This window comes from Lithobates pipiens, unplaced genomic scaffold, assembly GCF_037356315.1.
Source record: "Lithobates pipiens isolate NorthernLeopardFrog02 unplaced genomic scaffold, aLitPip1_a1.2 Scaffold_18, whole genome shotgun sequence".
Classification (NCBI taxonomy): domain Eukaryota; kingdom Metazoa; phylum Chordata; class Amphibia; order Anura; family Ranidae; genus Lithobates; species Lithobates pipiens.
The window spans coordinates 460,869,424-460,941,512 of record NW_027507758.1 but is presented as its reverse complement, the minus strand read 5'-3'; the positions used below and the strand labels follow the sequence as shown (position 1 = coordinate 460,941,512).

Genomic DNA, 72,089 nt, shown 5'->3' with positions numbered 1-72,089 from the left:
AGTGCTGAGAGTGGCTTCCCTTGCAGCTGGGTGCACAGTACCCCTGAGGATGGAACAGCGGGTACAGGGCACGGAGGGGCACAGGTTGCCAGTAGGGTATGCAGTAGGTCTTCTGATGGAAGAGGTACCCATGCAGGATGGCCTGGACTTGATAGGATATAACACCCAGCTGGGGTTCTAACACCTGGAGTACAGCAACGGGAGGCTGAGGGTCAAACATCAGGAAGAGAGATCAGAGTCCGTGAGTAAGCTAGGTCATACACAGGAAGTCAGTCCGTGGAACCAAGCATCAAATACAGGGAAGAGGCAGAGACAAGTCCAGGAGGCAGGCCGAGGGTCAAACACAGGAACAGTGACAATGCAACTCTTAAACGCGGTGCGAGTATGCATCCCTGCAATGTGGAGGCAACCTCAGCCCCCGTCCAGGGCCCTGTGGTATTCCAAAGTTAATTATATCCTCCGTATGGAGGAATTGACTGCCACTCTCCACAATATGGAAGAAACGTTTTGTGAGAAATGGAGGCCTTGGAGGTATTTCACTGGTACCACAGACTACCTACAGGAGATGGTGTCTGCTGCCGACTTGGTGACCGACTAGCTGCCCCTGCAAATGCATGTTGAGACGGGTGTGGGGTCCTATCCCTGTAAGAGCTGACAATCTCCCGTGGGTCCCCCTGATGCTCACTCCCCCTCCCCTGCCTCCCCCACCCTCCCCCCCTTTTTTTTCCCCTTCTTTCTCTCTCTTCACCTCTTCTCTTCTTTCTCTGTCCATCTCTCGGCCTGCCAAGCATCGTTCTAGTGGGACCGTGGTGTACTCTGCGGGCCCACAGTGACAACATGGACATCGCAAGGCCGATGTTTGCTGATGTTCACGGGAGGGGTGTCGTGTGGTCCACACGCACCTCCCCTGGCTTCTTACTCTAAGAACAAAGGATGGTATTATCCGTCCCTGCAGACTAACACATACAAATGTCACTTCTATACAGGGGTGGACTGACAACTCATGGAGCCCCCGGGAAATAGGAGATTATGGGGCCCCCAGGCAATCCGAGATTATGGGGCCACATAGTATACACACACACACACAGTATACAATCACACAGTATACACATAGATGTACACACAGTATACACAGACATGTTTCTATTGGCTGAGAAGGTAATGGAGAGGTGGGGCAGCTATAATCTTGGGATTTTTAGACCAAAAGGATGTCGGTAAGGGACATTTCAGAGACAGATGTAAAAAAAACACAGATTTTTACATACTGTCCCTGGTTTTACTGAGGCTGGCAACCCTGATGGGGCCCCCTAGTGGCTCGGCCCTCGGGCAGTGCCCTAGTGGCCCAATGGTCAGTCCACCCCTGCTTCTATATGCTACTGTTCCAGAACACGATTACTTGTTTCTACTGTCTGTTCACGGTAATGAAGTGTATGGCCAGATATTACATGTGATTGTTTTGTTTACTGTGTTTGCCTTGCACTGAAAATTGAATGAAAGAATAAAAAAAAAAACACAGGAACAGCAGAGAAGGAGATCCGAGAAGCAAGCCAAAGGTCAATCACAGGAGAGGTCCAAGAGTAGTCAGGTACAATCCAGGTCACAACGGATGGGCTCAGGAAACAAGGCACAGGAACACAGGAACACAGGAGCTGATAAGACAAACCAGCAAAGACACAGAGCACATTGATGCCTTTTATAGGCCTGTCAGGCCAATCAGCTGGTGCGCATAGCCGTGCGCATGCACGCACGATGTTGTATTGTATCGTGCATATGCGTGCGCCAGGCCGTGGAACTGTGTGTGTGCAGACCTGCTAATTTGTGCACCCGTATGCGTAAACCTGCCGTGTGTGCCGTTGCGCCATTCTTCCCCGCAGGCACACGGGGAAGCACCGACGTTGAAGTCTGGTAATTCTCTGACACACACCCAGCAATCGTTTGCTGCAGGGCGGGTGTAATTGCTCCTCCAGTGTGAGTGACTATAATGAGAGTGGCTGCGACCGGAGTGATGATGACAAGATGAAGATCTTGAGCGACTTCTCCTAGATCTCCCATAGCTCAAAGTATGGCTGGAGCATACATGGAGCATACATGCTGGGCACCTATTACCTCATGAGGGTGGTCTGTTTGGGCAGTGGCCTCCATTAAGACAGTGCAACAGGAAGACAGTATATAATGACGAGCAAAACAGTATAAAATTGCAAAGCAGTCAAGGAGAAAACAATGGTTACAAAGTAGCCATAAAAACAGATGTGGAACTTACCTGAGACTGAGGGCAGACTGAGGGCTGAGGGCAGCAAGGAACACCAAGAATAACCTCCTGGAATATGCCTGTAACCATCAGAAACAAACTGGCAGGTTACAGGCCTTTTTAAACTCACCACCGCCGTTGCAGCGGAAATGACGTCACCGTGTGGAAGTTATAAGCTAACAGTACAGATGTACTCCTGTCAGAGTTTTTAGAGAGTTGTATCTTAGAAAGACATTACATTTTCACATTACACCAGCTATTCATGACTAGGGTTCCTCCAGCGGTTGCTAGAGGTTTCTTAAACTTGGGCTGATTGATCTAACTTGATGATTCTAGGGTCAACACCACTTAGTAGAGCGAACTGCATGACACGAATAATCCTTTTGGTTGTCTATAGGGTGGCATTCTGACTACTGGATAAGGGGTATTTTTCCCAATGATCACCAATAGTTTCGTTTTAACAGGGGTTCCTCCAAAGAAAAAAGGTTAAGAAGGGCTGCATAACACTTATCCCCTATATGCCTTTCTGAAGATAATTTCTAGACCTCCCCATGAATACGTATTGAGCCTGCTCCATGTTATTGTACTGTTTGGAATTCCTAGGTGACCACGCCATACCTTTTTGTGCCTGTAAAGTCAGCATTGATGTAAGTGTTCTACTTTTTAATAAAACTTGTGGAATAATGGTTTTACACTAAGTGGAGGCCTTTTTTCTTTTATGAACTGTGGAGCCCAAGATTCAACTCAGTGGTGAGAAGTTGTGGTATACTGTGGTTACAAACCTCCTGTGACTGTTCCTCAGAGCATCAATACACAGTTTCATCTTCATGCTTTTTTGACTATTGCCGTTGGCAATAGAGTCCACGCATTCCGGTAGAATTATGTACTCTCCCCTCTGGGTGGTGGATGCACAGACCCGAGTGACTCCTTCAGTTGACAGTGGTTAACCTTTATCCATACTAAGTGGATTTCTACTTTCAAACTTCCTTACTTCGAACTGTTTGAATGCATAGTGGCTGCCTTGCACTCTCAGTTCTAGTTTTCATATGTGGACTTTTCAATATATATTTTTTAATGGTTGCTTGTAGCGCTATGCACTTTATTATTATTGGTATATTGTAACATTACTCATCGATTTGCATATTCGCACATTGCATTTTCATGCACATGTAATATGGTTTATGTTCATATTTGCATATTTGAACATTGCTATTGTTTTTGCTTGTTTTGCACATGCAATATGGTTTATGTTCAGCGCTGCACTTTTAGAATTTATCCCTTGTATACATGTGGCTGTTGGCTGGGGAAAGCCTCGGCTATCTATAATTGGCAGTATATAGTGACGGCTTCGTGGTGGGATAACTCAGGTGAGCCTGAGCTCATCCCTTTTCAGAACTCAACATATAGTATATCCATCATACAATTCAAGCTAATTGGAAAAGAACATCTCAGATTCAGTCCCTATGTGGTTACGCTACCACCCCATACAACTATTGTATACAAAGATAAAGAAAACTTTATAACTCCAGCCATGATTTCTGTGTCTGTGGAGCTGATTAGAAGCCACGGGAAATGCTGTTCTTACCATACAACTGTAAAACATTATATTTCTTTTTGTCCATTTGAAACGTGAAGGTTCTGAAAAAGTCATTCAGTTGTTAGCAAGTTGTTATTATAAAAGTATGGTAACTACTTCCTATATCTTTGTTAATTTCTGCAATTTTTTTGTTCAATTTAGTTTTTTTGTTTTTTCTTTTCTTTTCTTTATGTTAAATGTAGCTGTTGGCGTGCTGCTCTGTTTTGCAGAAAACTATTCAAGTGACAATCATCAAGCCCCAGCACATCTGGCTAATAATGACAAAGCTTGCTTTATTGTATATATTGTCAACCAAGTTTTTGAAGACAAAATTAATGTATTCATTGAATCAGACAAAAGACAGCTTCATTTCAGGAAAGTGAGCAATTTGAAGCAAGTTGTCAGCTTGTCTCTTTATTTGGCCGTCCATAGACAATTAGACTAGACAGCTGAAGGTAATAATAACAACTTTGTTAGTCAATACAAGGGAGAATTGTGTGCCCTTCTGACAAATTTTGCCTTCGCTGCAGAATGGTCAGCTCCAGCAAAAAGATCCCTCCTGAATGCAGCCATGTGAAACAAGTTGTGTAAGTTCAAGGAGTTCATGTTGTTTGACATGACCATTTGCTGTTTTGGCCTTTCTGTGTATTTCCCAGTTCAGGGCTTTTACGTATCTGATGTTAGTAAATATTAGAGCAATGTCAAGACATAGGCAGACTGAGAAACTAGACTCGAAGAAACAAGTTATACTTCTGAAAGCTTAAAGTGGTTGTAAACCCTTACAAACCACTTTGACCTACAGGTAAGCCTAGATTAAGGCTTACCTGTAGGTCCAAGAAATATCTCCCAAACCTATACGGTTTAGGAGATATTTGCCCGAAGACGGGCACCGCTATCTACGGTGCATGCGCCGTAGACAGCGGCGCGCAGGCGCACTGAGCGGGGCACCGTCGATGATGGCAATGCCACGAGTCTCGGCTCCCGTGCGCACGCATGGGAGTGACGTCATCGCTGCTCCGGCGAATCACAGGGCCAGAGCAGCGAGACCCATGGAGACCCACCAAGAAGATGGACGCTCGGAACTACAGGGGACTTCGCTGGCTCCTGTGTCAGGTAAGTGACACATAATGGACTACTATGCGATGCATAGTAGTCCATTATGCTTCGCCTTTACAGGGAATGAAAGAGGAAGTAAACTCATCAGGGTTTACTTCCTCTTTAACTTCAGCCAAAACTTTTGTGGAGTGTGTGCAAGAGTTAGGAAGAGATTGTTGGACAGCCGAGCGTCTGATTTTTGTCAAAAGGGAGTGTGCCAGGATCTTGTCTTGCATACTAAAGTTACACAAATTGTCGTGCCACATTAATGTATTGACGTACTACGGGGAATTTCAGCTCTTGAGCGCCACCCTTTGGGCTCCTTCTGCTAATTTCGTGTTTGGTGAGCATTGATTCCGGGCATGCGTGTTTGTACTTTTGACTTTTGTGTGACGGATTCGTGTACTGACCATATGAAAATCTGACGTGGAGTTGTCGTATGACAAAAATTTACTAGCCTGTCATCCAACATTTGTTGGCCGAAAACTGGAAAACAATTGTTGAAAGGAGCTTACTAATGGGTAAGAACTTCGAACAACAGCCTGTCAAATGACAATCCCTGTCTCATTTTTAAACTGTGTGTACAAGGCTTAAGACCCCATACACACTATTAGATTTTTCTGAAGATTTTTGTCTTCAGATTTACCAAAACCATGTAGTTTAAGGGCCTGTCTGATTGCATACAAATTGAAACTCTTAAGGTTTGACCTCATATTATATGGTTTTGGTAAATCTGAAGAAAATCTAATAGTGTGTATGGGGTCCTAGAAACTCTGTCATATTTTTATTGTGGACAGGGTATAAGAAGTAGAGATGAGCTCAGGCACGTTTGCATACTAGCTGAATCCCACCAGGAAGTAGTCGCTGCAGATAATAATAAGAAGCTGAGGTATCACCCACCCCACAGCCCCAATATAAGGGGCATGCCTTGTCTGCTTATGATTGGCAATCTGCAGTGACAGCTTCCTGGCGGGATACATCAGGCAGGGTCCGACTAGTATCCAAAACAGACAAAAGAAAACCACTGCACTCAACCCAGTCTCCAATGCAGGTAAACAAGATACACCAGTGCTCAGACAACCAACGCTTTAGGCAAGGTTCAAGCAATGACTGTCAAGCAAAAGTTGACACACCACAAGAACTAATAGAAGTGTGAAGGTGTTATTTGAACATATGGTTAAAATCCCCAAAAAATCAGAAAAGCTTATGGGTTTCAGCCTTGCGGGCTTAGCCATAGCATATGATCATATAATTTTAACTAATGCTGCTAGACTGAAACACCTGAGCGGGTCTGAGTTTTTTTTTTTTTTTGGATTATAACCCTCTGTTCCAATATTAGATCCTGCCATGTGACAACTTTTGCTAGTATCCGAACATGCCCAAGCTCATTCCTGATCACAAGTACAGGAATTGATGAGGTCCAGAGACAGTACCAACAACACATTTGTAGCGCTAGCACAGCCAGGCACAAGGATTTCCCACTCATTTCAAAGTCAAGAAACAGTCATTGCAGCTATGTTTGTTTGTTTTGTTTTGTTTTTTGTGTTTTTTTATTAGGGGAATTGAACATGGACAGGGAAGGGATAATATGGGATGTCCATTTGATCAGCAGAACTTGTGAGGGACTAGAACTATGTCTTAAATAGGGTCCTGTCTGCACCCGGGCCCTGACTGGGGAGCTCCCTGAAAGGCCACAACAGCCTAACACTTCATCTTCAGCTTACACCCAAACTCTCCTCCCCAGTCCCCCTGCCAATCCAAGTTGGGGATTGATCAGGCCTCTCAGAATACTCCAGGCAGCTCTACCTTACTTCCTGTCAGGGCTGGCTTAGCCCTTCCTCCTCTGGGCTGGTCGCTCAGCTGTCGGCTAATTGCTAGCTCTCTTCTCTCTCTTCAGTTACCAGCTGTTTCCGATGATGCTCGTCTGGCCTGCCTATATATAAGTCTTCCAGCTCATTTCTCCTTTGCCTTGACGTTTGGTCACATCTCTAGGAACCATCTCCTGCTGTTGTTTCAAGACTGGCTTGCTAACTTCCCTCCTGGCTTCCATCCTGCTTGCAGTTGCTCTCCGTGGATCCCTGACATCTGGACTGGCTGATTACCCGATCTGGCTTATGAACTTTGGACTGGCTGACTACCCGATCTGGCTATTGGACTCTGGCTTGCTTGACTACGCTTTTTCCTATTTATCTTTTTATTAATAAACAAGTGTGATTAGATTGTACTTCTGTCTCTGTCTGTTTCATGGTTCCTGACAGTACGTGAAGGCCATGAATTCAGAAAATACAGTCAATCCACTTGTTGGTAATATTTTTTCCAGATTTGATGAGCAAGATCACCGCATGGATCAGTTTGCCTTGGTGTTACAAACGCTCCTGAGTCACACGGCTCACCTGGAATCCCCCACGGTGGCTGCTCCGGTACAACCTGAGTCACAGGCCGTCCCTGCTGCTGCGCCAGTCTCTGTGCAGGCATCTGCCTCAAGTATTACCTCTATAAGAGGTATGTCTGGTTCTGCTCCGCTTCCCCAGCGATTTGGGGGCGATCCAGTTCAATGCAGAGGGTTTCTCAATCAGGTTGAGATATACTTCGAAATGCTGCCCCAGGCGTTTCCCACAGACAGAAGCAAAGTAGGTTTCGTGATATCTTTGCTTTCTGAGAGAGCCTTGGCCTGGGCTAGCCCTCTATGGGAGACGCAAAAACCTGTTGTGTTGAGTTACCCTCAGTTTGTGGCCTTCTTTTAAAGGGTTTTTGACGTTCCCGCTTCTGCTGCCAAGTGCCTCATGTCCATCAAACAGAGTACGAGAACTGTTGCCGACTACGCCATTGAATTCCGTACTCTGGCCGCAGAGGTTGCTTGGAACAATGAGGCCCTCGTGGCTGCTTTTTCTCATGGTCTTTCGGATTCCATCAAGGATGAGATAGCAGCCCGAGATATACCCACTGAGCTGCAGAGCTTGATCTCGTTTGCCATCCTCATTGACTCCAGACTCAGAGAAAGACTTTCTCTTAAGGAGCGCTTGCGGAAGGCTCCTGTACGTTTGCCTCCGAGCTTTGTAGTACCACCCATGCCTCCCACACCTCCCATGCCTCCTGGTACCGAGTTGGTCAGTGAAGATGAACCCATGCACCTGGGCTTCACGCGTCTCTCTGCGGATGAGAGAGCCTTTAGAAGGAGGGAGAGTTTGTGCCTTTTATTGTGGCCAAGCATGTCACTTTTTGAAGTCTTGTCCTACCCGTCCAGGGAACGCCCGAACCTTGGGGTCCTGTCATGGACAGACCTTAGGTGGTGTTGTTTCGTCCCCAGTTATCCAGAAGAATAAGCCCCTGGTTTTGGTCACTCTTTCTTGGGCTGAGCCGTCCATCGAGATACAGGTGCTAATCGACTCTGGGGCTGCAGGCCTATTCATTGATGCTGCATTTGTTTTACAGCGCTCGATTCCGCTGCAGCTGCGTGACACTCCACTTGCCATTGAGGCTCTTGATGGGAGACCTCTACAGTCTGCCCATGTGACTCATGAGACGGTTCCGTAGTCCATGGCCGTAGGGGCTCTTCTCCATGAGATAATCCAATTCCAAGTTATTTCCTCACCCAGATTTCCGCTGGTTATTGGTTATCCTTGGTTACAGACGCACATCCCCTCTTTTGATTGGCTCCGTTCTGAGGTTCTCTCCTGGTCACCACAATGCAGTGAGACATGCTTCCTGAAGGTATCCAAGGTCCTGTGCACCGCTTCACTCCCCTCCCTGCCAGAGGAGTACTGTGATTATGTCTTTGATAAAGGTCAAGCCGGTAGTTTGCCTCCACACCGCTCTTATGATTGCGCAATTGACCTTCAACCTGGTGCCATACCTCCTCGTGGCCGGGTTTACCCTTTGTCGGTCCTGGAGGATAAGGCCATGGAGGAGTATGTTGCTAACGCACTTTCTCGAGGTTTCATCCACAAATCCTCGTCTCCTGCTGGTCCTGGTTTCTTCTTTGTGAAAAAGAAGAGTGGTGAACTGAGACCTTGTATAGATTATAGGAGTCTCAATCGTGTCACGATTAAGAATGCCTACCCGATTCCATTGATTACTGAGTTATTTGACCACCTCAAGGGAGCAACGGTTTTCACAAAGCTTGACCTGAGAGGGGCATACAATCTCGTGCGCATTAAGGAGGGTGACGAGTGGAAAACTGCGTTTAATACCAGAACAGGCCATTATGAATACCTGGTAATGCTTTTTTGTCCTTTGTAACGCCCCGGCAGTTTTCCAGGAATTTATGAACGATGTCCTCTGAGATTTGTTGCAGTTGTGTGTGGTGGTCTATCTCGATGATATACTCATATTTTCCAAGTCCCTGGAGAGCCACCACACAGATGTCTGTCGTGTACTTCAGAAACTAAGAGAGAACAATCTCTATTGTAAACTGGAGAAGTGCGAGTTCCATCGTGAACAGGTTACATTCCTGGGCTATGTCATTTCCACTGCTGGTTTTTCAATGGACCCAGAGAAACTTTCAGTAGTCCTACAGTGGCCTCGACCCGTGGGTTTACGTCCTCTGCAGCGTTTCCTGGGCTTTGCCAATTACTATCGGAAGTTTATTCGTAACTTCTCGTCTCTGGTCAAGCCTCCGACTGATATGACCAGAAAGAACAGTAACCCACAGAGTTGGTCTTCGGAGTCCATTAAGGCCTTTGAGACTCTCAAGACTGCCTTTGTTTCTGCTCCTGTGTTGGCACATCCTGATCCTACGTTGCCTTTTATCCTAGAAGTTGATGCTTCTGAGACTGGAGTTGGCGCCCTTCTGTCTCAACGTCCTAACTCTGAGAGCGCTATGCATCCGTGTGGCTACTTTTCCAAGAAATTGTCACCTGCTGAGTGCAATTATGAGATTGGTGACAGAGAGCTGTTGGCGATCATTTTGGCCCTGAAAGAATGGAGACATCTCCTTGAAGGTACCACTGGGCCCGTTCTTATTCTTACTGACCATAAGAATCTTACATTCTTGTCTGAGGCCGCGTACACACGCGGGGACTGTTCGGCCAACTTTGTCCGCTGAACAGTGTTTCGGCGGACAGTCCGCCCGTGTGTGGGCTTTCAGCGGACAGTTTCAGCGAACAGTCCGCTGAACAAGGTTTTTCGGAAATTCCGAAAAACTGTCCGCTGAAACTTTGTTTCAGCGAACAGTCCCCTCGTGTGTAGGCTTGTTCGTCAAACTAAGTTCCGCGCATGCTCAGAAAGGATTTACACGCCGAAAGTTATAATGCAGTGTATAGGACGTCGTATTTTTCGTCCCGTCGTACGTGCCGTTCACGTCATCGCGCACGGTTTCAGCAAACTGTTCGTTCGTCGTGTGTGGCCATGTCCGTCCATGCTAATTTTGAGCGGACTGTTTGCTGAAACTGTTTGACGGACAAAGTTGGGCGAACAGTCCCCGCGTGTGTATGCGGCCTGAGGCTAAGCGACTCTCTCCCAGAAGGGCGCGATGGGCTCTTTTCTTGTCAAGATTTAATTACATTGTCTCATTCTTACCCGGTACTAAGAATGTAAGGGCAGATGCCTTGTCATGACAATTTTCCTCCACTTCCAAGTCAGAGTCGGTTCCGGTTATTATGATTCCTCCTGATCGTATCTTAGCTATGGTTCGCACCAGTCTTCTCCTTTTGGGTGACAAGATTCTTGCTGCTCAGGTCCATGCTCCTCCTGATAAACCTTGTGACTGCTGCTTTGTCCCAGAGAGTCTCCGTACTGCAGTACTCCAGACTTATTCTCCCAAGGCAGCTGGCCATCCTGGGAAGAATCAACTCATTTGGACCATCTCCCAACAATTCTGGTGGCCTAGTCTACGAGCTGATGTTACTGCTTTTGTAGCTGCCTGTCCCGTGTGTGCTCAGAGCAAGACTCCATGACACCTGCCAGTGGGCCTCCTACAACCCATACCCAATGAAGAGAGGCCCTGGACTCACCTGTCTATGGATTTCATTGTGGAATTGCCCAACTCCCAAGGCAACACTGTTATCCTTATGGTGGTGGACCGGTTCTCAAAGATGTGTCATTGTATTCCACTTAAGTCAGTTTGTCTCCCGGTTCTGGCGAGCCTTTTGTGCACAGTTGGGAATCCAACTTGCGTTCTCTTCTGCGGATCACCCGCAGTCTAATGGGGCCGCAGAACGAGCCAATCAGTCCTTGGAGCAATTCCTACGTTGCTATATTTCTGACCATAACAACTGGTCTGACCTATTACCTTTGGCAGAGTTTGCTCACAACAGTGCCTTGAATTCTGCCTCCCGATTGTCTCCATTTATGGCGAATTATGGTTTCCAACCTTTCATGCTGCCTGACTCGTTTGTTCCTCAGAGTATTCCTATGTTAGAGGAGCATCTCCGTGGTCTTCTGTCCACTTGGGTGCAAGTTCAGGAGGCTTTGCGTCATGCTAATGATAGGCACAGACTCCATGCTGACCGCAGACGCCTGCCAGCGCCTTCCTACCAGGTTGGGGACAGGGTCTGGCTGTCATCTCGCAACCTCTGGCTTTGTGTTCCCTCACTGAAGTTTGCACCTCGGTTTATTGGGCCTTTCCGTATCCTTCGCAGGATTAACCCAGTAGCTTACGCGTTGGAACTTCCTCCTAGTATGCGCATCTCTAATGTGTTTCATGTCTCCTTATTGAAACCATTGGTTTGTAACCGATTTACCACCTCTGTGCCACGTCCTCACCCTATTCAGGTTGAGAACCATGAGGAGTATGAGGTACAATCCATTGTTGACTCCCGTAGGTTCCGTGGGCGCATACAGTATCTGGTGCATTGGAAGGGGTACGGTCCGGAGAAACGCTCCTGGGTTTCATACTCTGACGTACATGCCCCTGTCCTCCTCCGCGAGTTCCATAGACAGTTTCCCCTCAAGCCCGGTGGCCCTCCGAGGGAGAGGGGTCATTGAGGGGAGGGTACTGTCAGGGCTGGCTTAGCCCTTCCTCCCCTCCTCTGGGCTGACCGCTCAGCGGTCGGCTATTTGCCAGCTCTCTTCTCTCTCTTCAGTTACCAGCTGTTTCCGATGATGTTCATCTGGCCTGCCTATAAATAAGTCTTCCAGCTCATTTCTCCTTTGCCTTGACGTTTGGTCACATCTCTAGGAACCATCTCCTGCTGTTGTTTCAAGACTGGCTTGCTAATTTCCCTCCTGGCTTCCATCCTGCTTGCAGTTGCTCTCCATGGATCCCTGACGTCTGGACTGGCTGATTACCCGATCTGGCTTATGAACTTTGGACTGGCTGACTACCCGATCTGGCTACTGGACTCTGGCTTGCTTGACTACGCTTTTTCCTATTTATCTTTTTATTTTTATGAATAAACAAGTGTGATTAGGTTGTACTTCTGTCTCTGTCTGTTTCATGGTTCCTGACACTTCCCCTCATATTCTTCTAGAAGGTTCCAGTACATTCTAGAATTAGAGGGGAAGTCTCAGTGATGCTGCCTGTGAAACATCCAGCTCTCCCTGGATCTCTGGCCAACCCAGAAAAAAAACACAGAGAGGCTTGACTCCCAGCCAAGCCTGCACAAATTTACCTACACTAAACAAAAATATCTATTTACAGTCCTAGCACACTAGAGGGTGCTACACATTTATGTAGTGGGAAAGGGGTTGGAAGCTCTATCCAGTTTTGTTCTTTCCATTTCATTTCCCTCTCACATGGTTACTGCCAAGACACAATCAGGGGTCTGAGACGTGTTTTGGAACTCACCTCACCCCCCATCAAAACCAGGCAAGGGCTTTCAGACTGCCTCATACGCAAGTGAAAATTGTGTCATAGCGTTCCACAAGCAATACCAGCTGTCACCCCATAAAGGTGAATACAGTTGCACCGAATCCAGATTTACAGTGCAATGATGGGGAATTTGAGTGTCAAATCCCCTCTGATACAGGCATATTCCCTCCAAATTCATTACCTAGTTTCGAAGTGAGGTAAAAACATACCTCAACAGCCTAGTTTTGCCGTCTAGCAGTGCCCTTGTGAAAGGGTCTTATAATGCATATCATTGCACATTATAGAGAACATCAACACACCTTAGTGAGCACTGACTAATGCATTGATGTTTATCCTAATGTTGATGAGCATTGATGCACATTTTAACACTTTTTTTTTTATGCATTTCTAATAATTTCTATGGAAAAAGCATTGTGGAAAAACACAAAGGTGTGAATACAGCCATCATGTTTTACTTTTGTTTTCTGAAAATCGCTAATCAATATAAACTACAAGCTGGTTTATAGAAAAGAGGCTTCAATAATACTAAATCAGGAAACAAGCTGGAACCCGTTCGCCAAACTGTGAACAGCCTTATGTTCAACCCGAACCTGAAGTTCACCCCTGCCTGCCTGCCAATTTAAAGTGCATCTTTAGGCAACTTTTATTTTTTTTATAGTTTTGGACAGCGTGGGAAAGGATCAGACCCTCTGTTAAGTTTTATTGCTGTCTCTGTCTTCATTGGGGAGATTTTCCCCTATATCTGTTCTGGTGACTATTAGGGATGAGCCCGATGTTACGTTCGACTCGAACATTGGGCGTTCGTCTCTTCGCCGAACAATTTGGGGTGTTCGCGGCAAAACCGAACGCCCTTTAAAAGTTTATGGGGGAAATCAAAAGTGCTAATTTTAAAGGCTTATATGCATGGTATTCTCACAAAAAGTGTTTGGGGACCTGGGTCCTCCCCCAGGGGACATGTATCAATGCAAAAAAAGTTTTAAAAACTGAAGTTTTTCGGGAGCAGTGATTTTAATAATGCTCAAAGTGAAACAATAAAAGTGAAATATTCCTTTTAAATTTCTTACCTGGGGGGTGTCTATAGTACGTCTGTAAAGTGGAGCATGTTTCTTGTGTCCAGTCCGAGAGCAAAATTACATTTATAAGGGAAATTGCGGCTATAATGAATTGTCGGTCCCGGCCATAGACATAAAAGTCATTGAAAAAAACGGCAGGGGAACCCTGAACCAAAATAAAATAAAAATAAAAAAATGCGTGGGGTCCCCCCAAATTCCATACCAGGCCCTTCAGGTCTGGTATGGATATTAAAGGGGAACCCTGTACCAAAAGTTTTAAAAAAATGGCATGGGGTCCCCCCAAAAATCCATACCAGACCCTTATCCGAGCATGCAACCTGGTACCCCTACCATTTCAAGTGTGAAAATGTAAAAAAAAAATAAAAAAAACAATACGCGGCTTGGGACAAGTCCTTTATTAAAAAAAGAAATAAGTGTCCCAGACCGAAAAGAGAAAAAAAAGCCGCACTCCCCCACTAGGGATGAGCTTCGAGTTCGAGTCGAACTCATGTTCTACTCGAACATTGCCTGTTCGCCTGTTCAGCGAACAGTGAACAATTTGGGCTGTTCGCAGCAAATTCGAAAAGCCGGAACATCCTATACAAGTCTATGGGAGAAATCTAAAGTGCTAATTTTAAAGGGTAATATGCAGGTTACTGTCCTAAAAAGTGTTTGGGGACCCGGGTCCTGCCCCAGAGGACATGGATCAATGCAAAAAAAAGTTTTAAAAACGGCCGTTTTTTCAGGAGCAGTGATTTTAATAATGATTAAAGTGAAACAATAAAAGTGTATAGTGATGGACGAACTTCCGACGGGACGTTTCGCGAACGCGAAACGCGAACGGACACAAACGTTCGCGAAAACGACCGTTCGCCGCGGGCTCCATTGACTTCAATGGGAGGCGAATTTCGCAAACCTTTAGGTCGAATTTGCGGCCACGGGGTAATTATTAGGGGGTAGCACGTAGTCCCACCACCTGGACAATAGCATAATACATGTATGAGGTGAATTTGGGATCGATAACTACAAGCATTTTTTTTTTATTTGGGAAATTGTTCTGACAATTCAGGACTATGGAGCTAATGAAGGCAATGGAGGAGAGGGAAGGTCAGGGACCAGGGTAGGCAAACAAGAGGGTGCAGGAGATACAGAGCACTGACAGCAGCACCGTAATACAGAGCACTGACATCAGCACCGTGACATACAGCGCTGACAGCAGCTCCGTGACATACAGCGCTGACAGCAGCTCCGTGACATACAGCGCTGACAGCAGCTCCGTGACATACAGCGCTGACAGCAGCTCCGTGACATACAGCGCTGACAGCAGCTCCGTGACATACAGCGCTGACAGCAGCACCGTGACATACAGCGCTGACAGCAGCTCCGTGACATACAGCGCTGACAGCAGCTCCGTGACATACAGCGCTGACAGCAGCTCCGTGACATACAGCACTGACAGCAGCTCCGTGACATACAGCGCTGACAGCAGCTCCGTGACATACAGCGCTGACAGCAGCACCGTGACATACAGCGCTGACAGCAGCTCCGTGACATACAGCGCTGACAGCAGCTCCGTGACATACAGCGCTGACAGCAGCTCCGTGACATACAGCGCTGACAGCAGCTCCGTGACATACAGCGCTGACAGCAGCTCCGTGACATACAGCGCTGACAGCAGCTCCGTGACATACAGCGCTGACAGCAGCTCCGTGACATACAGCGCTGACAGCAGCTCCGTGACATACAGCGCTGACAGCAGCTCCGTGACATACAGCGCTGACAGCAGCTCCGTGACATACAGCGCTGACAGCAGCACCGTAAGCAGCCCCAGGAGGAAGTCAGCACAGCACAGGGATGGTGTGATCCCCTCATAATAAGAACCCCCAGGAGGAAGTCAGCACAGCACAGGGATGGTGGGAGCCCCTCATAATAAGAACACCCAGGAGGAAGTCAGCACAGCACAGGGATGGTGGGAACCCCTCATAATAAGCAGCCCCAGTAGAAATATGACACCGCTCAACCTCTTCAAAGAGGAGGGTAGGGGCATATAGTACGGTGTGCTTTTTTGGGTCAGGGAAGTGAGCCAAATGAATTAAGAAGGTCTGTGTGCTTGATTCCAAAAATTGTTTATAGACATATACATGGTCTACTGATCACATGTGTTGAATTCCTCCGAGATCCATGCCTCATTCATTTTTAGAAATGTGAGGTAGTTAACACTGTGGTGAGCTAGGCGAGTACGCTTATCGGTCACAATCCCCCCTGCTGCGCTGAACGTCCTTTCGGACAGGACACTGGATGAGGGGCAAGCCAACAGTTCGATTGCAAATTGGGCAAGCTCTGGCCAGAGGTCAAGCCTGCCCACCCAGTAGTCTAGGGGTTCATCACTCCTCAGAGCGTCCACATCGGCCGTTAACCCAATGTAGTCGGACACCTGACGGTCTAGGCGTTCCCTGATGCTGGATCCGGATGACACCTGTCGATGGGTCGGCTGAAAGAATGACCTCATATCCGAAGTCACCAACACATCTTCAAACCGGCCTCTTCTTGCAGGCGCTGTTGGATTGGTACCCGCAAATCCTTCTCTGGGAGTGGGAATTGCTCCTCTGCCAGCGCACGCAAAAGCAGAATGCAGCATTTCTCGAAGCAAGGCCTGGAAGTGCTGCATTCTGACAGCCCTCTGCGACGGCGGTAACATTTCCGCCATTTTGTGTTTGTACCGGGGGTCTAAGTACGTTGCCACCCAGTACTGGTCCTTGACCCTCATGCTTTTTATACGGGGGTCCCTATTAAAACACTGGAGCATGAAGGCCCCCATTTGCACTAAAGTGGAAGCGGTGTGGTGGCCTGGCTCCTGCTCATCATCCAGGATAATGTCGTCCTCTTCATTCTCCTCTCCCCATCCTCGCACAACAGGGATCCCAGAAAGGTTTAAAGCATGCTCTTCTTGCTCCTGCTCATCCGCCCCGGCACCATCCTCCTCTGACTCCTCATCAGACTCCTGTTGTTGACTTGTCTCAGATAGAGTAGCCCCCCCTGGGAATTCATCCAGCATTGCGACTTCCTCATCTTCCCGCTCCTGCTCCTCCACAGCCTGATCAATGACACGACGCAATGCACGCTCCAGAAAGAAGGCATAAGGTACCATGTCACTGATGGCGCCATGGCTGCGACTGACCAGTTTGGTGATCTCCTCAAATGGCCGCAGAAGTCTGCATGTGTCGCGCATGAGCAGCCACTGGCGCGGTGAAAAAAAACCCAGCTCCCCAGAACCGTTTCTTTCGCAGAGTTCATACAGGTAGACGTTAACTGCACGTTTCTGCTGGAGCAGCCTATCAAGCATATAGAAGGTTGAGTTCCATCGCGTCGGGCAATCGCAAATAAGACGTCTGACCGGCAGATGGTGTCGCCGCTGAATGTCAGCAAGGCGAGCCATGGCCGTGTAAGATCTTCTGAAATGGGCCGAGATTTTCCTTGCCTGCCGCAAGATGTCCTGGACCCCAGGGTATTTGACAAGGAATCGCTGCACGACCAAGTTTAAGACGTGTGCCATGCACGGCACGTGCGTGATTTTGCCCTGTTTCAATGCGCTAAGCAGATTGGCACCGTTGTCACACACCACTTTACCAACTGTCAAATTGAGCGGTGTTAGCCACTCATCTGCCTGTGAACGCAAAGCTGAAAGGAGTGCCGGGCCAGTGTGGCTCTTTGCTTCCAGGCACAACAGACGCAGCACGGCATGGCAACGTCTCACCTGGCATGTGGAATAGGTTCTGGGGAGCTTGGGCGGTGCAGTGGAAGAGACGCTAGCAGCGGAAAAGGAGGAGGCAGCTGAGGAGGAGAGGGAGGAGGATGGAGTAGGAGGAGGAGAAGAAGAGTCAGGCCTGCATGCAATCCGTGGCGGTAAAACCAAATCTACACGGGTGCCACGGGTTACATGCTTGACGGCCGTCAGAAGGTTCACCCAGTGGGCAGTAAAACTGATATACCTTCCCTGCCCGTGTTTGCTAGACCACGTGTCTGTGGTCAGATGTATCTTGGCACCGACACTGTGTGCCAGAGATACATTCACTTGCCGCTGAACATGGCCATATAGCTCTGGGATGCCCTTCTCTGAGAAATACTTCCTTCCTGGGACCTTCCATTGTGGTGTTCCAATGGCCACAAATTTGCGAAAGGCCTCCGAGTCCACCAGTTTATATGGCAGTAGTTGGCGGGCTATGAGTTCTGACAAGCCAGCCGCCAACCGTTGGGCAAGAGGGTTATCCGGCGTCATCATTTTTTTACGCTCAAACATTAGGCCCACGGAAGCCTGCCTTTTTGCAGAAAAATGTGAGCTTGGCGTGATGGAAGGTGGAGTGGAGGACAATTGTGAGGAGAGAGGAGAAGGAGAAGTAGAAGACGAGGCTGGACGGTGAGAGCCTGCAGTGTGGCTTTGTGTGTTCCGTTGCTCCCACTGGGCTCGGTGATGGCTGCTCATGTGCCTTCTTAAGGCGGTCGTCCCTAGGTGAGTATTGGGCTTACCGCGACTAACGCGTTGACTGCAAAGATTGCAGATGGCAACGCTATTGTCAGCAGCGGACACGTTAAAAAAAGCCCACACTGCGGAGCCATGTGCCGGTGTCCTGGGAGCGCCAGATGTGACCGTACATGGTCGATGACTCGCTCCTGATACATTTGCAGTCTGCTTTGTCCCTGCTGTGCAATGTAAGTCATTGCTGCTTCTCCTCCCTATCTGCTGGTCCATATCTCCCTCTGAACTCCCCTCCTCTTCCTCTCTTGTGGGCACCCACGTGACATCACTAGACACGTCATCATCAACGTCACCTTCCCCACCGCTATAAGTAGAGTAGGCAGCAACACCGGGGACCAACCTCCTCCTTGGGCTGATCTGGGTACTGGCGTCAGACTGCTGAGTAGCGCTTGTTGCTACCTCCTCTTCCTGATCCAATACCAAGAGTGGCTGCGCATCAGAAATGTCCTCTTGATATGGATCGGAAAATAATTCCAGTGACTCAAGCGGAAGGTATGTGGTGGTGGTGGTGGTGGTCGTGTTGTTGGTGGTAGTGTCTTTGGGGGTGCACATAGCAGAGAGTGAAGAAGAGGGTGCAGATCGAGAGGATGAGGAGGGTGCAGAAGAGTAAGGCTGAGCGAGCCACTCAACCAAGTCTGGTGCATCCTTTAAAGTAATTGAACGCACCTTCTGCAACTTCCCACTTTGGCTCAAGCCTGTTGCTCCTGCCCTACCCCTACCACCCCTGCGGAAGGGCCTGCCTCTTCCTCTGCATGTCATTTTTTAAATGACCCTGTGACAAAACTCTTAGTCCCTATACCGCTGAAGGACTGCTGCAGTATAGGTGAGCGGTCAGCAGTGGTGCACGTCAACCCTATCTATTGTGGACCTATAGCGGTCCTTACAGAACAGCAGACTGTACCGCACTCAAGCCTATGTACCGTAGCACCCTATACCAAGTTACCAGTCCTTATAAGAACTTTTGTGGACCAAGCAGGTTGTGTATTAGTGTTTAGCAGACTGTACGTCAGTCCCTATACCGCTGAAGGACTGCTGCAGTATAGGGCAGCGGTCAGCAGTGGTGCACGTCAACCCTATCTATTGTGGACCGATAGCGGTCCTTACAGAACAGCAGACTGTACCGCACTCAAGCCTATGTACCGTAGCACCCTATACCAAGTTACCAGTCCTTATAAGAACTTTTGTGGACCAAGCAGGTTGTGTGTTAGTGTTTAGCAGACTGTGCGTCAGTCCCTATACCGCTGAAGGACTGCTGCAGTATAGGGCAGCGGTCAGCAGTAGTGCACGGCAACCCTATGTATTGTGGACCGATAGCGGTCCTTACAGAACAGCAGACTGTAACGCACTCAGGCCTATGTACCGTAGCACCCTATACCAAGTTACCAGTCCTTATAAGAACTTTTGTGGACCAAGCAGGTTGTGTGTTAGTGATTAGCAGACTGTACGTCAGTCCCTATACCAATGAAGGACTGCTGCAGTATAGGGCAGCGGTCAGCAGTAGTGCACGGCAACCCTATGTATTGTGGACCGATAGCGGTCCTTACAGAACAGCAGACTGTAACGCACTCAGGCCTATGTACCGTAGCACCCTATACCAAGTTACCAGTCCTTATAAAAACTTTTGTGGACCAAGCAGGTTGTGTGTTAGTGTTTAGCAGACTGTGCGTCAGTCCCTATACCGCTGAAGGACTGCTGCAGTATAGGGCAGCGGTCAGCAGTGGTGCACGTCAACCCTATCTATTGTGGACCGATAGCGGTCCTTACAGAACAGCAGACTGTACCGCACTCAAGCCTATGTACCGTAGCACCCTATACCAAGTTACCAGTCCTTATAAGAACTTTTGTGGAACAAGCAGGTTGTGTGTTAGTGATTAGCAGACTGTACGTCAGTCCCTATACCAATGAAGGACTGCTGCAGTATAGGGCAGCGGTCAGCAGTAGTGCACGGCAACCCTATGTATTGTGGACCGATAGCGGTCCTTACAGAACAGCAGACTGTACTGCACTCAGGCCTATGTACCGTAGCACCCTATACCAAGTTACCAGTCCTTATAAAAACTTTTGTGGACCAAGCAGGTTGTGTGTTAGTGTTTAGCAGACTGTGCGTCAGTCCCTATACCGCTGAAGGACTGCTGCAGTATAGGGCAGCGGTCAGCAGTAGTGCACGGCAACCCTATGTATTGTGGACCGATAGCGGTCCTTACAGAACAGCAGACTGTAACGCACTCAGGCCTATGTACCGTAGCACCCTATACCAAGTTACCAGTCCTTATAAGAACTTTTGTGGACCAAGCAGGTTGTGTGTTAGTGATTAGCAGACTGTACGTCAGTCCCTATACCAATGAAGGACTGCTGCAGTATAGGGCAGCGGTCAGCAGTAGTGCACGGCAACCCTATGTATTGTGGACCGATAGCGGTCCTTACAGAACAGCAGACTGTAACGCACTCAGGCCTATGTACCGTAGCACCCTATACCAAGTTACCAGTCCTTATAAAAACTTTTGTGGACCAAGCAGGTTGTGTGTTAGTGTTTAGCAGACTGTGCGTCAGTCCCTATACCGCTGAAGGACTGCTGCAGTATAGGGCAGCGGTCAGCAGTAGTGCACGGCAACCCTATGTATTGTGGACCGATAGCGGTCCTTACAGAACAGCAGACTGTAACGCACTCAGGCCTATGTACCGTAGCACCCTATACCAAGTTACCAGTCCTTATAAGAACTTTTGTGGACCAAGCAGGTTGTGTGTTAGTGATTAGCAGACTGTACGTCAGTCCCTATACCAATGAAGGACTGCTGCAGTATAGGGCAGCGGTCAGCAGTAGTGCACGGCAACCCTATGTATTGTGGACCGATAGCGGTCCTTACAGAACAGCAGACTGTAACGCACTCAGGCCTATGTACCGTAGCACCCTATACCAAGTTACCAGTCCTTATAAGAACTTTTGTGGAACAAGCAGGTTGTGTGTTAGTGATTAGCAGACTGTACGTCAGTCCCTATACCAATGAAGGACTGCTGCAGTATAGGGCAGCGGTCAGCAGTAGTGCACGGCAACCCTATGTATTGTGGACCGATAGCGGTCCTTACAGAACAGCAGACTGTAACGCACTCAGGCCTATGTACCGTAGCACCCTATACCAAGTTACCAGTCCTTATAAGAACTTTTGTGGACCAAGCAGGTTGTGTGTTAGTGATTAGCAGACTGTACGTCAGTCCCTATACCAATGAAGGACTGCTGCAGTATAGGGCAGCGGTCAGCAGTAGTGCACGGCAACCCTATGTATTGTGGACCGATAGCGGTCCTTACAGAACAGCAGACTGTACTGCACTCAGGCCTATGTACCGTAGCACCCTATACCAAGTTACCAGTCCTTATAAAAACTTTTGTGGACCAAGCAGGTTGTGTGTTAGTGTTTAGCAGACTGTGCGTCAGTCCCTATACCGCTGAAGGACTGCTGCAGTATAGGGCAGCGGTCAGCAGTAGTGCACGGCAACCCTATGTATTGTGGACCGATAGCGGTCCTTACAGAACAGCAGACTGTAACGCACTCAGGCCTATGTACCGTAGCACCCTATACCAAGTTACCAGTCCTTATAAGAACTTTTGTGGACCAAGCAGGTTGTGTGTTAGTGATTAGCAGACTGTACGTCAGTCCCTATACCAATGAAGGACTGCTGCAGTATAGGGCAGCGGTCAGCAGTAGTGCACGGCAACCCTATGTATTGTGGACCGATAGCGGTCCTTACAGAACAGCAGACTGTACCGCACCCAAGCCTATGTACCGTAGCACCCTAGACAGACCAAGTTACCAGTCCTGATAAAGAGCTTTGTGGAACAAGTGAGTTGTGAATGATTAGCAGACTGCAGCAGAAGGGCAGCAGTCAAGTATAATATTCTTTCTATATTTGGAAGAAAGAATATTATACGTGTACAAGCCTATTACCGTACCACTGATACCAGTCCTGAAAAGAACCTTTGTGGAACTAATAGTAACAGCAAGTCTTTAAAATTATCCTCACTGCCTGACACACTGCTTCCTGCCTGTCCCTATACAAATTGGCAAAAAAGAGTAGGCTGGAACGATTAGCTGGAACAGCTCTTTTGTGGACCTGATAGTAACAGCTAATGATGATGATGATGATGATGATGAAGAAAGACTAATCTGGCTGAGCTGTCCCTAAAATAGCAGCATACAGCGCTCTGTCCCTTTATCTAAACTGACAAAAGAAACTCAGGCTGCTGACCTAACACCTATACCAGTCCTGAAAAGAACTTTTGTGTACCAAATAGCTAGCGTTTTCTCTGTCCCTACTCCACACAGGATCCTTTCCCTACAGTGACAGAAGAAAGAATGTAAAATGGCCACCGGATCGGGTGTATTTATAGGTTAGGGGGAATGTCCAAGTGTCCATGAGCTGTCATGTCTCAATTGGTTGTCCTGTAACACATGATAAACGTGTCACGAAAGGTTAAAGTTCTTGTATACATTAAACACGTAAGTCCGCCGGGGCGAACGACGGAAAAAGGCGTTCGAACCCGCGGACGGCGAAAGTCGGAAATTCGCCGCGAAACGACCGCCGGGCGAACCGTTCGGCCATCACTAAAAGTGTAATATTCCTTTAAATTTCGTAGCTGGGGGGTATCTATAGTATGCCTGTGAAGGGGAGCATGTTTCTGCTGTTTAGAACTGTCCCTGCACAAAGTGTCATTTGTGCAGGAAAAAAGGTCTTTTAAAATCACTTGCGGCTATTGTCGGCTCCCCGTAATACAGAGAACACTCAATGAGTGTTCTCTGCATTAGCCGACAATTCATTCATTCATTGATAAAAAAAAAAAAAAGCGTGGGGGTTCCCCTAAATTCAATTACCAGGCCCTTCAGGTCTGACATGGATATTAAGGGGAACCCCGTGTCAAATTTAAAAAAAATTTTTACGTGGGGGTCCCCCTAAATATCCATAACCAAACCCTTCAGGTCTGATATGGATATTAAGGGGAACCCCGCATCAAATAAAAAAAAATTGACGTGGGGTCCCCCTAAAAATCCATATCAGACCCTTTATCCGAGCACGCAACCTGGCAGGCCGCAGGAAAAGAGGGGGGGACGAGAGAGCGGCCCCCCCTCCCTCCTGAACCGTACCAGGCCACATACCCTCAACATTGGGAGGATGCTTTGGGGGTCTGTGACCCCTCAAAGCACCTTGTCCCCATGTTGATGAAGACAAGGGCCTCATCCTCACAACCCTGGCCGTTGGTTGTGAGGGTCTGTGGGCGGGGGGCTTATCAGAATCTGGAAGCCCCCTTTAACAAGGGGACCCCCAGATCCCGCCCCCCCCCCGTTTGAAATGGTAAGGGGGTACACCATTTCACAAAGAAAGTGTCAAAATGGTTAAATAAGACAAACACACTTTTGAAAAATTCCTTTATTAAAAATAAAAAAAATTAAAAAAAGATTCCAGCAGTGCTAATCCACTCTTGCTATCCAGCGACGGGTCTCCGGGGTCCAGTGATGGATGATCATATCCAGCGACGGGGGATCTCTCAGTCCAGCGCTGTCAATACATCCTTCTTCTGTCTCCACTGCGGAGACACTGCAGAAAGCCCAGCGCTGACATTTCTTATATTAGGAGGGCGGGGCCACCCGTCACCTGACCCCGCCCCCTCTGACGCTGGTGAAGGGAGCCAGGGGTTCCCCAGTGACGTATGGGTGATCCCGCCCCCTCTGATGTAACGGAAACCTGCGTTACATCAGAGGGGGCGGGGTCACCCACACGTCACTGGGGAACCCCTGGCTTCCCTCTCCAGCGTCAGAGGGGCGGGGTCAGGTGACGGGTGGCCCCGCCCTCCTAATATAAGAAACGTCAGCGCTGGGCTCTCTGCAGTGTCTCCGGAGTGGAGACAGAAGACGGATGTATGGACAGCGCTGGACTGAGAGATCCCCCGTCGCTGGATATGATCATCCATCGCTGGACCCCGGAGACCCGTCGCTGGATAGCAAGAGTGGATTAGCACCGCTGGAATCTTTTTTTTATTTTTTTTATTTTTAATAAAGGAATTTTTCAAAAGTGTGTTTGTCTTATTTAACCATTTTGACACTTTCTTTGTGAAATGGTAGGGGTACTTTTGTACCCCCTTACCATTTCAAACAGGGGGGGGCCGGGATCTGGGGGTCCCCTTGTTAAAGGGGGCTTCCAGATTCTGATAAGCCCCCTGCCCGCAGACCCTCACAACCAACGGCCAGGGTTGTGAGGATGAGGCCCTTGTCTTCATCAACATGGGGACAAGGTGCTTTGAGGGGTCACATACCCCCAAAGCATCCTCCCAATGTTGAGGGTATGTGGCCTGGTACGGTTCAGGAGGAAGGGGGGGCCGCTCTCTCGTCCCCCCCTCTTTTCCTGCGGCCTGCCAGGTTGCGTGCTCGGATAAAGGGTCTGATATGGATTTTTAGGGGGACCCCACGTCAATTTTTTTTTAATTTGATGCGGGGTTCCCCTTAATATCCATATCAGACCTGAAGGGTCTGGTTATGGATATTTAGGGGGACCCCCACGTCAATTTTTTTTTTTTATTTGACACGGGGTTCCCCTTAATATCCATGTCAGACCTGAAGGGCCTGGTAATTGAATTTAGGGGAACCCCCACGCTTTTTTTTTTTTTTTATCAATGAATGAATGAATTGTCGGCTAATGCAGAGAACACTCATTGAGTGTTCTCTGTATTACGGGGAGCCGACAATAGCCGCAAGTGATTTTAAAAGACTTTTTTTCCTGCACAAATGACACTTTGTGCAGGGACAGTTCTAAGCAGCAGAAACATGCGCCCCTTCACAGGCATACTATAGATACCCCCCAGCTACGAAATTTAAAGGAATATTACACTTTTATTGTTTCACTTTAATCATTATTAAAATCACTGCTCCTGAAAAAACGGACGTTTTTAAAACTTTTTTTTGCATTGATCCATGTCCCCTGGGGCAGGACCCGGGTCCCCAAACACTTTTTAGGACAGTAACCTGCATATTACCCTTTAAAATTAACACTTTAGATTGTGAACGTTCGAGTCCCATAGACTTTAATAGGGTTCTAAAGTTCACACGAAGTTTAGGTCTGTTCGCAGGTTCTGGTGCGAACCGAACAGGGGGGTGTTTGGCTCATCCCTATCCCCCACTGATCTGCCTCCATGGGAGGCACCCACCGTAATGACCGGCCTCTCAGGTGACAGCTCTTTTATAGCTGAGGGAGGGGCCACACGATGATGTCGCCGGGTGACCCCGCCCCCTTTGACGCACATGTCTATGGCTTTCCCATAGCGTCATAAATTAAATACATCCAAGAAGGCATTGTTCATTGATTCATTCTTTATTCATTATTATTCATTATTTTATATATTTTCTTAGCTGGTAGACATGTGCGATTCGTTTCGTACGAATCTCAAATTCGTACGAATTTCCCAACCTGGGAACCTGGGAACCTGCCATTGTGGTACAGCACATCATGAGAATTCATAGAAGGGGGCAGAATCTATCAGGCTGAGAGGCAGAAGTTTGAGAGCCAACAGCTTTGACAAGCTTGCTTTTAGACTCTGGGCATGTGGGTGGCAGGGACTGTATTTTTTGCAGACATACTAAAGGAGATGGTCAGAGACTGCAGACATACTACAGGAGAAGGTCAGAGACTGCAGACATACTACGGGAGATGGTCAGAGACTGCAGACATACTATAACAGGAGACGTTCAGAGACTGCTGGCATACTACATGAGATGGTCATAGACTGCGGGAATCCTACAGGAGACGGTCAGAGACTGCGGGAATACTACAGGAGACGGTCAGAGACTGCCGGTATACTACAGGAGATGGTAAGAGATTGAGGACATACTACAAGAGACGGTCAGAGACTGCCCACATACTACAGGAGATGGTCAGAGACTGCAGACATACTATAACAGAAGATAGTCAGAGACTGCCGGCATACTACATGAGATGGTCAGAGACTGCGGGCATACTACAGGAGACGGTCAGAGACTGTGGGCATACTACAGGAGATGGTAAGAGATTGAGGACATACTACAAGAGACGGTCAGAGACTGCCCACATACTACAGGAGATGGTCAAAGACTGCAGACATACTATAACAGGAGACGTTCAGAGACTGCCGGCATACTATATGGGATGGTCAGAGACTGCCGGCATACTGAAGGAGACGGTCAGAGACTGCCGGCATACTGCAGGAGACGGTCAGAGACTGCCAGCATACTGCAGGAGATGGTCAGAGACTGCGGGCATACTACAGGAGACGGTCAGAGACCCCGGGCATACTACAGGAAACCGTCAGAGACTGCCGGCATACTACAGGAGATGGTCAGAGACTGCGGACATACTACATCTCAGCCCGGTGTGTCTTCTGTGGCAGTGCTGAGCCGGCGGCGGGCTTTTTTTCTTCATCCGGTTGAGCTGGTGGGAGGAGACTGCACCCGAGGGCACAGAGGGATAGAGAGCAGCTGCAGACAGACTGACAGAGGATGGACCAGCAGATCTAGGTGTTACTGCAGCCCGGGAGAGTCTCTCACTCCACGTTTGGACACACCCCCTCCAGTCATCCTTAGCTATTTGTAAAAATTGCCAAGCGGTGCCAGGACCCCTCGGGCTGTAGGCTCGGCCCAACCCCCAGATGAACAGTTGGCAACCCTGTGCATGGGCCCATCGGGTGTATCGGCTGTGCCCCCATGATGACGTCCCTGGGAAAGAGATTGCAAGCTGGCTGGGGAGTTGATAGAGACCCAGAGCTCTTTCAGCAAGCTTCCTTTCCCATGGCGTGCCAGGACATGCCCTCCGGTTGTGTCAGTTTCATTCCCGGGACACTGTATTGTCCCGAAATAAAGGTGCCTGGGACCCGGGACAGACCTGCAAAATGCGGGACTGTCCCGGGCAATCCGGGACACATGGCCACCCTAGTGGGCATCCCATAACCTCCCATCCCTATCCAAGTTATTAACCCTCAATAAGTAACAAAAACAAAGTTCTCTGACTCTGGGTGCTTGTGAAGATTCGGTGTGTCTGACTGTGCAGGAGGGGGGATCCAAGTTCATCAGTAAGGATGAGCTCAGGCGTGTTCGCAAACAGCATGTGCAGAGCCTGCCAGGAAATCAGCAATGTCTCACTGCTTGTGATTAGCGTTGTGTAGTGTCGACCTCCTGGTGGGCTCTGCACATGCTATTTGCGAACACGCCTGAGCTCATCCTTATTCATCAGCAGTCCCTACGGAGGTGTGCTACACAAGGTTGCAGGGCACTTGCAGAGCGGCCTCATTCACTTGAATGGGTTATGCTTGGTAGGTGCTACATCCACTAACCATGACAGGGCGTAGAACTCCTGCTGCGGCTGCTACATGTGTACATCCTGGCCACTGCAGCTAAAGGGGGGAAGGTTGGGGTGGGGGTGGTAAAAACATGTCTTAACTATGGGGTTTTACCACCCTAAATTCAAATGTAAAGAACCCTTACTGTTCTGAGCCCCTTATAAGGCTGTTTTCACAATGATGTGCTGTGGTTTATCAGCACCGTGGGTGCAGCGCAGTGCATCTGCGACTTTCCTAGGTTAGCTGCACTTTGCCATAGACAGTATATTATATCCAGCAGGTGTGGTGTACTTTCTGAAAGCGCACCATGAGGTCTGGTCCACACCTATGCATTTTTATAGTGAATTTTAAGTTTTTCAGAAACATGCTACAGTGCGTTTAACGTGGTTTCCTATGGATGTAGTTTGCATCTTATGGAAAGGGCCAGGGACTTTTTTCTGGTTTTTGGTTCCATAGACTCCAATGGATCTAAAGCGTGTATCGAAAAAAATGCAAAATGCACCTGCAGACATCTCAAGTCTCCAGCAAATCGTGGGAGACTTCCGCATTTGGATGCCAGCTCACGGACACCTGCGATCTCCCGGGTGAGCCTTTCACTCAGAAACGCAGAGCAACTCGAGCGGTGGAATGTTACTAATCTGACACGCTGCCACTTCCCTTCCCAGTGTTATCAAATAGACAGCCCGTCTGGCTTCCCACTAGAGATGCACTTCTTCCTTCCTGCCACTGGGTGCTGCTTGTATATGCAGGTGAATTGGAATGTGATTTTAGAGCATCCCCAGTTTGCTCTACCCGAGGCTGACTTTTCTTCATGTCCTACACCTAAGCTATGCCACTATTTGCTAATGTATATTGCAAATAGAAGTTTTCAGTAGATTATGCCAAAAGGCTTTATAATATTTGATGTTACAATGGCAGTCCTAGTGGATTCCTCTGTGAAGAGCTGATTCCTTGGGATATGGCAGGAGAACTTGCCATAATGTGACATTATACAATTTATTGCAAATTTAACTTGAAGTTTCCGTGTTCCAGAACTTACTGTTTTGCACTCTTCCTTCTCTCTGACGCAGACAGTACTCATTCAAAAACATTTAGTGTGCTTTTTACACTGAGGTGTTGGGGGAGTTGGCAGTGAAGCGCCACTATTTTTAGTTTACCATCGTTTTAGCGGCGATATTCGGCCACTAACAGGGTGCTTTTGACCCTGGCTAGCGGCCGAAAAAGGAGGCGGCCCGGGAGAAGCACACAGAGCAGCTGGGGATGTTCAGTGGGGCTGGAGGGACAGCTGTGATCACTGATCTCCCGTATAGCTTTTAAGCTGACAGCCACGGGAGGGAGAGGAGAAGTTTCTGTCAGCTAAAAAAAAAAAAAGGAGATCGGTGATCACAACTGATGCCCGCTGCACCGATCATTCCCAGGAGATCGTGAGGTGCTTGTGGGTGTGTGGGAGCCACTGCAGAAATGCGGGAGACTCCCGCACCTCGCGGGAGACTTGAAATGTCTGCAGTTGATATGCATGATAACAATTATGTTTTACCCTATTTGTTATAAACCAGTAATAAAGGCTGTGGCCAAATTATATCCAAATAAAGTTATTTTATTCAATAAACTGTTTGTTTTCTTTATGTCCGGGCCATGCTGCCTGCAATCCCAGTCTTGTGAGTGAATGTGCCATACTTATATTGGTTCAAACTGGACCAATACAAGTATGTAAACATTTGCAATAGTGTAAACTAGGGCTGGCAAAATTAAAGATTAATTCCTCGATTATCGTTAATTTTTTTTGATCGATTAAAATTCTTTTGATCGGTACTCACCTCTCCGCCGGCTTCCGGGTCTTCGGGGAGTTCCGTCCTCACCCATTCCCCAAGTGCCTCCGTCTGCTAATGAAGTGAAGGGGGGAGGAGTCCAGTGACGTCCATGTCCGTGACGTCACCGGACAGCCTGGACAGTGATGGTAAATATGGATGTGGTTAACTGGGATCATTTGGTGAGCGAAGTGTAGGCAAATTTAATAACCTCCGTTTTTAACATTGTTGTAAAAAAATAAATAAAAATAAATGTAAACATTCTGGTATGTCTGCGTGACTGGCTACAGTGATGCCTACTTGAATACTATAAAGTGACTGACAGTCAATATAATTGATACATTTTATAATTAAAGTTAAACTAACGTTCTACGTTTTTTCTTAAAGCTTAATTTAAAAAAATACTTACGTCAGTGCTACAGTTTGAATTTAAAACGTATTTGTGTGAACTGTGAAGTTAAAGAGGGATTCCGCCCCCAAAAAAATATTAAAAGCCAGCAGCTATAAATACTACAGCTGCTGACTTTTAATAAATGGACACTCACCTGTCCCGGGTTCCAGCGATGCCGGCAGCCGAGGCCGATCGACCGCTCGGGCCTCGGCTGCTGCCGCCACCATTCTAGGTGAGGGAATCAGGAAGTGAAGCGAATCGGCTTCACTTCCCGGTTCCCTACTGCGCATGCGCGAGCCGCGACGCGCAATAGGAAATCTCCGCGCTGTCACTGGGACCCGTGTGTGTCCCAGCAGACAGCGCGGCAGGGCAGAAAATGGCGTAGACTCCCGTGGGAGTCTATGCCCGGAAGTGGGTGAAAATACCTGTCTTTGACAGGTATCTCCACCCCCCTCCCCCCTGAAAGGTGTCAATTGTGACACCGGAGGGGGGGGGGGGGGTTCCGATCAGCGGAGGTTCCATTTTAGGGTGGAATCCCGCTTTAAGTCATGGATTGTGGAAACTAACTAGTGTCCAGTGATTAGCACGTTTACCACTGACTAATGCAGAGTTGCAATGCAAGGAGATCAGCTAAAAGTAGTTGGAGCTGTATGTGCGTTATAATTAATTAAAATTAATCGATTAAAAAAATCGATTAAACGAACACGAAAATTGTAATCAGTAACAGTCCTAGTGTGAACTCATCCTAAAGATAAACTCCAAGCTGGCCCTACGTAACTACTATATGTAACAATTGCCATACCTGAAATTTGGGAAACTGGAAAACTTAAAAATCACCCCTTGTTGGGGGGTCTGCACCCACACTGCAAGGGTTAAAGAGGGATTCCACCTACAAAAAAAATATTAAAAGCCAGCAGCTATAAATACTACCGCTGCTAACTTTTAATAAATGGACACTCACCTGTCCCGGGTTCCAGCGATGTCGGCAGCATGAGACCGATCAATCGCGTTGCGGCTTCACTTCCCGGTTCCCTACTGCGCATGCACGAGTCGCGCAGCGCACTAGGAATGGTCCGCACTGTCTCTGGGACCCGTGTATGTCCCAGCAGACAGTGCGGCAGGACAGGAAACGGCATAGACTCCCGTGGGAGTCTATGCCCGGAAGTCTAAGACAGGTATTTGCACACCCCCCCCCCCCTGAAAGGTGCCAAATGTGACACCGGGGGGGGGGGGGGTTCAGATGAGCAGAAGTTCCACTTTAGGGTGGAACCCCGCTTTAACTGTTCCAATAGTCCTGGGGGAGAGGAGACGTACATAAACTTACCTGATCCTCCACTCCCCTGACAGATGGCAATCACCTATGCTCCGCTGGTCGATTGTCCCTCGGCCAGTTCCTTGGTATCATCACATCCAATGCAGGGTTTTGGACCCTCCATCAGTCTGGATGACATCAGGACTTTAGACCGCTAGAAAATGAGGGAGACGACAGATCTAACATCGTGAAGGATCGGGTAAGTAAATCTTTGTTTCTGTGTCACTAGACCTAAACAAGAAATTAACTATTACAGTTGAATTATGAACTATTGTAGGAGGGGAAGCCTCCTACAAGGGATCATTTTAAAGTTTTGCAGCGCTGGGCTTTAAACATGTATCTGCTCACTGATTGATCTGCATTGTTGTTTCTCCCTTTCCCTCTAGGGGGCTCTGGAGCTCTGTCCACACGCTGCATGTCTAGCAAAGAAGAGAGAGCAGATCCATTTCTGTGCACTGCACAACTCCACCACTAGATGGCGATGCTGTCACGGCTAATAGGGATGAAGTGTACACGGAATCATTCATTGTGGGAACTGTTTCCAGCCGGAATGTCCACCGCAGCGCACACATCACATAAGTCATGTGATATTTGTAGCGAACTCTCCATCTAAGTAGTGTGTGTTGGGGTTGGACATCATGTTGCTAGTTCTGAGTGACGAACATCGCGAACACCTGCGGATCCTCACACAGGTGGAAAGTGCGGGTGAGTCATGTGACCGGTGCTGGGTGTACGGCAGGGGAGCTGTACCCAATGATCTGTGTACACTCCTCTCCTAACATCCAGAAGACAAATACAGTGTAAGCAGTATTGGTGTCAGTGGATACAACAATACCCCCCCCTATTGGTGTCAGTGGATACAACAATACCCCCCCCCTATTGGTGTCAGTGGATACAACAATACCCCCCCCTATTGGTGTCAGTGGATACAACAATACCCCCCCCCTATTGGTGTCAGTGGATACAACAATACCCCCCCTATTGGTGTCAGTGGATACAACAATACCCCCTTCCCCCCCATTGGTGTCAGTGGATACAACAATACCCCTTCCCCCCATTGGTGTCAGTGGATACATTAATACCCCCGGTATTGGTGTCAGTGGATACAACAATACCCCCGGTATTGGTGTCAGTTAGGGATGAGCTCCTGCGTGTTCGCACACTTCACGTGCAGAGCCCACCAGGAAGTTGGCGCAGCACTGCACTAATCACAAGCAGTGAGACATTGCCCGATCTCTGCAGTCGCACATCGGGAAATGTCTTACTGCTTGTGATTAGCGCAGTCGACTTCCTGGCGGGCTCTGCACGTGGACCATGCAAACACGCCCAAGCTCATCCTTAGTATCAGTGGATACAATAATGCCCCCCAGTATTGGTGTCAGTGGATACAATAATTCCCCCCCCCCCTGTATTGGTGTCAGTGGATACAATAATACCCCCGGTATTGGTGTCAGTGGATATTATCATATGCAATTTATATAGCTAGATTTATAAAACAGTTTACACAGCGCTTTACAATGTAGAGGGGGACAGCACAATTACAGTACAATATAGAAGGGACAGGAGGGCCCTGATTACATTCTAAAGGGAGAGGGTGGTGGTACAAAGGGTAATAGATGCGGGGAATGATTTGATGGGGGTGGCTCAGGGACAGTTGTTAGGTGGGTGTGGGATAGGCTTCCCTGAATAAGTGAGTTTTCAGGGATCTCCTAAAGATGGACAGGTTAGGGGCTGATCAGATATACCAGGGTAGGAAGTTCCAGAGGATGGGAGAAGTTCTGGAGAAGTCCTGAAGTTGAGCATGAGAGGAGGTAACAAGGGAGCTAGAGAGCAGGAGGTCCTGGGAGGAGCGAAGGGGGCTATTTGGGCGATATCTGCAGATGAGGTTGGTGATGTAGATGGGGGCGATGTTGTGGATGACCTTTTATGTTGTGGTTAGCATTTTGAGTTTTATACGGCAGGGTAAGGGAAACCAGTGAAGGGATTGGCAGAGAGGAGCAGCAGTCACAGATTGGTTAGTGAGGTGTATTAGTCTAGCAGCAGCATTCATAATAGACTGAAGGGGGGGATAGCCTGTTTAAGGGTAGGTCATTAAGGAGAGAGTTGCAGTAGTCAAGGCGGGAAATAATCAAGGAGTGAACAAGCTGCTTTGTGGTGTCATTAGTCGGGAAGGGTCGAATTCTGGAGATGTTGCGTCAGGATTTAGCCAGTGATTGGATATGGGGGCTGAAGGAGAGGTCAGAGTCAAGGATTACACCCAGGACCCTGGCATGTGTGGAGGGACCAATGGTTGTGCTGTTGATCTTAATGGTAAAATCATGGGGGGGGGGGGGGGGGGTGCCAGGAAGAAGGTAATATAACAAGCTCATTTTTAGAAAGAGGAGTGGATAGATAGATCTGGGTGTCATCGGGGTAGAGGTGGTATTGAAAGCCATGGGAGCTTATCAACTGGCCCAGGGAAGAGGTATAGAGCGAAAATAGGAGGGGCTCAAGGATGGAGCCTTGGGGTACCCCAACAGAGAGTGGAAGAGGAGCGTATGAGATGGAGTTGTGAAAGTGCGCTGAGATAGATAGGAGGAGAACCAGGATAAAACAGAATCACAGAGGCCAAGGGAGTGTAGTTTGCTGAGGAGGAGTAGGTGGTCAACTGTGTCCGTGAGGTAGTAACTCATTCAGTCATGGGAGCATGGAGATGGGTCTTAAAGCAGAGGTCCACCCTAAAATGGACCTTCCACTCATTGGAACCCCCCCCCCCCCCCCTCTGGTGCCACAATTGGCACCTTTCAAGGGGGAGGGGGGTGCAGGTACCTGTACAGTACAGGTATCTGCACCCACATCTGGCGTAGATTCTGCAGAAGGTACGCCCCTTTCCGCAGAATCTACGCCCCTTTCCGAAAGTCGCCTGCTGGGAAACACATGGATCCCAGAGACAGCGGGGACCATCCTTATTGCGCAGCGTGATTCGCGCATGCGCAGTAGGGAACTGGGAAATGAAGCCGAAAGGCTCCACTTCCTGATTCCCATACCCAAGATGGCGGCGGTGGCACCCAAGAGACGATCAAGAGGTTGGCTTCGGGTGACGACATCGCGGGCGCGCTGGGCGGGTAAGTGTCACTATTTTAAAAGTCAGCAGCTGCAGTATTTGTAGCTGCTGGCTTTAAAAAAAAAAAAAAAACGACGGACTCCCGCTTTAAGTTATTCAAACAGGTGGGGTCTAGTGAGGGTTTTTTTTTTTTTTTTTTTTTAAAGTATGGGGTAACAAGTGCATGTTTGGGGAAGGAAAGGTGGCAGAGGAGAGGAAGAGGTTGAAGATGTGGGGTAGGGAGTTTCGGATATAGCGGGAAGGTGGTCACAGTAATTGTGAGGGTATAGGTGGTGAGGTGGGCCATGGAGAGGAGTTTATCAACTTAATTGATGGTAACTGGGCAGAAGGAGAGTGTATTAAGTGTGGTGTTGGACCTAATGTGTTGGGTAGGGGAGGAAGTTGAATGCTGGATATCTCCTTGCACATTGTGCCGCTTTTGCTTTTGAAATGGTTGGCAATCTGTTGAGCGGTAAGCAAGTTGGTGGGTGGGGGTGAAGTAAGGAATTAAGGGTAGAAAAGAGTTGACGAGATTTGGATGAGAGGGTTTTGATGAGTTTTATAGTAGGTTTGTTTAGCATTGTGGAGGCAGGAGTTGTATTTGAGAAGGGCAGATTTGTAGAGGGTAAAGTCTTGTGGGGATTTACGCCATGCTCGCTCAGGAGCATGGCTGTGTCTCTTGAGACTTCTGGTGTCATCTGTTTGCCAGGGTTGTGGCAGATGGGGCTTGATTCTGTGTGTAGAAAGAGGAGCAAGTACGTCTAGGGAGGATGACAGCAGTTGGTTTAGATGGAAGTGGTTAGGTCTGGGCAGGACTGGGGTGCGATTTTGTCATAAAGGCCATCAGTAGCAGAATGAAGAAGAGAAGGGTTGAGGCTGCAAAGGTTTCTTCGGGTAGTGGTTTGTGGGCTGGCAGCATGAGAGGTAGTAGACAAGGAGAGTGAAACGGATAAGGTTGTGATCAGAGAGAGGAAAAGGGGGGTTTTAGCTTGTAGGGAGTGCAGCGATGGGAGAATACGAGGTAGAGAGTAGTGCCGTTGGACTGAGTGGTGGTTTGTGTCCGTTGTGATAGGTTAAAAGAGGAGGTTAAGTTGAGTAGTTGAGAAGTGGTTGCAGTATTAACATTGATTGGAATGTTAACGTCACCTAAGATGATGGCAGGTACTTCAGAGGAGAGAAAGTAGTGTAGCCATACAGAGAAGTCATCCAGAAAGTGGGACGCTGGTCCAGGAGGCTGATAAATGACTGCGACCCTCAGAAAATCTGGAGAGAAAAGACGAATGCAGTGCACTTCGAAAGAGCAGGGGGAAAGAGAGGGAGGTGTGGGAAGAACCTGGGAGAGGAGGATTCCAACGCCACCTCCTTTTCGTCCACTGGGTCTGGTGGAGTGAGTCCAGAGGAGGCCACTGTGGGACAGGGCAGCTGGGGAGGTAGTGTCGAATTCCTGGAGCCAGGATTCGGTAATAGCAAATAGATTAAGGGATTTGGAGAGGAAAAGGTTCTGAGTGACGAGCATTGCGAACACCTGCGGATCCTCACACAGGTGGAAAGTGCGGGTGAGTCATGTGACCGGTTCTGGGTGTACTTCCGGGGGGGAGGGGAGCTGTGCCCAATGCTATGTGTACTCTCATCTCCTAACATCCACATATATATTTAGGAGGACATCGAGAAGACAAACGCAGTGTAAGCAGTATTGGTGGATATAATAATACCCCCCCCGGTATTGGTGTCAGTGGATATAACAATACCTCCGGTATTGGTGGTCGTGGATACAATAATACCGCCAGCATTGATGTCAGTGGATGTGATAATAGCACTCAGCATTGATGTCGGTGGTTGCGATAATAGCACCCAGTGTTGATGTCGGTGGATGCGATAATAGCACCCAGGGTTTAATGCAGGTGGTTTGCGATAATAGCACCCAGTGTTGATGTCAGTGGTAGCAATATTAACCCCAAGTATTTGTGTCAGTGGATGCAATAACCCTCAACATTGTCAGTTATTCAACATTAGTCTTATTTAGGTATCGCTGTGCACTCGGGAGTGAGAGCAATTCCAGGGTCATGATTCACATTTCACTCTAAACTGATGACCTATAAAAGTTATTAAAGTGGTTGTAAACCTTTAACTACCACTTTAACCTACAGGTAAGCCTATAATAAGACCTAACTGCACTTTTAGTGCAAAGGGGATTTTTCCCTTCGTAAATAAACCCCTATGTGTCCATGCACACTATGGCTATGTGAGGGTTTGTGGGGAAAAAAAAAGCTTATGCTCAAAGGAGCTTGAAGAAGCTCAATAAAAATATGCACAAGAGCACAAAAAAAGCGCAAATTTCTTCAAGCTGAAAAAAATGCTCAAATGCCTGTAAAAGCAGCTTTTTTTTTAGCTGCACCATGCATGAGGTAAGAATGAGACCCATTGACAAGAACTTGTTTAGAAAGAAGACCTTCACTTTTAGTGATGTTTTCCTTTATGAATATTCCTCTCCCTCCCCCAGTAGATCTCCTGTGGGTAAAAAAAAAAAGGCAGTCCAAAACCATTGTCGCTGTATGACCGTACCTGGCACTGTATAGCCTTGCCTTCCCAACAGACCTAGCCAGGCCCTGCACTTTCCATGTATTTTCATCCCTATGGAATATTCTGTACTACCCGACCCACCAGTGGGAATGAACAAATATTTACCCACAGGCATCCACTGGGAGGGGTCACAAAGGATAACTTTTTAAAAGTTTTTACAGCAGAGTGCATGGAAAGGGGAGAAGTGTGAACTGGTAAAAAGGGAAATAAACTAACACACCCCAAATCCAAATAAATAGCGGGCTGAATCCATAGATTGGATTTCCTCAAGAAAGACCTGGGAATAATACACTGTAAATAAATAGGCTGCACTCCAAACAGCTAGCTTTTCAAGGTTTGTGTGTTTATGAAATTAAAGTGGTGGGCCAGCGAAAAAAAAAAAATTAAAAGTCAGCAGCTACAAGCACTGTAGCTGCTGACTTTTAATAAGCACTTATCTTTCTAGGGTGCCCGCAATGTCGACCGCCCGAGGGCCAACCCATCCCTTGGGTCCCAGCACCGCCATTCAACGTAAGGAAAACAGGCAGTGGAGCCTTGCGGCTTCACTGCCCGTTTCCTACTGCGCATGCGTGAGTCACGTGGCACTTTGTGAATGGGGCGCGCTGTGTTGTGGGACACACCCAGTTCCCACAACACACCGCACCCCATTCACCAGAAGACAATGTGAGGAGAAGACCGAAGATCACCGCGGAATAGGAAGAGGCAGATTAGGACGATCTGCCTAGTAACAGCCATTTCTGGTAAGTGAAAAAAATTTTTGGAGCCCCTTTATGCATTTTTTTTATTTTTAGGGTGGACCTCCATCTCTTATGGGCCTCATCAGCATTATGGTTGTCCTCAAAGGGCCAGTAATAACTGTAAGACTTTATAAATTTACACAGGGCTTTTATTTTATTTTTTCTCAGAGCATAGGTGCAGGAACTCAACTACACCATTACCCACCCCCAAAACGCATTGAACAATGGGGTGTGGCCAAAATTGCACTAAAAGTGGAAGGATCTTAAAGGGGCAATAAATACCAGGAGTGTGCAGAGTACAGTGTTGAGCAGTGTCCTACATACAGAGTGCAGGGTTCCACTTTATATTTGCATCACATACTAGCTCATTATGAAGTACTTACCTTAGAACGATGCTGTTGCAACCCTCTACACTGATGTGACGGACGACATGTCTACAGAATGTTACTTCCGGGTTCGTGGGCTCTGGCCCGTTATTGGCCGGAAGCGTGATGATGTCACTCCCGCGCATACACGTACGAGCCGTTCCTTCAGTGCGCTTGTGCCGATGACGTTGATACATGCGGATACAGTGAATATCTCCTAAACTGTGCAAGAAAAAAGAAATTCACAGTACCTACAGTTAAGCCCTATTATAGGCTTACCTGTAGGCAAAATTGATTGTAAAGGGTTTACAACCACCTTAAAATCTCCCTTTTTTATTTTTTTTATGAAATTGTGCCTCCCTTTGTTTTTCTGCCTGCTTGGTATTGTCCTCTGTGAGTTCCCAAACCTCTTTTCTCCTTCACTTCCATTTGGAACGAGCAATTCACATTATTGTAGTCATGTTCGCTGCCATATGCACACTACACATCCCATAGTCAATAGTGCCTAATCAACCACCAGGAAGCAAGAGAGGGTGTCTACATACAGTAGAACCATGGAGAGTGAATGTAGCATCACTCTAACAGGAAGTCTGGTCACAGCAGAAAAAAAAGGAATTTGGAGGAGACTCAACATAATGGAAGTTACTTTGAGTTTAAAAGGATCATCAACCTGAAAACAAAAAAACTGACCTAAAGTGGTTGTTAAAGCCACTTTCATCTTCATACCATCCCCTCTGTGTTCTAATCCTTCTCAGTGATCACATGTTTGGCTGGCTTTCTTCTCTGCCTATCTGATTTGACAGATACAGCGAACGGGGCTGAGATTACCCCACTGACGTCGCTCTGAAGAGGAAAGAGAGCCAGCCAATCATGTGATTGCTGAGAAGAGCTCTGAAATGAAAAAAGGCTTTTTTTTTTATAAATTGCTCACACAGGGGCACACAGGATTGGAACACTGGGGATGGCATGAAGATGTGTATGTTATTTGAGCAGCAGGAGTTGAGGGGGCAGGCACAGTCACAAGCTGACAGGCAGAGAGCGGAGGGGGAAGAGAGCACAGAGGAGACGGCAGGCTGCGAATGACAGAGGCACGTATGGATGACTACGGTGTCCGGGCTCAGCAGCCTGGATATATAAGAGTCAGTGTACAGGGGGGAGGATATAGCCAGGCAGGATAAGCCAGGTGTTACAGGGGGCCAAATGACACAGCACAAGCACTGTGCTGTATAAAATGCTTTAAAGGAACAGGATTTTTTTATCTTTTTTTGGGTTCACAAACGCTTTAAATTAATACACAAGCAGAAAAAAACACAACGCCAACCTAAGTGCAATAATATAATCCACATTTGTTTATTCAAAAGATAGTACACTCACTCTTTGTAGTAGAAATTCAGGCACATCATATTTAAAAAATGTTCCAATAAGTAGTCTGTCACAGGACTCCAAGGGAAAGCTGATCCTCTTGGCTAGAATGTCTCGTCCGGTGGCGCCGGTGGTTTCCAGCCTCTCTGGCTTGGGTCAGCACAGCGTCACGGAGGTCAGCTGGTAGGGTGTATGGAGTCGCACTAAGATGACGCAAATGCGTGTACGCGTTCGGAGCATGCATGCTCCTTCATCAGGCATAACATCCGCCATCTTAGAAGTGGTCAAATAGGGAAAAGCGGAGCTAATTGGCCAATAGGATTGTAGTGCCGCCATATTGTAAGGTGGGGTTATGGGAACTGAGAACTGGTATTGTATTTCTCGGGAATAGAGAAAATGTAAGAAACTGACCGAAACTGGTGTTGCATACACACAGTCGGACAAAGTTGTCAGAAAATCCGATCATTCAGATCGTGATGATGTTATTTCATTACGACGGGACTACGTTGGTGCTAGCCAATAGCTTTAGTCTAGGAATTTTGATCTTGGCATGCGTGGCACTTTGTCGAAATTCTCTACAATTTCTCGGACAAAGTCAGATTGGATCATGTTTTCGGAAAATTTTATAGCCCAGCTCTAAAACTTTGTCGGTCGGATATTCCGACAGAAACAGTCCAAAGGAGCCCACACACGGTCGGATTATCCGACAACATGGTCCGATCGGACATTTTCCGTCAGAATGTCCGACCTTGTGTATAAGGGCTAAGAATGCATTCTTGAATAGAATTTTATAACCAGTGTAGTGTCACTTTAGGTTCCACCTTAAATATTATTTTATTGCTGACAAGGGTCACTTTATTAATGTTGCTTGTTTTTATAAATCTATAAAAAAATCCTAATATATTTGTATTTGTTTGTTTGTTTCAGTTGTTGGGGAGTTTGGCCGAATTGCAATTGAATTTTTACGGAAGGGTTCCAATCCAAAAGTGTATGAAGGCGCTGCAAGTAAGTAATACAAATGTCATCTTCTTGGAATCTGTGCAACGGAAAGTTCGAAGTAGCTCAGTCTCTTTATAGTTGTCATTACTAGCACACATAACATATGCCAGCAGGGGGGTCAAATAAAAGCTACTTTAAAATGTAATTAGGTACCGTAGTTGAAGTTGCTTACCTTTGCAAGTATATGGGAAGGTCATCATACCAGGATTCCTCTATGGGAGTATGTGCATTAGAACAAAGCGGTTAACGTAAAATCACAATAAAATTCTTGAGGGAAAAAAAAGAAAGTGGTTAACAGTGAACTAGTCTACCTGAAGGTTTCCACCTGGATCTTTAAGATTGTAGTGAATTGTGTGAACATTGGAACTGGCTTTCCATTTGTACTGAGAATCGTGCGCTCTCTTTATCGCTACATTTGAGTTTCGTTCTTTTATTTTGTTGCAAAGACTTTGTAATGTTTTCCTAAATTAGTTAATGTAAAATAGTTTTTAGTAAAATCCACAGATCTATAGTGCATGCAAAGGTTTTAGATCACCAAGAGGTGCAGGATATGGACACCTACTGTAGATAATTGTGATTATTATCAGTAGCCCTTTCAATCGTTGGATGTGTTCCACTGGTGGTACCAATCCTGTGTGTAGGTGGTACATGGCAGGTGTTGGGCATATAAATCTAAAGCAGATGTTTTTTTGTTTTTTTTTTTTTAGTGCATGACTTCCAGTACTGAGAACCAATATGAATTGTGTAGCTTTCTAGATGTTATACCTTGCACTAAAGAACTTAAAGTAAAACCTGTGTTTTACCATGCACAGTTGTGAGTACTGTCTGCTCACTCCCAATGTGGGGGTGGGCCAGCCACTGATCACCACCACTGTCACATTTGGAGGTAGGTGAGTGAGTCGTACACTTTTCCATAGTTGAATGGACAATGTATCTAATTTAGAATGGAGCAGTGGGGGAGCAAAGGGAAGCTGAGCATATACTGCTAGCAAGAGGGAGAAAGGTAAATATGATTACCTCAGGTAAAATGCAAAGCTACTCTTACAGTACCCCCCTCCCCACTGCATGGGTAAATGCTTATTTTTGTCTATGGGGAACATCCGAAGTCCCCCAGAAGCCAGCAATTCTCCTCTTCTCTCCACTGCTCTGAATTCAAGGCAGGCCCTGATCCTTCATTTTACAAGATGACTTCAGAGTGCCAGCAACTGACAAAGCGGGGGGGACTAGTTAAACATCTAGAACAGGGGTCTCCAAACTTTATAAATAAAGGGGCAGTTTACTGACCTTCAGATTTCAGCTGGACTGTGGCCAGAGGGAGATTAAAATATCCTGGTGTCAGTGGGATTGAAAAATGCCCCATCATTGGTATTTGGGAGAGTAATAATGCCCCGTTGTTGGTATTAATGGGAGAAATGGTGCCCTATCAATGGTGTCAGTGGGAAGAATAGTGCCCCGTTGTTTGTCAGTAGCAGGAAATATACCCCAATGTTGCTGCCCCAAGGGTAAGATAAAAGCAAGCAGAGGGTCACCGTTTGGAAGACCTCCGATCTAGAAGGAAGACGCAGAAACAAAGGACAAAATAAGTAAAACTGCTTTTTTTTTTTCCACCCAGACCTAAACAAGCTATATTAACCATTGTGTTGGAGCAGGACCCCACCGCAAGGGTCATTTTACCCTGCTTTTGCACAGGCAAAGCACTCGTTTATTGTATGCTTCCCCTACCTGAACAATTAACCTAACCCTAAAATGGCCACTTAACACTTTCACTGGTGTAACTAGAACTATGAACCTAGTCCCTAGAGCCCATCAGATCCCTCAATAGTACAGTGTGGGTGACAGTACTGAGGCTGCTTCTGACTTGTTTTCATTGTGTTCTCTGAAAGCCTGATCAATAGAATTCTTTTCCACATTTGTGTTTGAGCTGCACTGCATTCAAATGTAATAGCCTGCATTTTATAAAAACATCTTTGTACACAATCCTTGACGATGACTGACAAACATTTCCCAGCACACTTGCCATCTAGCTTGTAAACAAATTTACCCTGTCTAACAATTCACATTAAAAACTACTGCAGCAGAGCCCCCAGGTCCCCTACCATCGCTCTCGTTAATGCACCAATTGTCAAGACCTCAAGACATACTATGAAACTGATACGATTTATTCTGATAGGAGCCAAACTCACCATTGCAAAAGCTTGGAAACAGCCCTCTGTTTCTGTCAAGGCTGCTCAGAGAAAAATCTCCTGGATAATGGCACAAGAGAAAATGGCTAGCATAATCTCTGACTCCCGCTCTAAATTTGACATTGTTTGGGAACCATGGGCTCTTCATATGGGCATCTCCTTGACTCATACCCCAATGGGGCGATGATCACTCGCAATTGTCTCTAGATCATTGGCACTTAGGTAGTTGGCACGGAACTTTGTTTTAAATCTGGCTCACTCTACTGGATCCCCTTTCTTTCCTCTTTATCCCTCTCTACCCCTTCTTCTTCCTTCTTTTCCCCTCTTTACTTTCATGCTTGGCTCGGATGGCCGACAGTTGACCTCAAATTTTTCACATGTATACATAGTAGTGACAGATGTGATCCGTTAGGCGATTGTAGGGGCGGAAGGGATGGTCTCCCATGAGCGGAGGCTCTTTGGTTAGGTCCCTCACTCAGCACAGCATGATCCCGCGAGGGGTGTCGAGTGACCCAGGGACCGCTGGGGCTCTTCCCCGACCACGTGGTCAGGGATATTCAGTGGACATCACTGAATTTTGCCCTTCCTTGATCAGTGCTCTCCCTTTAAGGAGTACTGGTTTGGGTAGGGTTACTGGACCTCACTTACCCTTTGATGGGTGGATCCGACTCAACTAGGCATATTGTTGTTTTGTTTAATTGTATTTTTATGCATTGTTCTAGTGCTGTGTTAAGTCATCTGTTGGCCATGTGGGCCTGTATCTTGTTTCCTATGCTGTATTCGAAAATAAAATATTTTGAAAGTAAAAACTACTGCAGGCATCCAATATATTTTATTTTTTTCAGCAGGGGATTCCCTGCAAAGCAAAAGCCATCATAGCGGCTTTTGATTGCTTTTACAGTTGGTGGGAGGGGATGCCCCTCCTGTGCAATCAGGGAGTCAGAGGATGAATCTGCCACCGGTTTAACATAGAGCTAACTATGGACCAGATGGTCAATTTTTTTTATTTATTTATTTTTAAGTCTCAGGCTTTCCAGCATAGAGGAGAGATCTGGGAAATCATAGGCCACAGATCGCTCTGTAAAAAAGGACCTGTCATGCCCTATTCCTATTACAAGGAATGTTTATATTCCCTGTAATATAAAAAAATTGCAGAATGGAGCTTAACAGGACTCGTGGCCACTCATTAAAATTAGAAGAAGGTTTAGCCGTAAACTACGTAAAGGGTTCTTTACTGTAAGAGCGGCAAGGATATGGAATTCCCTTCCACAGGCGGTGGTCTCAAGGGGGGGGGGGGCCCAATCGGTAGTTTTAAGAAACTATTAGATAAGCACCTGAACGACCGCAACATACAGGGATATACAATGTAATACTGGCATAAAATCACACACAGACTTGTGTCTTTTTCGACCTCACCTATTATGTAAACTATGTGAGGTAGAATGAGAGCAATAATTCTAGGACTAGACCTCCTCTGTAACACTAAAACTGGTAACCTATAAACATTTTTAAAGTGTATCCTTTAGAAACTTTTTAGTATCGAAGTTTAGCTCCATTCCATGAGTGTGTGTGACATGTTGCGTATCTATTTACTTGGCATAACATAATTTTTTACATCATACAAAAAAACTGGGGTAAATATATATATATATATTTTTTTTTTTTGACCAGTGGAAAAATTGCTGTGACATAAAACATTCCAACGACTGGCATTTTATTCCCTAGGGTCTCTGCTAAAAAAAAAATATATGGGGGTTCTGAGTAATTTTCTAGCAAAACAATGATGATTTTTAGATGTAGGCTAGGAATGCCAGAATTGGCCCAAGGCAGGCTTGCCTGGAGGGAGCCCACTCCTTAAACATACAGGAACACATTGAGTGTCCAGAAATAGCACAATGGCAGCTGAAGGTATCCAATGTGCCCCCACACCAAATCGGTGAACAAGCTATGCAAAAAGATGGCAACCGCTGCAATTGATAATGTGCAGTAAGTTGCACGTGGAAGGGCAACAACGATCCAACCTATAAACCTAGTTATAAAACAAAACTCTATTCCAGTGCATACTTACCTTGCCCTGCTTCACAAGACTGCTCCAGCAGCAAAAATATGCATGCCTAAAGCATACTGTGCCGAGATCCCAATAACAGGCTGGGTTCACACCAATGTGAATTGGATACAGGAGATTGATAGGAGATTGTGACTGGCTCTCTATGGAGCTGGTTCACATATCTCTGCTGCGGCTACAGTGTGAATTTGCACAGGGGTCCTGTGCGTCTTTTTGGTCCATTTCAGGCCTGAATTCAGCCCAAAATTCTGGCTGAAATCAGACTTGCAATAGTGAACGGGGACGCACCGAACCCTTGCTGTGTATCCTCTACATTTTTATGTCACACTTTAATAGTTCATTGCCTCATCCGTGAACACAATACCCCCCCCCCCCCCCCCCCCCAAATAAACACTAAAATCACGAGGCATTACTTGGTTTTCCGATCTGCAGCTGGCTATAATTGTATGTCGGACTTTACAGTTGTCTATGGGATATCCCCAACAGCTGACTGTCAAGAAGGAACAGTATGCTGAAGGTAGATACATGAGATACTAAGGTTATATCTCTGGGTAGTGTAAAGCATATTAATCATTCTAGTTTGTCTATATATAGATGCCATGAGAAGTGTGGGTCTATCTAAAATACCCAGGCAGTGTCTGGGCATTGCCCTAGTGTACCCCCAAACCTCCATCTCTCCTCTTTCTGTACAGCATGTCTCAGCATTATTTTCGTTTTCTTTTACCTGGTTACCATAGCAAGAAAAAGCTTTTATTACTGTGACATCAACTCTAGGCCTGTAAAATTCCTGCAGAGGCAGCTGCTGGGAGCCTAGTTCCTGTTGACATAGACATGCTCCCAGAGCTACATATCCCAAAAGCCCCTTTCTCTATTCAAAGTGTGTGGGCAGAATTTTTGGAGTCAAGGCAGCAGCATTATAAAGGCATACATCAAAATAATTTTACTTAGTGTATTTCTTTAGCTGGGTATACACATACTAAACCTGTTCTAAAGCTGGGTATACATTTACCAAAAGTCAGTCAGTTCAACTGACTTTCCACCTTTTGGTATGTGTGTACCCCTCTCTATTCAGAACAGAAGCCGGTCTGAGCCCGTCAGAATACAAACACAGCGTGCGAGATCCCTGCATCCACATTGTTTGTGTTAATGCAGGGATTTGTATGTTTTTGGTTTTTTTTTTTTCCAACCTGCTGGTATACCCTGCCCACGTTTATATTAAGAACAAGTAGCACAAAGAGGACTATCAGTCCCTGGTGCTGCTGTCTCCTGGTTTCATTGACATTTTCCTACTCTCGCGCCCCCCCATCCCCAATCCTGCTGCCTTAATCTTCCAGTGCGCCAGAGGTTAATAGGACGCTAAGGGCGCTGTAACAGACACTCATCAAAAGTGCCTGACTATGCCCACCCTTCCTGCCCACCTCTTCCATTCATAGAGGTTGTACTGTAGCTTCTATAAATGGAGTAGACGGACCTCTCAATCATCTGCCTGTCCTTCATTCATCATTTTTTATTCATAGAAGTTATAGTACAGCCTCTATTAATGGAGGAGGTGGGTGGAAGTCGGGCACTTTTGAGGAGTCCTTTCACAGTTCCATCAGCTCTATTAACCACTGCCACACCTCAGCAATAACGGGGGTAAGGTGTTTTAGGAGGAAGAAGAGTCTAATGTGGTTGTAAACCCTCACATATGCCCAGTGAAGTGAATAGCCTCAGATGATACACAGAAATTAAACATATCCTCTTACATAAGTTTTTAAGTTTTACTAGTTTAACTGCAGTCTTCCCCTCTCTACACCATTTTAAAAGTGCAGATCATGTTAAAAATCTTTCTTCATCTTTCAGCAGCAGAGAAGAGGCTGTTACACTGTGTGAGACCTGATTGGAGGAAAGGGACACCCCCCCCCCCCACCCCTTTCCACAAAGGGAGAGGAACGAAGGAACTTGCAGAGCTGTATTCTGAATAGATGAGCTCCCTGCTTATCTAGCTCTATGCTCCCTCCCGACACAAATTTTAGTTCATGTTCTCTCGTGTCTGAAAACTTCACAGAAGTGACTTCTGCTGATAACAGAGGAACGAAGCACCAGAGAGAGATGGTACTTAGAGCTTTGGGGATAGACAAGTAAACACTACAGATATATTTACTTCAAATTTTATGACTGGGGTTTACAACCACTTTAACTAAACCAGGAGACCACAGCACAAGGGATACATCAGAGTGATAGTATGTCCCTTGTGTGTTTCTTTTTCTTTTTTATAAATACAGGCGTTGGGTAAAAGTATTGGTAAAGTTTGCCCTGGGCAGAACTATAGGAAAGAGCAAAGTTCCAGTGACTACATTTTTGTCATGTTTGCTTGCATAGGGGCTGAGCTGTTTTAATTTCATTTTCTAATATGTCTTCCTAAATGCCATGATTGTCTGGATTATGGACAAGGCCTGTGAAACTTCAATTGTAGGTAAATCATTTTTCTCATATCCTTTGTTTTCTTTACTTGTAGGGAAGTTAGAGGTCAGTAGTAGCACCATTCAGCAGGCTGTAGAGGGGCTGACTTACCTTCTTACAGAGAGCTCCAAGCTTATGGTGAGTAAGCTGGTATTCAGTCTGTCTAATGTCTGAATATCTGCATTCTTCTCCACGAATTTCCTCTTGTGTATCGGCAGGTCTCAGAAATAGATTTTCAAGATTCTGTGCTTGTCCTGGGATTCCCAGAAGAATTGAATAAAGTTCTTCTCCAGCTATATCTAGATAATAGGAAAGAGATCCGCCAAATTCTGAGTGAGCTGGAACCAGATTTACCACATTACCACAACCTGGAGTGGCGACTGGATGTTCAGGTAAAGTACGCAAGCATAAAGTAGTGCCTGCATATAATATATCCAGCTAAGGTTATATGGGTGTTTGAAGCTCAGCTCCAGTTAATGGGGTGCCATTTTTTTGTCTTGGAGATGTTTCCCCTTGATTTTGTTTTTTTTTCTAACAGCTCTCACTTGGACAGGAAGTGATGGGAACTAATAGTGGGGACATAGAGAACAGTCAACACCTGACAAAGATTCTATCCCTTCTCCAGTCTACTAAAAACGTTTTTTTTTATGTTGTCAGTGTCCCTATTAGATTTCTCCTTGTATCCATTTTAGCACGACACCTACCAAATAGACAGGGAATCCTGCAAAGGGTCTAAACCTTCCACGTTAAATACAAAACTGAAGCAAATGTTTTGGCTTTAGTTGGGCTTTAAATTTTCTTTTGGCAGAGATGTAACAGTCACTTAGTCATACTAAACACACACTGTTTAATTTACTTTGTCCCTTCTATTTTCGTATGTGGATGATGGCCCTGTAATTATTTTAATTAAGAAAAAATCTAATTACCTTTTTCCATTGTGATATACATTTGTCACATCACCCAGATCTTTCCCAGCCTGTCTGCAGGGAAACATAAGCAGGAGGATCTTTTAGTCGTCTGCTGCTGGTCACATGTTCAAAATAAAAAAATCGATAAGAGGGAGGTGAAGCTACCATCAATCTACATGTAATATCCCACCCCCATTGCGTTTAGCTAAGTAGTGGGCATGGAGGAGGAGAGAGGGAGTGGGCTGTCATTTACCACTATGTATACACCCACATGTGTGACTCATTACATTACTTCTCAAATATTTTCACCTCCCTTTTGTCCCTAGTGCTTTTTCCAATGCCCTGCATGCACTTTTATATTGCAATGGAACCTTGGATTATGTGCATAATCCATACCAGGAGAATGCTTGTAATCCAAAGCACTCGCACATCAAAGCGAGTTTCCCCATAGTATTGTATGCAGTACTGCATGTGGCCAGAGGTAGGGGCGCCGGAGAGACTTGGAAATACTCTGGAACGGAGTGCTTCCAAGTGCATCCGAACGGCTCCGAGTGTCACCGCCACCCCCGCACCTCTGACCAAATGCGGTACTGTACACCACAGAGGCTTGAATCCTGCTCGTTTTGCGAGACAACACTCGCAAACTGAGTCAGGATTTTTTTTTAAATAATAGCTCGTATTGCGAAACGCTTGTTAACCGCAATCCAAGGTATTAGTGTGTGTGTGTGTGTATATATGTATGTGTGTATATATATATATATATATATATATATATATATATATATATATATATATATATATTTATATATTTATATATACACACACACACACACACACACACACTGTTCTTTTAGACCAGCCAGGAAATAGCGATAGGAAATTAGAACACTTGCAGAATTGATCGATAGTGATTTGTGGGGAAATTAATTATTTTTTATTATTATTATAATATTATTTTTGATGGTTATTTATTAGGATTCCGTGTTTCAAACTTTATCATACCCGGCTTGTTTGGACCGATTTAAATGTGTTACAATGTACCGTTTTGAGATTCAAAAATTTGACATAATCATACTGCCAGGGAGGCTACAGCACCTGTGCAAGACAAAGGAGAACCTACAAACATGGCCTGTTGGGGGTACTTGAGGACAGGGTTGAGAACCACTAAAAAAAATGTTTGTTTGTCCTTTCCCATATGGTTGGGTGGCTGTTGTGATCGGCTCTCAAATTATGTGCTAACGATCAGATTATCATACGATCGCTCCAGAAGTGATTTTTGTCAACCGATTTCCTGATTGGGTGTACTAGGCATTAGTGCACATACTATATATGTGCACTATATAAGATTTACAGCAAGGGGAGTATATACTATATATACTCCCCTTGCTGTAAATCTTCTCTATGGCTGTTGGTGCCTGCATAGTGAATGTGAATAAACGGATTTTTAAATACAGCTTACCTGTAAAATCCTTTTCTTTGAATACATCATGGGACACAGAGCAGTTATTCATGACTATCTGGGTTATACGCTACCTCTAGGTGAGTGGACACTGGCAACCAGTAGCAAGAAGGTTCCTCCCATATAACCCCTCCCATACGGGAATTACCTCAGTTTTGTAGCAAGCAATGAAGAGTCCCAGGAAAGAGGGGAGGGATCGCTGTGTCCCGTGATGCATTAAAAGAAAAGGATTTTACAGGTAAGCTGTATTTAAAAATCAATTTTTCTTTATCGTACATCATGGGACACAGTGCAGTTATTCATGACTATCTGGGATGTCCTAAAGCAATGCACCTGAGGGGAGGGATACACAGCTTAGACAAGTCCCAATTGTCCTTTGGCCCTATAAGGCCGCCTGCAACACGCCATGACCAAAGACTGTCTCTTCTCGAGACCTGACATCCACCTGATAAAATCTGGTGAATGTGTGAACTGAAGACCAAACGGCTGCCCTGCAGACCTGAGCCATAGACACCCGACGATGCACTGCCCACGAAGCACTAACCCCTCTAGTGGAATGTGCTTTCAGGTCTCTCTGTGGAATCCTATGCCTCGACTCATATGCCTGAATGATAGTTTAGCGAATCCACCTTGAGATAGTTGAAGTTGTAGCTGCCTGTCTTTTCTTGGGACCCTCAGGCAGAATAAAAAGAGTCAGTTTTCCTGAAAGTGGCTGACCCCCTTAAGTAGACTTTAATAGCCCTTGCTACATCCAGCGAGCGGAGTAACTTTTCTTCCTTAGACCCGGGATTTGGAAAAAAGGAGGGCAGAAGGATATCCTGATTCAAATGAAAATTGGAAACTACTTTTGACAAAAACTCCCGACGAGGGCGCAAGACTGCCCTGTCCTGGTGCAGAATCAAGTAGGGTTCTCTGCATGAATGGGCGGTTAGCTCCGACACTCTTCTGGCCACCAAGAAGACTAATTTCCTGGTCAATAGGACTAAAGGAATCTGCTTAATAGGCTCAAAGGATAGATACTGAAGGGCTGGTAGTAACAAATTCAAGTCTCAGGTGCATAAGGGGGGCTTAATTGGTGGTCTTAGGTGCGTCACTCCCTTAACAAAGGTACGCACCAAGGAATGGGCTGCAATTGGTCTTTGGAAAAAACCAGATAAGGCCGAAATCTGACCTTTTAATTGTGCCCAAGGCCAATCTTAAGCGTACTCCTGCCTGAAGGAAAGAAAGGATCTTTCCAACTGTATACTTACGAGGGTTCCAACCTTTCCCTTTGCACCAGGAAATTTATGATTTCCAAACCCTGTAGTAAATGGCCCTGGAAACCGGTTTCTTAGCATTTACCAAAGTGAACAAGGCTGCACCTCTAACCCCGCGGTCCAACGAGTCCCCTACTGCCAATTTCACAATTTCTGTGTACCAGGACCTCCTGGGCCAGGCTGGGGCCACTAGGATCACTGGTCTTAGTTCCTCTTGTATCCTGCACAGCAGATGTGGCAGGATTTGGATTGGAGGAAAGGCATACAGCAGGGAATACTGGTGCCAAGGAGTCACCAATGCGTCTGTCCTGACTGCAAGAGGATCGTTGGTTCTGGACACAAATCTGTCCAGTTTGGCATTGAACCTGGATGCTAGGAGATCCACACCCGGGGTCCCCCAATGCTGACAAATCTGGAGAAAACACCTCGGGACAAAGGGACCATTCCCCTGGCAACAACTTTTGGCAACTTAAATAGTCCACCTTCCAGTTATCTACTCCCGGTATGAATACCACCGACGGGCACATGCCTCTCTGCCCATCTTAATATGTGATCCACCTCTTTCTGAGCCACTATGCTCCTGGTGCCCCCTTGGTGGTTGATATAAGCGACCACTGTGGAATTGTCGGTTTGAACTCGGACTGGGAGACCCTGCAGCTTGGTCGTCCAGAAATGCAGAGCTAGTCGGGCTGCCCGAATCTCCAAGAGATTGATGGGCAAGGCCCTCTCTGCTTGAGACCACTGTCCCCGGACCGACACTTTCCCCAGAACTGCTCCCCAGGCGGCTGGCGTCCGTGGTCACAACTTTCCAGGCCACTGGTGCAAGGATTTTCCGACCTTTTAAATTGCTGGTTTTTGACCACCAAGTGAGGCTCCGTAGAGTCTGTTGGGACAGGACCATAGGATGATCCAAAGTTAGAGTGGTTTTGTTCCAAGCCCTTAAAATATTGCTCTGGAACAACCCTGGAGTGGAATTGAGCATAAGAGACTGCGCTGAAAGACGAAACCATTTTGCCCAATAGCCTCATACAAAGGCGAACAGATGGTTTTTCTTCTCTTTTCACCCTACGGACGAGCTCCACTATGGAGTTGATCCTTACAGGAAGTAGAAACACCTTTTCTTGGACAATGTCCAAGTTTAGGCCCAAGTACATTAATACCTGAGTGGGGTGAAGGTTTGATTTGTTTATATTCAGAATCCAGCCTAGGTGTTGCAAAATTTGTACGGTCTTTAAGATGTTTTGGACCACGACGGGACGAGATTGATCCTTCAAAAGAAGATCGTCCAGATATCCTACCACAGCAATTCCCTGGGATCTCATGACCGCCAATACAGGGGCCAGAATTTCTGTGAAGACCCGAGGAGCCGTGGCTAAACCAAATGGCAATGTGATGAATTGAAAATGTCGCCCCCCTACCGCGAAACGGAGAAACCGTTGATGCGGCATGGAGATGGGCACATGAAGGTATGCATTCTTGATATCTATGGATGCTAAGTAATCCCCTTTCTTTAGGCATGTTACCACTGAGCGAGTTGATTCCATACAGAAACTTCGGACACTTGGAAACAGATTGCGAGATTTGAGGTCCAAAATGGGCCTTCCCTCCCCATTCGGTTTCGGTACGGTGAACAGGTTTGAGTAAAAACCCTATGAACCTTTCCCCGTGCGGGACCTCGATGATTACTCCCTGCTTTTGCAGATGCTCTAAGGCTAGGAGCAGACATTTCCTTTTCACTAGTTCCGCCGGAGCCCTTGTGCTCAAGAACCGAGTTGGAGGGAACTCCAGAAACTCTATCTTGGTACCTGACGTTATGATGGAAATGATCCACTTGTCCTGAATCTGTTTTTCCCAAGCATCCAAAAACAGCCAAAGTTTTCCCCCCACCCATAAGAGCGGGGGCGCCCCTTCACAGGGTAGACTTGGAACTGGGCTTGTTTGACCTTGGAGTCCAGGGTTTTTTCTGACCCTGCGGTTTTTTAAAACCGGACTGCTGAGGCTGTCGATACTGAGTGGGAGAAGAAGAACTAGGTCCTGGAGCACGGGGAATCTTAAAGGAGGGTCGCTTTATCTTCCTATTAACAGGGAGCAAAGCGCTTTTCCCACCTGAGATCTTTTGGATATACCTATCCAAATCTTCGCCAAACAGGCATTCACCATGAAAAGGAAAAGCTGCAAGAAGCTTTTTGCATGGTGTCTCGGTCGACCAGTTTTTTAGCCACAAGACCCTGCCCATATGCACGGACAGAAGTGCACAACGAGACATCTGTTGGATTGCATCTTTTAATGCATCTACTTCCAAGCACAAGGTGCGAGGGAGCTCTGATAATTCCTTGGTAGCTTCTCCTTGACAAGGAAGGTTCTTGACCAATTTCTTAACCCAATCTTTTAAGGACTGGCAGATGCCAATAGCCGCTATCACTGGCTGAATGGTTGAACCAGCTACTGTAAAGGGGTAGTTGCAGTCTGGAGTTTATTTCCCCAAAAACCTTCATCCAGCAGGTGGAGATGATGGGACAGTCCCAGAACATATGGAAGAAGGTTCCTATATGCACTTTACATCTGGGATACTCAGGGTCTTTGTCTGGGAACATTCTATGAAGTCTTTGGGGCGTATAGTATATTCTGTGCAGGAATTTTACCTGTATAAGTTTGTCTCTAGAGGAGATAACTAATTTGGGGCCATATCCAAAACAATCCTCCCATCCCTCCCTGTCTAGTTAGGGTATGCCACTGTGCCACTTTCCCAATAATTGTTCTATTTTGAGGGAATCATTACCCATAGAGTAGAAAGGGGTTTGGTTAGATCCCCAGGGGCCAGAAGCTCTTCTATGGGGTCAGCTTTGAGTAAAACGGCCAGGGGAATTGAGCCCTAGTGGCATGTTTAAGTTGCAGGTATCTGAATTTCATCCAGTTTGATAAATTATATTTGGCCTTCAGGTACGCAAACTGTAGTAGGGTAACCTGGGGCATGATGTGATTCACAATTGTGATACCATACCTTGCCAGAGTAAGGTGTTTATTTCTTAGCCTGTAAAAGATTACAGTTAATGAGTCATTTGAGAATATTGTAATGTGGAATCGACATTTTGTCATTAAAATTATTTTATAGTACGGACATCAAATTTAAAACGGCAAAAGCATTAATAAATTGATTTTGGAAAACTACAGCAAAGCTCACATAGGAGGTTATTTACTAAAGCTGGACAATGCAAAACCAGGCTCACTTCTGCATAGAAACCAATCAGCTTCTACCCTCTGCTTGTTCAATTAAGCTTTGGCAATAAAACCTGGAAGCTGATTGGGTTCTATGCAGAAGTAAGCCTGCTTTTCCATTCTCCAGCTTTAGTAAATAACCTCCTATGTGAGCTTTGTTGTAGTTTTCCAAAATCAATTTAGTAATGCTTTTGCTGTTTGCAATTTGATGTCCATACTATAAAATTATTTTCATAGATATATTGAACCTTCTGCTAGTCCTTTTATAAACTGTAAAAAGCATGGCTGTTACATTTTCTAAAGCATGCTTTTCATGTTTAAAATACACTGTGTTCAGCAATTTGTACAAAATCCATGAAGCACAGCATAGCCAAGAGAAGGCAATTTAAATGCGGTCCTTCTCATCACATACTAAAAACACAAGGAGTTTATTCATCATTTAAGGCTAGTGAGTGAAGCCATCAAAATCATTCCTTTATGCTTCAGAGGTCAACCGTGTATCCAAAACTGCTGCTTTGCAGCACATATACAGTTTAAATACAGAGTCCTTGTTTAGCTTCCATACAGCTTTTTAGCTTTGTTATTTCTCATAAGGATTGGATATGGTATCTGTGGAATAGGAGCAATGAGACTGGATAACCAATCAAGTTGTGGTGAGGAGAACAAAAAGGTCTTAGATGATGTTTGACTTTAAACAGAAAGTATTTACAAGTTCTCTTTCATCACAAATGCACAAAGCAGGCTGGTTAGCTCTAATCTGTGCAATACTCGATGGACTCTCTAGCATTATATGGTTATACAATGCCAGCAGGAGGCAGTATAGTGTGCCAGATATTCATGTACTGGGAATTTCTGCAGTCTAACTGGTCTTACCTGCCCTCCTACAGCTTGCCAGCAGAAGTCTGAGGCATCAAGTAAAACCCACCATGACAATGAAACTTCACCTGAAGCAGAACGACGATGTCAACACTAGTGTATTACAGACGGACCCCGCCACACTAATCCATATCATCCAGGAACTGGAGCAAGCTCTCGCAGAGATGAAGACAAACCACTGCCGCAGAATTGTGCGCAACATTAAATAAAGCGTTTGGCATTTCAGGCCTTATGATCAGAGAAGGTGGAAGATAAAATTATTCTTGTTGCCCAGAGCAACCAATCGGGATCTTTTTCTCATGTGTCTTATGCATAATAGGAAAAAAATGCATATACTGTACAAGTGTTTTTTAATTTGGGATCTGAATGCAGCTGCAATGTTTTCAACTGAGCCATTCACACAGGTGGGTTTACATAAGCTGCTTTCAGATCTGTAACAAAAAATCCATAAATCTGCATCTAAACATGTGCTTATGCATATAAACGCATGCATACATGTTTGTTAAATTAAGTCTAAACAAAGGGGGAAAATAAATAATGATAAACACAAGTTAGGTACACATTCACATCTTTACAAATTTAAATGCATCTATATGCAAATATCTTACTGATCATTATACAGGAACTTCTAGAAAACACATGTAATAACCACTGTGTGAATGAGGTCATAATGTCAGTAGAGGCAGTGGGCAATAAGAACAGCTTTCTCTTCAAAACAATTATAATCCTGAGGCCTCATTGTCAGTCTTATATAGTAGCAAATGTACAGATAAATTAACAATATTGTTTCTATAAAGCACTTAAGAAGTTTACAGTGACATTTCAGATACAGTGTGTGTTTGAGTAGTGTGATCTGTTTGGGGAAAAAACTGTCACATTCTCATCTGATAAGACAGCATGGTAGGTAATGATGATCTCCATGTGCAATAAATGGTTTTGTTACATTACGGCAGTCTTGTAAATAAATACATTTCTAATGGTTTATAAATGTTTCTACCTTCCTAGAATTATCTTTTGCATTTAATTTCAACCACTTTGCCGTCCCGCTCCTGCAGATATACTGTGGCACGGACACCCACACACATATATGTGGCCCCTCCTGTGATGGACACAATGAATTACTGGTAATCGATAACTAGGTTATCATGTGATCACTTTGATTGGTCACAGTAATCACATAACAGTGTAAGCAACCTGTCATGAATGTCTTTCCATTCATTGACAGCTTCCTTACAGTTGTGATCTGTGATTGGCCCAAAGCAATCACATGTTACCTGGTTGCCTGTACCATGTGATTAGCTTTGCCAGTTGTAGATCACAATTAAAAGCAAGCTGTTCATGAATGGTTAACCCATAGTTCGCAGACGCTATAACTTCCACACAAACTAATTAATATATACTTATTGAGATTTTATTTATTTTTTTTAACTAAAGACATGCAGCAGAATACATTTTGACCTGAATTTTATGAAAAAATTAGATTTATTTTCTTACATCAGGGGACACGAAGTAATTACTATGTGGGTTATATCTGACCGACATATGCTGGACACTGGCACGCCCCTAAGGTGTGTACTCCCCTATATAACCCCTCCCATTACTGGGAGTATTCAGTTTTTTTTGCCAGTTTCTAAGGTGTTGGTCAAGAGTAGGGATGAGCTTCGAGTTCGAGTCAAACTCATGTTCGCCTGTTCGGTGAACAGTGAACAATTTGGGGTGTTTGCGGCAAATTCGAAAAGCCTATGGGAGAAATCTAAAATGCTAATTTTAAAGGCTAATATGCAAGTTACTGTCCTAAAAAGTGTTTGGGGACCTGGGTCCTGCCCCAGGGAACATGTATCAATGCAAAAAAAAGTTTTAAAAACGGCCGTTTTTTCGGGAGGAGTGATTTTAATAATGATTAAAGTGAAACAGAAATATTCCTTTAAATTTCGTACCTGGGGGTGTCTATAGTATGCCTGTGAAGGAGCGCATGTTTCCCATGCTTAGAACTGTCCCTCATTTCTGCAGGAAAAAAAGTCCTTTAAAATCACTCGCAGCTATAATGAATTGTCGGCTCCCGTAATACAGAGAACACTCATTGAAAGTCATTGATTAAAAAAAAAAAAAAAGCGTGGGGTTCCCCCAAATTCAATTACCAGGCCCTTCAGGTCTGGTATGGATATTAAGGGGAAGCCCGCGTCAAATTAAAAAAAAATTGACGTGGGGTTCCCCCTACATATCCATACCAGACCCTTTATCGGAGCACGCAACCTAGCAGGCCGCAGGAAAAGGGGGGGGGGGACGAGAGAGCGCCGCCCCCTCCTGAACCGTACCAGGCCACATGCCCTCAACATTGGGAGGATGCTTTGGGGTCCCCCCCAAAGCACCATGTCCCCATGTTGATGGGGACAAGGGCCTCATTCCCACAACCCTGGCCGGTGGTCGTGGGGGTCTGCGGGAGGGGGGTTTATCAGAATCTGGAAGCCCCCTTTAACAAGGGGACCCCCAGATCCCACCCCCCCATTTGAAATGGTAAGGGGGTACAAAAGTACCCCTACCATTTCACAAAGAAAGTGTAAAAAATAGTTAAATAAGAGAAACACACTTTTGAAAAATTCCTTTATTGAAAATAAAAAAAAAGATTCCAGTGGTGATAATCCACTCTTGCTATCCAGCGACGGATGATCATCTCTCTGGGGTCCAACGATGGCTGATCTGATTCAACGACGGGTGATCTATCGGTCCAGCGCAGCGCAGTCCATCCATGCATTCTCTGTCTCCACTGTCTGAGACAGTTCGGGATCCCGGCGGCCTGACGTTTCTTATGAGGAGGGCGGGGCCACCCATCACCTGACCCCACCCCCCTCTGATGTAACGGAAATCTGCTCATATATCATGCAAACAGGTTTTTTTCTTCTACCATTTGAAAAGAAGATTATTGCTATGATGTCTCTCCATAGTAGGACTAAACATAGCAGATTCCCATCTAGTCCTCAGGGCCCTTTTATTTGAGGTACAGGAGGCTGGGGATCAGGTAGATCTTCCCAAATATTGGAAGATACTTATTTATCCTCTTCGGAGGATCCTAATATGGAAGAAGTAGCATCACAAGTCAGGTTGCTTGTGTACTCCTTTACTCAACCCTTTTGTTGCCTTCAGCACAGGCTCTTGAGGTATCTACCTCCTAATTAGGTTCATTAGAGCCTCCCCCACCTGGTGATGTTCTTTCCTATTCATGCATAGCTAAAAAATAAAAAAAAAGCTTATGTACTGTAAAGCACTGATGTTAAAGGATCCAGCAAATTAAAGTTGGAACTTCCTTTTAAAGACAAGATGTCTTTTGCAGTTCAGTAGCGCAGCCGGTTCTTGCTGCTTTTGGTGTATCTCAGTCCATTAACCCTTTAACGGTCTGCTCCACCATTTTGGTGGAGCACATTTTGAGTCACGCTAACTCATTGAAAAATGTGGACTTCAAAGGGTTAAGGAACAGTTTGTGGAGATACCTGAAATTCTGCCTGATCAGCAGGCCCGGCGATGGGCTGGTGTAGCTGACGCACTATGTCTCACAGTAGATGCTATGAAAGACTCTATCATTTAAGCCTTATGGCTTATGCTTGGACTAGTGTATTCGCGCAGAGTTCTGTGGCTGAAATATTGATCAGCTGAAGCACCATGTGAAAGCTCTTAGCCAGTTTGTTTCCCTTCATGGGGTATGGCTATTTAGAGACAATCTGGATAAGCACATCCAAAATACCTCTAATAGGGTAAAGCTCTCTTTACCAGTAAAAAGAGGTTAAAATATTTCTCCTTTTATCGTACTGCCTCTCCTATGCCAGGGGCATCTGCCTCTAGGCAGTCTCGACTACCTCAACCGTCAGGTTCAAGGGAAAGTCCCCAAGGGCAGCACCAGGATCTTGGGGCAGAAAGCCCACAAAGCAGAATGCTAGAGCCTTCTCATGAAGGGGCACCCCCATTCGTTTGGGTGAGGGGAAAGGTCCTGCGATTCTCAAGATCTGGTAGGAACAATGTCAAGATAACTAGAGTTCCGAGAGTTTCCGTCTCCTCTGAGAGTGTTCCTAAGGATCCAGAGAAAAAAGTCTCTTTCTGGCCTCTGGATCAGCTGTTATCACAGTCGGTGATATCAGAGGTTCCCTTAGTGGAACGGGGTTTTGGCTCAAACCTTTTAAGGTTCCAGAACTGAACAGAGAGGTAAGACCCATTCTAGATCTTTAAGATCTGAATCGGCACTTAAACGTCTGATACCTTCATAATTCGATCAGCTGTGTCCATCCTGCATCTCCATGTGCCAAATTTTCCCACTCACCAGAAATTTCTGCGTTTTGAAATATAAAATTATCTTTTCAGTTGTGGCCCTGCCATTCGGCTTAGCCACAGCACCACGAGTGTTCTGAAGGATTCTGGCACCTCCTTTAGCCAGATTAAGGGCTCAAGGCAATAGCGGTCCTAGCCTATTAGATCTACTTTTAATAGATCATTTAGTCTCGGGTCTAGAACCAGAGTCTGATCTCAGCCGTAAATATCTGAAATCTCTAGGTTGGATACTCAACCTAGGAAGATTCTCCTTAAAACCATCAAGGAGATTACAGTACTTGGGGGCTGGTTATAGATCCCATACAAAAGAAGGTATTCTTACCCCAGACAGGAATCAGTTTCCATTGTAGGACTAAATCAGCTTATCAAAACAAAGGAAAATTCCTTCATTTGGTTGTGCAGGACATTTTTAGGGGAAATGGTGGCCTCCTTCAAGGCCGTCCCTTACGCGCAGTTTTACTCAAAAACTGCTTCAAGACACCATCCTGTCAGTCTGGAATAAAAAAAGATTCAGGCCTTGTTTGTTTCCAATACGCCTGGCTTCCGACATAAGTCAGAGCCTAAATTGGTGGTTGTTATCCAGCAAAAGGGAAAATCTTTATTCTGGAAGGTGTTAACAGATGCCAGCCTTCTAGGCTGGGGAGCAGCCCAGGAAGAAGATTTTGTCCAGGGGAGATGGTCTAGGTTAGAGGACCTTGCCTATCAACTTTTTTTTGGAAGTTTCAGGCAGTATGTCTGGCCCTAGAATCTTGGACGTTCAGACTACAGGACTGTCCTGTCAGGATTCAGTCTGACAAGGCCATGGCGGTGGCTTACATCAATCACCAGATGGGCACGAGAGGTTGTGCAGCCCAAAAAGAGGTGAATAATGTTCTAGCTTGGGCAGAACACAACATTCCTTGCCTATCAGCAATTTTAATTTTTTAGGCGTACTACTTGAGTCGCCAACAATTATTTCCAGGAGAATGATCTCTTTACCCCAACATAGCGATATGTCAGAGATGGGGTATTCCAGACATGGACCTATTCGCATCCAGATTCATCAACAAAGTCGACAACACTGTCGAGAACAAGGGGTCCGCTAGGAGGCGGAACAGACGCATTAGTCTTTCATGGGATCCGTTTTTCACTAATCTATGCATTTCCTCCAGTCCTGCTACTTCCGCTTCTTCTCCGCAGGATTAAGCAGGAACAAAAGGAGGTGATTCTGGTGGCCCCAGCAGGTCCCAGAAGATCTTGATTTACCAAGATCATAAAGATGGCAGTAGGAGTCCTTCGGACCCTGCCATTATAGCCAGACCTTCTTGCACAAAGTTCAGGTATTTCATCCTACCTTACGGACAAAAAATTTAACAGTTTTCACTGTTGAATCCCATTCTATCAAAGATCGTGGGTGATCTCCTTCGGTAGTGTCTACTTTCATTCATGCCAGGAATCCGGCTTCCAGAATAATTTACTATAGAGTCTGGAAGGCATATGTTTCTTGGTGTGGATCCAGGGGTTGGCACCCCAGGAATTATGTCATAGGCAGGATTCCTGATTTCCTGCATATGGGATCTGAAATGAAGCTGGCCTTGATTTCTATCAAGAGCCAGATCCCGGCCTTGTCAGTGTTTTTCCTATGGCCTCTTGCTTCCCACTCTTGGTGCGTAAGCTTATTCAGGGGGTTACACGGTTTATTTCCACTATCAAGGCACCTCTAAATCCTTGGGATTTAAAATTTGGTCTTATCGGCTTTGCTGAATCAGCCGTTTGAACCTTTACGAGAAATTTCCTTGGTTCTTTTGACAAGAAAGATGATCTTTTCTGGTTGCCATTTCTTCTGCTAGAAGAGTATCGGAACTAGCGGCTCTGTCTTGTAAGAGCCATATTTCATCATGCATAAGGATGAGGTGGTTTTATGTCCTCATCCTGAATTCCTACCAAAAGTGGTAACAGGTTTTAATTTAAAGCGGAGGTCCACCCTAAAATGGACCTCCGCTCATCCGAATCCCCCCCCCCTCCGGCGCCACAATTGGCACCTTTCAGGGGGGAGGGGGGTGCAGTTACCTGGATAATCCAGGTAACTGCACCCACTTCCGGGATAGCTGTCTGCGGAAAGGGGCGTAGATTACGCCCCTTTCCGCAACTGCCCGCCCCTTTTCGCAAGTGCCCCGCTGCCTGCTGGGAAACACACAGTTCCCAGAGGCAGCGGGCACCGTCCGGATTGCGCCGCGCGGCTCGCGCATGCGCAGTAGGGAACCGGGAAATGAAGCCGAAAGGCTCCATTTCCTGATTCCCATACCCAAGATGGCGGCGGCAGGACCCGACAGACGACTTAGCGATCGGCTTCGGGTGCCGACATCGCGGGCGCGCTGGACAGGTAAGTGTCACTATTTTAAAAGTCAGCAGCTGCAGTATTTGTAGCTGCTGGCTTTTAAAAAAAAAAAAAAACGCGGAGTCCCGGCGGACTCCCGCTTTAAACCAAGATATTATTCTTCCTTCCTTCTCCCCAGAGACTTAATCTAGGGAAGAGAAGGCACTACATTCTCTTGATGTAGTAAAAGCGATCAGAGCCTACTTAAAGGCGACCTCTCAGGTTCACAAAACACAGGTTTTGTTTGTACTGCCAGAGGGTCCAAGATGTGGACAGGCAGCGTCAAGATCCACTGTTTTCCAAATGGATTTGTCAAGTCATTGTTCAAGCTTCAGCTTAAAGAAGAAAATTCTTCCTTCTCATGTTAGAGCACACTCATCCAGGGTGATTAGTGCCTCCAGGGTGGTGCATCATCAGGTCTCTATGGCTCAGATCTGAAAGGCCACAACTTGGTCTTCGGTTCATATGTTCATCAAATATTCAAGGTCATGAGGATATTGCCTTTGGGCGCAGTATACTGCAGGCTGCAGTATGAGTCCTCTGGCCTCCTGTTTTTTTGTTATGACCCCCCCCCCCCCCCCCCCTCTCAGTTGCCATTGCTATGGGACATCCCACATAGTAATTACTATGGCTCTGTGTCCCCTGATGTAACTAAAGAAAATAGTTAAAACAGCTCCCAGTAATGGGAGGGGTTATACGCCTTAGGAGCGTGCCAGTGTCCAGCACCTGTTGGTCCGATATAACCCACATAGTAATTACTATAGCTCTGTCTCCCCTGATGTACATCAAAGAAAAGGCTTTTACAGGTAAACTGTTTTAAAAATCCTATGTTTATTGAATATGTTCTATAGCAGAATGTAGGATATATATATATATATATATTTTTATTTTTTTCCAAAATTTTCTGTCTTTTTTCGTTTATGTAACAAACAAATAAATAAATAAAAAAAAACTGTGGTGAACAAATACCACCAAAAAGCTCTATTTCTATGAGAAAATTATATAAATTTAATTGGTGTACAATAATGCATGACTGTGCAATTGCCAGTTAAAGTGGGAGTAAACCCTTTTTATTTATTTATTTATTTTTTAATAAAATAACCTGCAAGGCAAGGGCATAATGAGCTAGTATGCAGCGCATACTAGCTCATTATGAAATACCTTAGAACGAGGCACTGGTATCTCTCCCGATCCATTCCGAGGGAGCTGACATGTTGCCTCGGCGTGTTTTCCGGGTATCGTGGCTCCGGCGCTGTGAGTGATGCGATACGTCACTCTGGCGCGTGCGCCTGGGAGTCTTTTTCCCGGCAAGGTCTGGCAGTTCTGTCGGACCTTTAGCCGGGTCTTAAACGCGCATGCGCCGCATGACGTCAGCGGCTGCATTAAACGTAACCATCTCCTAAACCGTACAGTTTATATAATAAGGCTTACCTGTAGGTAAAAGTTAAAAAAAAAAGACTATACAACCGCTTTAGGCTCCATGCACACCGAAGCTTAAAAAAGCTTTTTCTGGACGCCAGATTGCTGGCAGAAAACGCTGGTTGAAAAACCTGCTTTTAACACAGATTTGTGCTAGTGTTTGAGTGTTTTATAGCGTTGGCTTTTATGTGCGTTTTTAATAAAAAATACACAGAGGACACTCCAAAAATCCCACAGTGCATTCCAAACTCCCACAATGCACTGGGAAAAAAAAACGTAGAACGCTAATTAATATGTGTTTATGAGTGTTTAACGTCTTTTGGCGGTGAAAAACGGCACTTTGAACGCGAATTTCTGGCGTTCAGAAAAAAGACCATAAACTCCACTGTTCATTAAAGCTAAAAAACGTCCATGTGTGCATGGACACATAGGCTAACATAGAGTGGAGTTTATGGGCTTTTAAAAAAAAAAAACGCCCAAACTCCAATAAACTGCAGTTTATGAGCTCCAGTGTGCATGGAGCCTTAAAGTAGTGTAATTTGGATTAAACTTTAAGTTACAGTCCAATTCAAGAGCACATTTCACATATAGGGTTGGTCAGTCTGATTCCTTACTCTTATAATGTGAAAATATATGATTTAAAATTTTGAACAAAGATATGCCGTGATAAAAAGTCAGGTTGGCTAGTAAAGAATATGGCAACCGCCCCCTGGGCAGAACTGTAAAGTTCTGTTGTTTTTACATGTATTGCATGTTCTGCCTAGTTCTCTCCTGAAGGTGGCGTAATAACCCTATGGTCAAGATTACTGGAGCTGTGTCCGTCAATGAACTTCAGAGAAAATGGTTTTACGGTGAGTACAAAAATCCTATTTTTTTTTCTTTTTTCTTCCCTTTCCACCCCTCCCCCCATGTGTTTGCGCACATTAGAGAGCTGGACTGTTGCTCTCCACAGAATGCATTCACCTGTGTCTCCAGCCTGCCACCTGCACAGAGTAACTTAGTACAATGTAGAGCAGGAACACACAAGCAAAAAAAATAATAGCACCATATTTTTTTACTTGTTACGCAGCCTGATTGTAACCCACTAATTCTTTTTTAATTATTTGGGCTATGAGGGCCCTTTTACACTGATGCTTGCACATTGCTTGATGTGATACGTTGCCATTTTTACTGCATGGATATGCACTGGGGGTCCCTTAACCACTTCAGCTCCGGACCAATAAATACCTTAAGGACCAGAGGTCTTTTTGCAATTTCGCACTGCGCTGCTTTAACTGGTAATTGCGCGGTCATGCAATATTGCACCCAAACGAAATTTGCGTCCTTTTCTTCCCACAAATAGAGCTTTCTTTTGATGGTATTTGATTGCCTCTGCGATTTTTTTTTTTTTTGCGATATAAATGGAAAAAGAGCGAAAATTTTGAAAAAAAAAGATATTTTCTTCTTTTTGTTATAAGAAAAATCGAATAAACTAAATTTTAGTCATACATTGAGGGCAAAATTTATTCAGCCACATGTCTTTAGTAAAAAAAATGTCAATAAGCATATATTTTTTGGTTTGCGCAAAAGTTATAGCGTCTACAAACTAGAGTACATTTTCTGGAATTTACACAGCTTTTAATTTATGACTGCCGATCTCATTTCTTGAGGTGCTAAAATGGCAGGGCAGTACAAATCCCCCCCAAATGACCCCATTTTGGAAAGTAGACACCCCAAGGAAATTGCTGATGGGTATGTTGAGCCCATTGAATATTTATTTTTTTTGTCCTAAGGGATTGAATAATGACAAAAAAAAAAAAAAAAAAATTTTTTTTACAAAAAGTTGTCACTAAATGATATATTGCTCACACATGCCATGGTTATATGTGGAATTGCACCCCAAAATATATTCCGCTACTTCTCCCGAGTATGGGGATACCACATGTGTGGGACTTTTTGGGAGTCTAGTCGCGCACGGCACCCCGAAAACCAATCACCACCTTCAGGATTTCTAAGGGTGCAAATTTTTGATTTAACTCCTCACTACCTATCACAGTTTCGAAGGCCATAAAATGCCAAAATAGCACAAAACCCCCCCAAAATGACCCCATTTTGGAAAGTAGACACCCCAAGCTATTTACTGAGAGGCATGTTGAGTCCATGGAATATTTTATATTTTGCCACAAGTTGCGGGAATATTACAAACTTTTTTTTTTTTGCACCAAGTTGTCACTAAATGATATATTGCTCACACATGCTATGGGCATATGTGAAATGACACCCCAAAGTACATTCTGCTGCTTCTCCTGAGTACGGGGATACCACATGTGTGGGACTTTTTGGGAGTCTAGTCGCGCACGGCACCCCGAAAACCAATCACCACCTTCAGGATTTCTAAGGGTGCAAATTTTTGATTTAACTCCTCACTACCTATCACAGTTTCGAAGTCCATAAAATGCCAAAATAGCACAAAACCCCCCCAAATGACCCCATTTTGGAAAGTAGACACCCCAAGCTATTTACTGAGAGGCATGTTGAGTCCATGGAATATTTTATATTTTGCCAAAAGTTGCGGGAATATTACAAACTTTTTTTTTTTTGCACAAAGTTGTCACTAAATGATATATTGCTCACACATGCTATGGGCAGAAGTCAAATTACACCCCAAAATAAATTCTGCTGCTTCTCCCGAGTACGGGGATACCACATGTGGGGGACTTTTTGGGAGCCTAGCCACGTACGGGACCCCGAAAACCAAGCACTGCCTTCCGGATTTGAATATAAAATGCTACCAAAAAACCTGTTAGCGATGGCAGGGATCAGGCCTGACTCTGCGATCGCTGCAGTTATGTGTTTAGTGTTTTGTAAGTGACAGTGATCGATCGATACTGCACTTGGGTGGGCTGGGCAGAGGGGCAAAACGCAGGTGCCAGCAGGTATTTGGGCTGATCCCGCTAACAATGCGTTTTTTTGGAACCCTAAACTGCTGGGGACGCTAGTATAGATCTGATCAGATCAGATATTGATCTGTTCAGATTCTATACCACTACGGGAGGTGTATGCTTTGTGTGTGGGTGTTAGCGGTACTGGCACTAACCTAGCGCTGCCTGGGGCGACGCAGACCCTGACCCTAAAACCTAATTGATATCACCCGCCGGGTGATCAGGGGGTTAAACCTTTATTGGGTAATAAATGGTGGGTGCCCTGATGCTATAAAAAACAAACTAACCAGAGTCACCCGTAACACTTATACGGTGATCAGTGGTGAAAGGGTTAACTAGGAGCAATCAGGGGGTTCAAATTTTTATTAGGTAGTATATGGGGGTCCCTGGCGCTATATAAAAACCTGACGGGGAACCTAAATAACTAACTGGCTAACCAGCGTCACCAGTGACACTTATACTGTGATCGCTGGTGAAAGGGGGTGAAAGGGTTAACTAGCAGCAATCAGGGGGTTAAAACCATTATTGGGTAGTATATCGGGGTACCTAGCGCTATAAAAACCTGGCGGTGAACCTAAAAAAATAACTAGCTACCTAGCGACACTAGCGACACTGATGCAGCGTTCAGAAAAATTATCGCTTAGTGACACTGGCAAAAGGGGGTGAAAGGGTTAACTAGCAGAAATCAGGGGGTTAAAACCATTATTGGGTAGTATATCGGGGTACCTAGCGCTATAAAAACCTGGCGGTGAACCTAAAAAAATAACTAGCTACCTAGCGACTGTAGCGACACTAATGCAGCGATCAGAAAAACGATCGCTTAGTGACACTGGCAAAAGGGGGTGAAAGGGTTAACTAGCGGCAATCAGGGGGTTAAAACCATTATTGGGTAGTATATCGGGGTACCTAGCGATATAAAAACCTGGCGGTGAACCTAAAAAAATAACTAGCTACCTAGCGACACATGCAGCGATCAGAAAAATGATCGCTTAGTGACACTGGCAAAAGGGGGTGAAAGGGTTAACTCTAGGGGCAATCAGGGGGTTAAATCTTTATTGGGGGGTGATAGGGGGCTACCCTGGACCTAACACTAACTGTCCTGACAGTTTTTACTGTCACAACTGACACTGAATGCATTGATCAGTAAAGAAATGATCAATGCAATCAGTGACACTGTGACTGGGGGGGAGGGGGGGCGATCGGGGGGGGGTTTGTGTGCCTGTGTGTACCTACATGTCAGTGTAGTGTTGGTGCACACTTACTTTCTGTCTTCTCCTCGTAGTCCGGTCAAAAAAACCGCCCCGAGGAGAATGACATCACTTCCTCCTTCCTGTGTAAACAATACACAGGGGAGGAAGCTTCTCATTGGCCAGGAGCGATCCAGAGGGGGTGGCCGAAAACCAACGGCCATCCCCTCATCACGGAGCGCTCCTGGACCGAATCGGACCGCCGTAACCAGCGGGAGGGGGTCCGATCGGACCCCCCACCCGCTGGAAGGCAATCACGTAGATGTACGTGATTGTGCCTGCCTGTGCCATTGTGCTGACGTACATTGGCAATACGGCGGTCCTCAAGTGGTTAAAAAATTAACACATGTGCAATGTATGTGTCCCACGTTCATACAAAAGTAGGAATTGGCCTAATGCAATTTATTAAAAAATATACTTCGTGGGTTTCCTCCTTGTACACTGGTCTTTTCCCACACTCCAATGGTTAATTGACTACCGTCTAAATTAGCTCTGGTATGTGTGTACAAATTGGCTATGCACATGTGTTAATACATTCTGCATTCTAGTCCTAAGCTCCGTAATTGCGTAGGGGTGAGGAGAGACTTGGCAACCTACCTTGTGAAAAATTCACCAAGGAAATTCTATAGACAAAGGCTCTCAAGCATATCAGACGAGGTGCCCATTGGGTTGGCAAGCGTTGGATACAACTAAACGGATATACATAAATCTATTTTTTTCAGTGGGCCATTAATGCATGTTAATTATAACACCGGTATCTATAGAGGTGGCTTTGAAAATAATGTGTTTTTTTCCCTCCCTGCATTTGTAGTGTTTTATTGAAAAAAAAAATAAAATATGTACCTGATATATCATATGAGCCATTCAGGATAAAGCAAGAAATATTGCTGGCAGGCTTGCCGCTTAGCAGAGCCTTTCCATGGTATTCTGTCAGTAGTATTTTGACAGCAGCTCAATGCCATCTGCGTGTCTGAGCCTTCAAATTAGTGAGAAGCATTTGGCAGCCCCTCCAGGAAGAGAAAACAATTGTCAGAAACAGTTGCCAGCAAAAGGTAACTCTGAGGTCTGCAATGTCCATTTGTCATGTCTCAGCTGCTTGCAGTGCTATACACAAGATACCTGTTGCTAATAATACACAATGGATTCAGCGGAATGTGCGCTGTCTTACTACTGTGTGTAGTACACTGACACAGCTAAATCTAAAGGGACAAGTCTATCACAGCTTAGCATCAGAATAGGACACCTGTCTGGGCTATGTCTTATTGCAGAAACAACATCAACCAGTCTGTTTCAAAGCTAAATGCTGTCAAAATGTAGCATGCTTGTGAATTAAACCAACACATGGGATATGATTTCCAAAAAAAAAGACAATACAGCAAAAATCTGATTATTAGCCCTCAGCGGCAAATTTTCATTGTAACCTTCACTAGAAGAAATGTAATCAGGAACATGACTGTCTGCTTAACTGAACAAGATTACATTACAGCATTCAAATCACTTCCTCTAAGCGCAGCCTGTATGGACTAGCCTGTGACTGTACAGTGCAAAAAGAAACGGCACAGTGATATACTCATCTCTCTGTCACTCTGCTTTCTCTTCCTATCAGAATGCTTCTTGTCAGCACACAACCTGAATGGCTTCCTGTGCTGTTTTTTTACATTCACACTCCAGCCCTGCTGTACACTGACTGTAAGATGCTGATTGCAGGTCAAATGAAGGTATGCACACTGAATTAATTTCAAAAATACATTTAGGGCCAGTTCACACCAGAACGCAGTGTGTGAAACCTGCTTTTTTTTGTGTGCGCTTCCCACATTACAGTGCAATGCTAATGACACCCCAAACGCAGTGCGTTTATCTGCACCTGATTGCACAGTACAGAAGTATTATGTGATTCAGTTGCTCTGCGTTTTGTAAAGTAGTGCATGGGCTACTTTTGCTGCGGTCTGGTATGATTTGAGCTCATTCAAATGAATGGGCTAAAATTGCACTGCACCCAGATCGTATGTGAATCGTACTGCAACGCACTGTGTGTTCCTGTGTGATTCATGGTCCTTAATGATGTATTCATGAGTATATAGCTGCATTGTTTTTTATTTCTGCCTGGAGTTCAGCTTTAAATATGTTATACTGTGGCCTCTTCTTTTCTAGGGATTTCATTTGATTTAATGGGTTCACACTGCTGCAATGCGGGAACACTGCGAATCTACTGCGGGTTCTCGCATCGCATGCCTCCCGGCGGCAGTTCACACTGCCCTATGCGAACTGCTGGGAGTGTCAGTGAAAAGTTAATGACACCCCCAGATCAGTTCGCATATCGCAGTGCGATCTGCAAACTCGGACAGGAATCGGATCGCATGGTGTGAACACCCATGCGATCCGATTCTGCTGCGGACCAAAAAAGGGTCCTGTGCGAGTTTGGGCCGGATGCGATGCAAATTCAGTCATACTATCTGTATGGCTGAACTCGCATCGCACAGAGATCACATAACTCCTGACAATTTTCTATTGAACAGATTTCCTTTAACTTTGTCCCATAGCCATATCAGGTAGTGGAAATCCCTCCAAATAGAGGGAATCTCCTGTTGTCACCATAGCTAGTGTCCTTGTTGGAATATTCCTCCCCCCCCCCCCCCCCATTCCTGTTCTGGGGACAAGCCAAATACTGGGATTTTCTTTCATGGTCACTCTTAATGATAATGGTAAACAGGACAAATAGAGGGTGAATCTCCATAGCAGGGCACAGACAGCAATAAAAACTGACAAGTAATCAAACCCCTCTCCGCTCTATCCGGGACTATAAAACAAAAAGGTTTTGTCTTTAGTTCTACTTATCCATGGTCATTAACTTGTAATAAAATCTGATTAATTGTTTAAAGAGTTCTTAAACCCAAAAACAAAAAAAAAATTATATATTGCAGCCTACCAGTCCTTAGATGTGGTGGCTGCATTAGTGTTTTCCCCCCCCCCCCCCCTCGCTTGTTAACCTGGTAATCCGGCCAGCATCGCACTTCCTGTCTTAGGGTGTCTCCACTCTGAGCAGAAGAGCACCAGAGACACATTTTGGACAGCAGCATTGTTTAGGGAGAGGGTAGTGTGAGATGCACTAATACAAGGATATGTAATTAGTGGACCACCAGCTGTTGCAAAACTACAAGTCCCATCATGCCTCTGCCTTTGGGTGTCATGCTTGTGGCTGGCAGAGTCTTGCTGTGCCTCATGGGACTTGTAGTTCTGCAACAGCTGGAGGTCCACTAATTGCATATCCCTGCACTAGTAGATTTAGATAGACTTGACTAACAAATGAAAGCTGAACTAAATTAAACACTTTCTAAGCCTAGGGTCTCAAACTGGCGGCCCTCCAGCTGTTGCAAAACTACAAGTCCCATAAGGCATTGCAAGGCTAACAGTTACAAGCATGACACCCTCAGGCAGAGCCATGATGTGACTTGTAATTCTGTACCAGCTGGAGAGCCACCAGTTTCAGACCCCTGTTCTAAGCAGTTATACCAAAATGTATATTTTATTTTTGGGGGGGGGTAAATCTTTTACATAAATGACTAAACTGATCATTGTAAGCACCTCAGTCACTGTCAGTGTGGATTGTCTCAACCCTCTAATTACCACATTTGCTGCCCAGCTTGGTCTGTTGGGACTAAACCCTCCTATCCTTTACAGCCAAGGCAGACACTGTTTAAGCCTCTGTTTGATCTGCACTTACCCTGGTGTGCTGCACATGTGATCAGGTATGACACCAGTTGTTTGATGGCTTTATAATTTGAGAACACAAGAAACTGTGACTGTTATCAGTTGTGGCTTGCCTTGGATGAAACAGTTTTGGGAAACCATTAAATCAATATGTTTAATTCCTTTTAAATAAAATTGAATAAACAGACTTATTGGCTGGATTACCAGGCGAAAATGATAACAAAACAAAAAAAAAACGAATACGGCCACCACATAGGAAAGGCAAAATACTTTTTTGTTGTTTTTGGGTTTAATCACGCTTTAACATCAATGTATTCTTTTGAGTTCAAACTTATTTCCACTCTGATTACTAATCATGTGAGAGAAGGGTGTGTTATTCACTGCCGGATACACTAGGTCAGTGGTTATCAACCCTGTCCTCAGGGCCCACTAACAGGCCAGGTTTTATGTATTACCTTGGGGAGATGCAGACTAGAATACTGCAATCACTGAGCAGCAAATGATATCACCTGTCATGTATTTCAGTTATCTTGCAAACCTGGCCTGTTAGTGGGCCCAGAGGACAAGGTTGATGACCACTGCTCTAGGGTTCATGTACACAGGGCGGTTGAAAACCTTTTCTGAATGCTGGAAATTGACGGTGAAATACTTCCCTTTTAAAGCTTTTACATACTGAGCTTATGCGAGTTTAGCAGCAGTTATGAGCATTTGAGGTTAGAAGGGTTTTGTAGGCTGGGTTCACACTAGTGCAAATTGGATGAGGCTTTCTCCGCATCCATTCGCACGACAGGAGATTTAGACTTGCTCTCTATGGAGCCGATTCACACATCTCCCGGGTGGCTACGGAGTGGCTTGCACAGAGTCCTGTGCCTCTTTGGCTCAGTTTCAGGGCCAAATTCAGGAAAAAATGTGTCCCTGAAATGGAGAACAGGGACACACCGGACCTCCCGAGTTCTTCTTAGAGGGGAACCCAGCCTTAAAGGGATTGTAAAGTCATTTTTTTTTTTTAAATAACAAACATGTTATACTTACCTCCACTGTGCAGCTCGTTTTCCCCAAACCTGCTCTTCTGGGGTCCCCCGGCGGCTGTCTCTGCTTCCTCCCGCAGGTAAGTCTAACGTTCATGCGAGCTGCCTCGCATGGTGAGAAGCACCTGCGGGCGCGCTCCCATGATACAGCCGGCGGCTATAGCCGCTCGCTGTATCACACGGCCCCACCCCCTGGCACGCTGTGTCATTGGATGTGATTGACAGCAGCGCGAGTCAGTGGCTGCACTGCTTTCAATCCATCCACTCCAGCCAATCAGCGGGCAAGCTGAGCAGTGAAGAGGACGTCGGGGGCGAGCGCAGGACTTTCGAGGGGTCAGGTAAGTAAAACGGGGGGGCTGGGGGCGCCGGCACTGTGAGATGTTTTTTCACCTTAATGTATAGAAAGCATTAAGGTGAAAAAACATTTACCTTTACAACCCCTTTAAAGATA

General features: G+C 45.8%; 1 protein-coding gene across 1 annotated transcript; it reads left to right on the top strand.

Annotated features, from left to right (window-relative positions):
* Window positions 1-31,648: 31,648 nt before the first annotated feature.
* On the top strand, window positions 31,649-55,633 carry COMMD2 (COMM domain containing 2). Its single transcript, XM_077488274.1, has 5 exons — window positions 31,649-31,820; window positions 40,169-40,246; window positions 46,986-47,068; window positions 47,149-47,322; window positions 54,657-55,633. The coding sequence occupies exons 1-5, from the start codon at window positions 31,754-31,756 to the stop codon at window positions 54,852-54,854; spliced, it is 600 nt and encodes a 199-aa protein (XP_077344400.1). The 5' UTR covers window positions 31,649-31,753; the 3' UTR covers window positions 54,855-55,633.
* The last annotated feature ends 16,456 nt before the right edge of the window (window positions 55,634-72,089 follow it).

Bases quoted from the DNA above. Each gene is read 5' to 3' on its own strand.
- COMMD2 (XM_077488274.1), top strand. From the start codon at position 31,754: ATGTTGCTAGTTCTGAGTGACGAACATCGCGAACACCTGCGGATCCTC. The intron at 40,247-46,985 runs GTAAGTAATACA...CTTTACTTGTAG, and splicing joins AGTGTATGAAGGCGCTGCAA to GGAAGTTAGAGGTCAGTAGT. The intron at 47,323-54,656 runs GTAAAGTACGCA...GCCCTCCTACAG, and splicing joins AGTGGCGACTGGATGTTCAG to CTTGCCAGCAGAAGTCTGAG.